This window comes from Juglans regia, chromosome 15 (assembly GCF_001411555.2).
Source record: "Juglans regia cultivar Chandler chromosome 15, Walnut 2.0, whole genome shotgun sequence".
NCBI lineage: Eukaryota > Viridiplantae > Streptophyta > Magnoliopsida > Fagales > Juglandaceae > Juglans > Juglans regia.
In genome coordinates this window covers 16,491,917-16,564,005 of record NC_049915.1, presented here as the reverse complement: position 1 = coordinate 16,564,005, position 72,089 = coordinate 16,491,917, and the positions used below count along the sequence as shown (strand labels likewise).

Below are 72,089 nucleotides of genomic sequence, written 5' to 3'. Positions count from 1 at the left end.
GAATCAGTAAACCAAGAAGGGATGAGATTTCGTACCATACTAGAGCTAGCTTGACTTTCACCGGCCATCAACTTGCGTTCATCCAAAGCTTCTGTGGAGAACTCATCCAGTAAATCTTCTATGTCGTAGAACAAGTCTCTGAGATCATCAAGCCAATCTTTCACTGTCTTTTCAGTCTGTTGCTGCTCCTTTGCATCATCAAGCACCCTTTGAATTATTGTCATGGTTTTGCGCCACTTGTCCAGCTCTTCTCGAATTCCCTCTAGGCGAGCAAATTTCAACAAGTCGGAAGACAACAGTCGGTCAAACAATACGTCAAGGCATTTAGAAAGAAGGAACTCTGCCATTGTTTTCGTTGGAGAAAGGAAACGAATTAAGGAGAAAGTATGCAAATAAAGAAACACTACTGTTTTAGGCCTTTGTTGTTTTGGTGAGAGAGAAAAAAAAAGGAAGCAAGACTATTTATTTCCCAAGTGCATGGCATTTTTGTATTCGGTTAGGCAGGGCCCGCCATTATCATTATCAATATGAGCTGCTCAATTAATGTTGGATCCTAATTTGTAAAAGATTAATGCACTCTGTGAATTTGTAAAAAGTGCTATAAGATTTTATTTAAAAAAACTAAAAAGTTCGAAAAAAAAATCCATTGCTTCGGAATATAACGAAGTTCTAAGTATCATTTTTCTTCTCAAAACGAAATTCATTATCACGAGCCTTTTTCCTTTCTGTTTTGTTTCTTTTTAAAATTCTATTCTTCCGACCGCTCGCATTGATCAATCGTGGAAATTTCGTGGAAATTACTCTAATGGGTAGATGGCTCAGTTTTTATGGCATTAATTATTTAGCCAAAGTCTCCGATCCTTTCTTTCAAGTCTTTTTCCAGTACTCTGCCTTTTCTTTTTTATTCATTTAATTCAATCACATGGTATGGACTACTAATCCACCACACTTGGCCACATTAATAATTCAACTAATAATAATAATAATAAAAATAAAAGCAATCACAGATTCACAATAATAACGTACCATGCATGGCCAATTTGAAAGTTCTCCGGTGACAATCAATTACAAACTCATATATATATATATATATATATATATATATTTATATTAAAAGCTATGACTAGACAAATAAAACAAGGTTTTAGAAATAAAGTGAAAATAATTTTAGAACAACCAAAAAACAACTATGGTGCTCATTTGTTTTCGCAGATAAGATGAGATGAATTTTTATAAAAGTTAAAAGTTGAATTGTTTATTTTATTTTGCGTGAGAGTTTAAAAAAATTGTAATGATCATGAGATGAGATGAGATGAGAATGATTGTGAAAACAAGCAAGACTAATTAAAAAGCCTTTTGCAAGCCGACGTAGATAACACATTTAACAAAGTGCTTACAATGATGAGTTGATTTAAAAAAGAATTTTAAAATTTTCATTTCATAAATCAAATATTGCCATATAAGTAATGTAGATAGTGTGTTCTATATATCAGCTTGCAAATAGAAGAACTCATTCCCAGAGCGTGGTGCTTTCTTGCCAAACAATGAAAGCCATGTGATATACTAAGGTTGTGTTTGATTGTTGAGCTGAGCTGAGTTCTTTATAAATATTAGTGAGTTGATATGAGTTTTGTGGAACCCACTTAAGATGAATTTAAGATGTGTTCAGATGTTAAGATGAGTTTAGATATATTTATGGAAAGTTGTAAAATAATTGAGTCCTACCATTAAATAGTATTGTGCACTCAAATGAGTTGTTGATCCAAACGAGGCCTAAACGAACTCCCCAAAATAAATACCATCTACCTTCAAGTTTTCTAAAGGAAAAACAGAGAAGTAAAATTACAACACAGTGAGTTTTGGGCAATATAGATAAACAGAAAAAATGAGACACACGACTAGGAATCTTTTTTTGTGCACATATAGCTTGAATAAATGTTATTAAAAAAAAAAAGCTGGAATAAGTGATTGTTAAAATATTATATTATTTTTTAATATTATTATTATTTTGATATTTGAAAAAGTTGAATTCTTCATTATATTTTGTGTGAAAATTTAGAAAAATTGTAATGATAAGATAAAATGAGATGAAACACTTCTTGTATTTAAATGGGGCCTAATCATGATTAAGGATAAAATTAACTTTTGGCACTAACCAACGCGTTTCTCATGACCGACTATATATTTACTAGTTGATAAATTACTTAAAATACAATATATAGCATATATTAGCTTTTAATTTGAAGATGATATATAAATAGTATTTCTCTTATAAAATTTTAACTATAGACGACGGCTCTAAGATAATATTTTTTTATCAGAACCCTATTAAGATAATTATTATGATATTATAGTGGTTATTCTTATAATTAATAATTCTTATTATCATCATTCTTATTAAAATATTTTTCGTCAAAAGTAAGAAAGAGCACATGAGTTGATGCATCGTTTCGGCGAAAAAATATAAGGATTAAAGTTTTCAAGATTCCCATAATCCATGATCGGCTGATGTGTGACTCATTCTTTTAAATGAAAAATCAAACATCAACGCGTTTTAACAAAGAAGGCCTTAATCCACCATGCAGCTCCAAATTATTAATGTTGAATATATGCACAGTAAGTTAATAATACGAGAGCAAGTTGCTTTTTTCTATCATATTCTTTTTGTCACAATTCATTCGAAAACTTCCAGAGTTTTGTCGCTGAAGAAGACTACTTATAATTGAGCAAATAATTAAGACCTGAAACTCTTGTTTTTGCCGTCTGGGGTACGTAATTAAGAGTAATACTGATACATATCTATTGTCGATTAAATAATATATTGAAGGAATCTTGTATGTTTAGGAGCAATTTCATTATGTTTACTCCCTACTATTTGCCAACCTTTATTTTTTTAAATACAGTGTACAGAATTTATTCACACTTTAAGACTGTATCTAGAATTAATAAAACGAAATTATATGAAAGGGGCCCGCTTCTTTCTTTGGAATAACCAAAATGCAAGCTTGTGGTACATTAAAGACTAAACAAGCATTCAAAAAATAAAGGAAAATGCTACTCTTCCTGTTGGGAGCTCCTATTGAGATTTTTTAATTTCTTTTATTTAGTGATTAAGGAAGTATTTTTTAATAATTGTTGAACTCAAGGTTTCAAGTTTCATATAATTATATATCTACATATAAATTTTGATGATAACAAATGAATTCAAGTATAAAGGAATCTCATAATATCCCTCTGCATCAAAATTTATAGTTTCGAGGAGCAGAATCGCAGGTGGGGACACCATAGTGAGATTTCCCAAAATCTCAGCAAGTGAAATAAAAAACTAACACTAAAAAATATAAACAAGGAAAAATATGAAGTTATGCAAAAATGGCAATTTCATAAGACTCTAATATCTACCATTATTATAAATCACCAGTGCCTTCCCAAACTTCACAGAAAAACACAACGCACTCAAAATCACTTTTTTCATTTGAAAAGTCACCATTTAATTAAAGTATGGACCATGGCCTTCCCTAGGGACCATCCGCACACTTTGGCTCCCTTTGCCACACGACGGAAGCTAACCGTGCGCGTGACTTTATATTGAGTGATACCCAACTCCATGCTCGGCGCATACGTGACCAACATCCTCTAGTTTTTGCCAGTGGAGAAGCCACAGAATCGACATGAGAGTGTTACCGTCTCGCTCGAGCCGGTTATCGTTCAACGACAATCCAGGAATATCACTCAGTTTTATTCGCTCCCAAGTGACCAAAGGAGCTTCACCGAGATAGTGCCCCAACTCGACTTGGGGTTTTAATCCACATAAAGTCCATACAATCATTTTATTAATGTATGCACCATGGTCTCCTCTAGGGATCATCTGCACACTCTGTCTCCCTTCATCACACTACAGGTGATGATCGTGCGTGTGACTTCATAAAGAGCGATACCCAACTTTGCGCCCAGTGAGTACTTGACCAGGCATCATTTAGCCTCTGTCATTAGAGAGGCCACGAAGTCAATACAAGAGTGTTACCGTCTCGTCTGAGCCGGTTGCCATTGAGCGACAACCCAAAGAATGTCACTCAATTTTACGTGCTTCCGAGTGACCAGAGGAGCTCCACGGAGATAATGTCTCATTTCGACTTGGGGTCGTGATATGCACACACTCACAAAAACATAATTTTAATAGGAAAATGATATAAGAACAACAATACTAAAATTTGTTTATAACTAAGCATAAGAAATTATTATTTTATCTACTTTGAACTACTGGAAGTACAAAAATTTTGAAAATAAGTAAAAAATATTAATATTTTAATGTGTAATAGTACTTGAGTTGTAAAATAGTTGGTGGTGTATCATTGTCATTTTTAATATATGACACCAAAACACATATTCTTTCTATTTTTTTAATAGATTATAATATTTATACACCCGATAGATGAAGAAATTGCATGTAGTACTGTTTGGATCAAAGTCTCCTCAAATTCGTGCCTCGCCTTGAGAGCCTTAAGTGGGAAAAAGATACAGACACATATAAAGTAGACCTTACAACATTTAATATTGGTACTTGTACAAATATTTTTTGCAACATTATATAAGCCATATATTTTGTAGAGTCCACTTCATATATTTGGATTAGAAGTATCCCCAATTTGAATTAAGGTTGAAGCTGGCATCCCTAAGTGGAAGACGAATTATGTAGGTTAATTTTAACGACACAAATTAAAGAGAATTTCAGGACATGATGAAGAAATCCAAAGCTCCCTCCGGACATCTTCTCCATGATGATCTGTCTACGTCATCATCTTCAAACTGCCCGCATTCAATCGTGGAAATTTATTACTCTAACGGGTAGATGGCTCTGTTTTTATGGCATTAATTATTTAGCCAATGTCTTCGATCCTTTCTTTCAAGTCTTTTTCCAGTACTCTGCTTTTTCTTCGATTCATTTAATTCAATCACATGGTATGACTATGGACTACTCCACCACATGAGTACTTGGCACATTAATTCAACAAGAAAAAATATATTTACAAGTCGACCGACCACGTGGATAACACATTTAACAAAATGCTTACATGGCATGAGTTGATTTAAAAACAAAATTAAATTTAAATATCACAAATCAAAATCTTGCCTTGTAAATAATGTAATAATGCATTCTATATATCAGCTTGCAAATTGAATAATTCATTCAACTTATAACATACCAAATCCAATAACTGAATTTCCTTAAAATAGGCCACAGAGTCGGCATAAGAGTGTTACCGTCTTGCTCGAGCCGGTTATCGCTCGGGAAAAATCCAGGAAAAAATGACATAAGAACATCAATACTACAATTTACTTACAACTAATTATAAAAAAATTATTAATTTATCTATTTTGAACTGCTGCAAGTACAGAAATTTTGAACTAAATTTTTAAAAAAATATTAATATTTTAATGTGTAGTAGTGTTTGAATTGTAATATATATAGTTGGTGGTGTATCATTATTCTATATGACACCAAAACCACTAATTTTCCAAGTTTCGGCACAAACATAGATAGAGCACAGTTAATGAAATTATAAGGACATGAAACAGATACAATGCAAATATGCAACAGGTTATTTGTGATTGACATGCTTGGGCGCACAACATCAATTAATAATTAACACAAAATACAAATTTTCACAGCGAGCCAATAGTTAACGCCACAACAACGCTTCATGGCCCTTAGCCACTTCACAAATTCACAACCAACTACAATTTCCATACCAACGCATCACAACCACGCCTCAGTTCTACATTTTCCAACCAGGCTGCTCAACACAGATGTGAGATGTAAAGTATTATCATGAATAGTGAGCACCAGCCAAGTCTTGCTTGACTTGAACACCAGAACATGATATAAAATTCCGTACGGATAAAGAGAGAAAGAGAGAGAGATCGACATTCGACAACAGATAAAGCTCACATTGCAATAACGATGGCCTATAAACAAATAAATTGTGACTATACAAATAGATTTCGGAAAGAAAAGTTATTCTTATAAGCCATTATTCACTATCACACACCCCACATATCATATGAAAAACACTCTCATACCTTATTAAAAAAAAGTTAAGTGTGAGTTATGAAAGTAAATAGTGGCTGATGTTTAGAATTCATTTTTCAGAAAACTTAAAAAAAAAAAATCAAAAGTTGGGAAAAAGAAATAAATTTCATTGATTTGAAATATAATAATTGAATTTTGAGAAGAAAGTATTATTTTTCTACTCGAAATTATACTGGCAATATATAGTAAAATACAATAATAATATAAAAATGATAATAAAAAGAATGACGCGTGGCATTACTTCAAAGATAAAAATCACGTCCACGTTATGTATCGTGTTGTCTCTATTTACTTCTGGGTGCAAGAATTTCAAGTGTCTCTATCATTTAATTAAATTCGTGATAGTAGGGTAGATGGCTTAGTTTTATATGGCATTAATATATAGCTGACTGAAACTCTAAAGACTTTTCATGTACAATCACATGAAGTTTTTTTCCACTCTGTAACTCTGTTTTTTCTTTGCTTCCTCGGATTCAATTCCGCAGCTGCATGGCCTCATTGATTCTACTAACCTACCCTACCAATCCAATAAATAAATAAAACTACAAAATCATTAAGGCCTGATAGCGAAATATGATGTTTTACGAAATTTAAAAAAATAAAGAGAAAAAGTTAATAAAAATATTGTAAAGTTAAAATATTATTAGAATATAATTTTCTAATATTTTTTATTTCAAGATTTGAAAAAAGTTGATTTTTTTGTGTTTTGTTTAAAAATTTGAAAAAGTAATGATTAAATAAAAAAGTTAAAGATTTGAAATTGAAAAATATTTGTATTTGTAGTGTTTTGATATTACAGTGATAGACTCTTGTTATCCAAACAAGGCCTAAATGATAGCTTTATTTGCATTTTAAATTTTGCACAAATATCTTTCTATCTAAAAATGAGTTATAAAAGAGGCTAAAGAGCTAGAATTTCAAATTTCGTGGAAATTACTTTATGGCAGATGGCTCAATTTTTATGGCATTAATTATTGCTGACTTAGTAGCCAAAGTCTCCATCTTTGATCAAGCCTTTTTTCCATTACTCTGCTTTTTCTTTGATTCATTAATGCAATCACCACGTGAGTTGGCCACGTTACTTCGGCAAAGAAAAATTCTATTTATAAATAGACGTGGATATGCTTACATGACATGATTTATAAATTCAATATTTCCATATAGGTGATGCAGATAAATTCAATAGTGCCAAATTGAATAAATGATGTATCTTCAGATTCAAGGAATAGACTACTCCACTACATGAGAGAAAAAAAAATGAATAAAAATATTATAAATTAAAAAATTATTTGAATATAATTGTTTATTAAAATTTTAAAAAAGTTGTAATTTATCTCTGCTTTGTTTGGAAGTTTGGAAAAGTTGTATAAGATTTTGTATCTTTGTATAATAATTAGGTAATGATTTGATGATTTAATTTATAAATCCTCAAATCACAAAAGTTGCTTCAATCATGTCTCACAATCATTTCCAGTATAAAATGGCAAATCTCGCAAACATTTTGCTCGGGCTTGAGTTTGTCTTAGAACGAAGCCTCATAAATTTTTTAGAGAACTTGCTCAAACTTGTCTCGTTCGTGTGCAGCGAATTCCAAGTTTTTGCAAGTTTCTATCCAATTTCAATTAGGTGATTCGAAATTAGTTAAGGTAATCATCCGAGTCCTCGAGATAACCTTGTAAACTAAAAATTAGAGAATATTAACTGCAAGTTTTAATTGAGTTTCTTTTCTTTTTTCTTTTAAACAAAATAAAAATCCATAAATAAAAATCAAATATATAAGAGAAGGGGATAGAAAACTCAGAACAAAAGCCTTAATCCTCAAAGATGTAAGTCCATTTTAGTGTTTCACTTTTTCCCAAGCAAAATAAAAATATGGTAAGTTATTTTTATAAATTTATAAATTTTCCTCCTCTTCTTCATGTACATCGTAGGTTTGGAATCTACTGAATGGTCTATTATTTTTTTTTTCTTTTTTAAATCATTGAGTTGCCGAGAGTGGATGAGAAATTCAAAGCTACAAAAGAAATGCTTTGAAATTACGGGTATAAAATTTGTAGTTCAACATGAAAATGGGATTAATTTGATTCATTACAAATTTACAATTAGATATAATAAATGACAAATTGCCAGACATTGATTATGTGGATATGAATAGCAAAACCACAAAGAAAGACTTGGTGCTGCAATTTTAGAAGAGTATGTTGAGGCAGAGAAGGAATCCATGATCCAGCCATTGTGAAGAGCGCAATCTAATGTTTATGAGCTTGGCCCACCCCACTGAGAATTGCTATGAAAAGGCCATCCATCGTTGCTTGCTTTAGAACTTTCTTGTACCCCTTCAACCTAAGAACAAGAGTAGCAGTTCTTTCTATTAGTATACCTAAAAAGAACTTGGCTTATGGAACTCACTAAAATCCCAACAGTTGTTCCATGCATCAATCTCTTATATTAACTTGAAAGTGGTTTGCTCCATGGTAAGAGAAATATCAGAGCAGGAGAAAAGCAATATTACTTGTACATCCATTTTTCAGACAGCAATTGGAAGTTTCAACAGCTTTCATCAGTCTTTTGAACCATCTGCAAGCATTGAACAGATAAATATTTAACAGCCTATATATATATATATATTTGTATTCTCAATCAGTAAAACAGAGGATTTTTTTTTCTTTGTCTATACCAATTTCTGTATTTATATTCATATAAGAGAAGGGGAGAGAAAACAGAGGATTTTCTTGTTTTTATCATTATTATTATTATTGGAGAAACTCAGCTAAAGCTGCTTGCAAGGGTGGGTCCAGTTTAAACTCAGCCAGAGGACTTTTGGCGTAGCGGAAGTGTAAGGATAATTGCAGTAGGAATTCTGTGTTTCCCACTACAAAGAAATCAATGAAAATTCAAACCACCGTAATCTTTAATTATTTCATCAAACAATATCTCTGCATTACAATCCTGGTCCTTATTATAACGGAGACTGGAGCAAACTAAGGAAACTTTCTCAAATGGAAACCTTTTTGACAAAATAACAAACTAGGGAAACTTTTTATAATGGAAACTTGTTGAAAAAATAAAACATCCTTAACAATCGTATTCATAACCCAATGTCATGCAATCAATGATCTGACAAGATGCAAATCCATAAATGAAAAAAATAATAAATCATAAATGGAAAAACATACTAGAAAGGAACAAGATATATCAACATATATATGGACTTTGAAAACTAAACATAGAAGTAATATGATGATTCCATCTATTCCTACTTCTAGGCAAATTGCTAATTGGCATAGAGACAAGGCCTTGGAACATGCAATTTTTCATTAGCAGTTGTCATACTGCTGATCTTGAAAAAATCAGAGGAACAATATGTCAATATCTAGTTATGTAGCTATTTTGGAGCCCGATCATTTGTCAAGTTAAGCAATTTTCCAATTTGAAAATAAAAAATTGCATGTTCGAAAACCTTCTCTATTTGCTTGGAAATTTAGAAATCTTAACAAGGACTTGTTATGTGGTTATGCAAACCCAAAGAGAAAAAAATTAAAAAAAAAACACAAGAATTCAGCATACTAACCAGAGACGCAGCATGCAATAGGAGTGATGGGATCTCTCCAATGCCACCATTCAACATTCAAAGGAAATTTGGATCAGAGCCAAAACAAACTTACCATTGGATTTATTCCTCCGTTTCTTACTCACATTTGTAACTAATTTGAACATAAGGAATGTCAGCTATCCTGCGCCACTCTCCTCTCTGATCTTTCTTGCAGGGTTCTAACAGCAGAGGACATTCACGGATTTCAAGTTGCTGGAGTGAGGGAGGTAGGCCATTCTTTAGAAAGGACCTCAACTTTTGGCAAGAAGAGATATGAAGCTCTAGGAGTGAGGGAGGCAGGCCATCCTCTGGAAAACAAGTGAGCTTCTCGCAGTCATAAATGTGGAGTGTTTGAAGAGAGGTGAGTTTTCTTAAGCCCTCGGAAGACAGGCATTCCAGATTCGAGAATTTTGAGATGTAGAGGCTTGTTAGAGAGGCAGGCAACGTAATCTCTGGAAAGGACACCAGATTCTGACATCCACCAATTTCAAGTTGATTTAGGTAAGTGAGGTTGTCCAGCCCCCAATCGAACAAGGCTTCAGTGATTTTAAGATTAGAGATCTTAAGTGTTGTTAGGTTTGTGGGAAAACCTTCTTTGGGAAATGATAAAATGCTCGGACAATCTATTATTTTCAAATCTCGAAGAGAGGTGAGGTTGTGTATGCCATTCAAGAATTGAAGATTTTCACAAGAGTGGATGGTGATATTTGTAAGAAATGAGTTATGATGAAAACTCTTGGCTACTGACTCCAGCTTCGGACAATCCATAATAAAGAGGCGTTGAAGTGTGGCAGGTAATTCCCCGCTTGATGTTAAGGATTCAAGGGATGGACAATACTGAACGCTCAAGTCCTCAAGAAGAAGAGATTTGATGCCACTACTACTTGCAGTAGTACTGTTGTTGTTTGTATCATTATCATCATCCTCCACCAATTTCCTCATACTCCTGCAGTCGCCTATATATAGCTCCTTTAAAGTTGGAGGCAGATGGCTTCTTGCAAAATGCGTTAGCGAATCACAATTTCTGATACAAATATACCCAAGACACATGTTGTTGTACATCAATACCTTGGGTAATGATTCCAAGGCTATGCAATCCTTGATATCAATAGATGTGATTCTGAGTTGGAGACTCTCTTGATCAACTTCTTCTGCCACCAAAGAGACTAGTTTGGGACAACTATAAATGTTGAGATTATGCAGACATGGGAGATGATGTGGTAGTGATCCCACCTTGTCTGACCACAAAGTCTTCAACTCCTCACAGCTGTTAATAGTTAACCTTTCCAACCCTTCCATATCAAGCCCTTCATCTGAAATTGGTGAAAGTGATCTGTAGAAGAATATTGATTTGAATGTAACCTTGCTTCCAAACACCACCCCTTCCATACAAAGCCCTCTGCAATTCTTAATGTTAAATTTGCATTTATCTGGAAAGCATGAAAGTGAGACCACCAACTGCGCACAATCAATTATCTCAACTTCGTTTAGTAAAGGAAGGTTGTTTGGTAACTTCCCTAATAGCTTTGGACACTTACGAAGGGAAAGCTGATGCAGATTCGGGAATTCTTCACAAGGACTCCAATTCTCCCACTCCTCCATGTCATGGAAATGCAGAGTCTCTAAATTACCGCCACAAAATTCAGAACCAACACTCTTCACGTTAGCCATGCCTTTGATCCAAAGATTTTTGAGTGATGGCAAATATTGCCCCAATGGAGGTAATGATGTGCAGTTGTAACAATTTTCTAATCTCAAGGAGACCATATGAGGAAATGAAGGAGATGTTAACCAATTTGGAAATTTTGTACCACCATAGTTAATTATAACCAGCTTCGTCAAAGCGTTATGAGGTCGTAGCCCATTTAGTACCTCTAGTTCACTTGTCGTGTCTTTCGACTCATCAATGTCCCTACTCCATTCCAGCGACAACACATCAATTTTCGTCTTTTCAATTAATTTTGCATCTTTTGCATCCTTCGATTCAATCACATTCTCTAATCTTGAAATGCAGAGTGTCTCTCGAAGATGCTTCAAAGGTCCAAGCTCCTTTATTCCAGAGCAACTACTGTCTTTTCCCAGAACTAGATTAGACAGTGTTTGAAGACAAGTTAGTTTACCTATTTGCATAGGCATTCCTTCCAAACTATCTGCACATTCAATGTTGAGGCAGAGTAGGTTGACCAAGTTGCATAACATTGAAGGCAATTTCTTTAGATGAAAACAGTACTTCAACAACAATGTTTGCAAGTTGTAGAGACTAGCTACTGATTCTGGCAGGAGTCTAATTCGAGTGTGTGAAAGGTTAAGGTACCTCAGATGCTTCAAATCACCAATAGAATTAGGTAGCTCCGTTATGCGGTATCCGTTGAAAGATAACGCCCTTAAACAACGTAATGTTGGAACCAATTCAAAAGGAACATGGCGAGCCAAATAGCAACAACCTGGATATGGTAGCATGAGAGGTAAGAATGTACGTAAACTACTTGTGAATTTAGAGAAAACCTCAAACTTTTTAGTTACATCATATTCGCTTCCCAAGTAAGATGAGTGGCGTGGCTTTATAGGAATATCCTCATCCTGACTACTCCCAATTCTATCTTCCATTCTATAGCATGTATCGCCTGCAACCGATTGAGCTAAATCATTGATGAGGTCATGCATCACAAATTTTGATTCATTAATACGTGACTTTTGGAAAAATGACCTTGACAACAGGTCGTGAAAATATTCGAAACCCAAATCTTCCATTTCCTCTTCAGGGTGATGAATCAGACCTTCTGCCATCCATAATAAAACCACTTCCTTCTCCTCAAATTCATAGTCCTTTGGTAGTATTGAGCAGTATGCAAAGCACCTCTTTAAATGTGAAGGGAGATTGTCATAGCTTACCATAAGAGAGGATGGAATTCCACTTTCTTCCACTGAAATATCCCATATTTTATTCTTCAAAACTTTTTCCCACTCATTGCGGTCTTCATGTTTACTGCGTAAGACTCCTCCAATAGTTTTAACTGCCAATGGCAAGCCTTTGCACCTACTAACAATTTCCTCACCAATATCTTTAAGGTATGGATGGGCACTAAAGTCTCTTGCATCCAATGCATGTCGGGTAAATATGGGCAAACAAGCTTCATCTGACAACTCCTCCAACTGAAAAGGATCAACTTCCTTGTTTCGCATTAGTGACGAGACTTTCTGGTCACGAGTTGTGACAATAATACTACTTCTCGGAGCCCCTACTTCAAAAGGAGCACGTAGGAGAGTCCAATCATGGTAGTTCTTGTTCCAAACATCATCAAGAATTACTAGAAACCTTTTCCCACGTAGTTTCTCCTTCAATTTTTCTTGCAACCAATTTAGATCTTTGCCATCACAGTTTTCTGGGGTCAAAGATTGTAAAATTGTTTTTGTAACTACAGTAACATCAAAATCTTCTGAAACACAAGCCCATGCTTTCAGACTGAAAAAGTTCTCCACTTTTTTGTCATTGTATACAAGCTGGGCCAGTGTTGTTTTTCCGATACCCCCCATACCAACTATAGGAATCACATTGGGTACTTTATTCGAAGCATCACTATGTTTTTCACTGACCAATAATTGAAGTACAGCCCCTCTGACTTCCTCCCTACCATATATGTGATCTTCGGTCACCAAGGAAGTTGAGGGAGATCTGATCTCTCTTCTTTTGCTTGGTCCCATACTAGAATTTTCTTTCAAATTCAGTTGATCTTTTTTTGCCACGAGATCATTAAATCTAGCAGTGATTTCTTTTATCTCTAAACACAACCTAAACTTGACTCTAATAGCACTTGGAGTTAAACTAGTACAACAAGCAGGGATGAGATTTCGTACCATACTAGCGGTAGCTTGACTTTCAGAGGCCATCAACTTGCGTTGCAAAGCTTCTGTGGTGAACTCATCCAGTATATCTTCCACGTCGTAGGCCAAGTCTCTAAGATCATCAAGCCAAGCTTTCACTGTCTTTTGAGTCTGTTGCTTCTCCTCTGCATCATCAAGCACCTCTCGAATTCTTTCCATGGTTTTGCCCCACTTGTCCAGCTGTTTTCGAAGTCCCTCTCGACGAGCAAATTTCAGCAACTCGGGAGACGCTAGTCGGTCAAACAACACTTGAAGGAATGCAGAAAGAAAGAGCTCTGCCATTGTTTTCGTCGGAGAAAGGAATTGAATTAAGGAGAGAGTATGCAAATAAAGAAACACTATTGTTTTAGGCCTTTGTTGTTTTGGTGAGAGAGAAAAAAGAAGGAAGCAAGAGTATTTATTGGAATCCCAAGTGCATGGCATTTTTGTATTCGGTTAGGCAGGGCCCGCCATTATCATTATCAATCTGAGCTGCTCAATTAATGTTGGATCCTAATTTGTAAAAGATTAATGCACTCTGTGAATTTGTAAAAAGTGCTTTTTCTTTGAGTCATTTAATTCAGTCACATGGAATGGTACTCAACCAAACAATTATCCATAAGTTAATGTTGGATACTAATTTATAAAAGATTAATGCGCTCAATTACTAGTGTAAAAAGTGCTTTGATTAAGATTTTATATTTTATAGGAACTTGCTGGCTTCTTTCTCATGTGTACATATGCTTTAATTTTCTCTTTATCATGAGATGATTGATCTTCTTCTTTTATTTGGTGGTTGAGTCAGATGGTGCATGGACCACCACAAATTCAATCAACGTCATACCGATAATTGTCCATCCACGCGAAGTTTGAATATTAATTGTACGTACCACTAGATTTAATTTGCTCTGTATAATTTGGTCCCCATCACAATTATTTTGTATTGTCACATTGGAGCTGGCTAGCTCATAACTTTTACCATCTTTCTGACCATAATATATATATATATATATATATATATTTCTTTTTTAATTTCTTTATATATACCACACATACACGTGATATAATTTGATTAAAAAGATAAATTTTAAATTTTAAGTTTTACAAATCAAATTATGTCAGAATGATGGTATACAATGTAAAGACTTCCAAACCAGCATCCCTTTTCTCATTCAGGTATTTTTTTTTTTTTTTTTGGAATCTAGATATTCATGTTCCGTCTAGGCCAAAATTTTGGGGCTTTTAAACTTATATGTTCAAACTTTTTAGATGTTTGGGGTATATTTTTTTATTTTTTTTAATTATATATATAATTTTATAGATATTATATTATGGAGGCAAAAATTTTAGATTTTAAAATAACAAAGAAACTTTCTGTGTTATAAAACTAAAGAGATCAGTACTAGCAAATGATTGAAAGATTGCAAAATAGAAATAAGAAGATTAATGGGTGGAGTCTACATAGTCATCCACCATCATTGATAGGATTAGAATTCTAATGGGTGGAGTCTACATGGTCTCATCCACCATCATTGATAGGATTAGAATTCTAATGGGTGGATTCTACATGGTCTCATCCACCAACATTTATATATTTACAACATTCTGCATATTGTTATGGAACTCAATAATTTTAGATGGAAATGAAAAATAGTTTTATATTTTTAAGGATTTTAAGAGATTTGTAAACTTTTCTAAGTAATCATAAAAATGTTCAATCGTTATTTGTTAATAAATATATTTACTTAAATTTTATTTTCTTGAGTCCAGAGGGCCATATATGTCTCCCTTCTTTCTCAGTACAAAAAAAGGAGAGCATTTGTAACAGATTATTTTGTTACGAGAATGATCATTTGAGATAAAAATAGATTCATTTTAACAGGAAATAATTATTTTCATAGAAAATAGCTGATAACAAATAAATAGTTTTCTTGTAATGTCTCTATGTATGTCAGTCATTGCTTCAAATGATTAATGAAAGTGAGATAATTAAAAAAAACTTATATGAATAATATTTCTCTTTATAAATATCTTATATACAAAGAAAATTAAATTACAAAAATATATATAAAGGATATTGATCTAATTTTTTGCTGGCATAATTAGTCCCTCTTGGCGAGTGAATTGCAGCAACTCAGGAGACACCAATCGGTCAGACAACACTTGAAGGGATGCAGAAAGAAGGAGCTCTGCCATTGTTTTCGTCGGAGAAAGGAAACGAATTAAGGAGAAAGTATGCAAATAAAGAAACATTACTGTTTTAAGCCTTTGTTGTTGTCGTGAGAGAGAAAAGAAGGAAGCAAGACTATTTATCATTATCAATCTGAGCTGCTCAATTAATGTTGGATCTTAATTCGTAAAAGATTAATGTGCTTTAAGATTTCATTTAAAAAAACTAAAAAAGTATCATTTTTCTTCTCAAAACGACATTCATTAATTAATTTTGTAGTTTTCCTCTCTGTTTTTTTCCAAAGTCTCCGATCCTTTCTTTCAAGTCTTTTTCCGGTACTCTGCTTTTTCTTTGATTCATTTAATTCAATCACATGGTATGTAAAAATATGGCTTGCAACTCTTCAATATAGAAGAGTGTCTTCCTGGCTATGCATTAATTGATTTTGTAGTTATGCCAAAACTCCAAGGACTTGTGTTCAAGCTCTCTCCTTTTTCTTTCAAGTCTTTTTCCACTATTTTTTTCTTTGATTCCTCTTATTCAACTATGACGCCTTCATTTTCCGCTTGTAAAATGATGGTAGTCGAGGCGTCGAGATTTTGGCCTCTCGAGTCTAAAGCCCCTAGCGCACAGTGACAACAAGTCTGTGCTTACATGCAAGACAATAATGTGCAGCTAATTCACAGCGAAAATTTTAAAAATGACAGTCATTACTAATACTACCAGAAATTAAAGCTACAACACCAAACAAATGTCCATAAGCGACAATATTTACCAAATTTCAGCATAAAAAATATTATATTTATATGAATAAATTTAAAGAAAATCCAAACAAGAAAAAGGCCCCTAAGTCTTCACTCTTAGGACGAATCTAGACCTCCATACTCGTAATATCCCTCTACATCAAAGTTTATAGTTTCGAGGAGCAGAATCGCAGGTGGGGACACCATAGTGAGATTTCCCAAAATCTCAGCAAGTGAAATAAAAAACTAACACTAAAAAATATAAACAAGGAAAAATATGAAGTTATGCAAAAATGGCAATTTCATAAGACTCTAATATCTACCATTATTATAAATCACCAGTGCCTTCCCAAACTTCACAGAAAAACACAACGCACTCAAAATCACTTTTTTCATTTGAAAAGTCACCATTTAATTAAAGTATGGACCATGGCCTCCCCTAGGGACCATCCGCACATTTTGGCTCCCTTCGCCACACGACGGGAGCTAACCGTGCGCGTGACTTTATATTGAGTGATACCCAACTCCACGCTCGGCGCATACGTGACCAACATCCTCTAGTTTTTGCCAGTGGAGAAGCCACAGAATCGACATGAGAGTGTTACCGTCTCGCTCGAGCCGGTTATCGTTCAACGACAATCCAGGAATGTCACTCAGTTTTATTCGCTCCCAAGTGACCAAAGGAGCTTCACCGAGATAGTGCCCCAACTCGACTTGGGCTTTTAATCCACATAAAGTCCATACAATCATTTTATTAATGTATGCACCATGGTCTCCTCTAGGGATCATCTGCACAATCTGTCTCCCTTCATCACACCACAGGTGATGATCGTGCGTGTGACTTCATAAAGAGCGATACCCAACTTTGCGCCCAGTGAGTACTTGATCAGGCATCATTTAGCCTCTGTCATTAGAGAGGCCACGAAGTCAATACGAGAGTGTTACCGTCTCGTCTGAGCCGGTTGCCATTGAGCGACAACCCAAAGAATGTCACTCAATTTTACGTGCTTCCGAGTGACCAGAAGAGCTCCACGGAGATAATGTCTCATTTCGACTTGGGGTCGTGATATGCACACACTCACAAAAACATAATTTTAATAGGAAAATGATATAAGAACAACAATACTAAAATTTGTTTATAACTAAGCATAAGAAATTATTATTTTATCTACTTTGAACTGCTGGAAGTACAAAAATTTTGAATTAAAGTAAAAAATATTAATATTTTAATGTGTAATAGTACTTGAGTTGTAAAATAGTTGATGGTGTATGATTGTCATTTTTAATATATGACACCAAAACACATTCTTTCTATTTTTTTAATAGATTATAATATTTATACACACGATAGATGAAGAAATTGCATGTAGTACTGTTTGGATCAAAGTCTCCTCAAATTCGTGCCTCGCCTTGAGAGCCTTAAGTGGAAGAGAGATACATACACATATAAAGTAGACCTCACAACATTTAATATCGGTACTTGTACAAATATTTTTTGCAACATTATATAAGCCATAAATTTTGTAGAGTCCACTTCATATATTTGGATTAGAAGTATCCCCAATTTGAATTAAGGTTGAAGTTGGCATCCCTAAGTGGAAGACGAATTATGTAGGTTAATTTTAACGACACAAATTAAAGAGAATTTCAGGACATGATGAAGAAATCCAAAGCTCCCTCCGGACATCTTCTCCATGATTATCTGTCTACGTCATCATCTTCCAACTGCCCGCATTCAATCGTGGAAATTTATTACTCTAATGGGTAGTTGGCTCTGTTTTTATGGCATTAATTATTTAGCCAAAGTCTCCGATCCTTTCTTTCAAGTCTTTTTCCAGTACTCTGCTTTTTCTTCGATTCATTTAATTCAATCACATGGTATGACTATGGACTACTCCACCACATGAGTACTTGGCACATTAATTCAACAAGAAAAAATATATTTACAAGTCGACCGACCACGTGGATAACACATTTAACAAGATGCTTACATGGCATGAGTTGATTTAAAAACAAAATTAAATTTAAATATCACAAATCAAAATCTTGCCTTGTAAATAATGTAATAATGCATTCTATATATCAGCTTGCAAATTGAATAATTCATTCAACTTATAGCATACCAAATCCAAAACTTTGCAACATTACAAATAGATTTTCTGGAAAACTTTAAAGAAATTCAATATAGCATAAATTAATTTGTAAAAAGCTTTGTATAACCTAAATATGGCTTTCAACTCTTTAATATAGAAGAAAGTTTTTCTGGCTATGCATTATTTTATTTTGTAGTTATGCCAAACTCCAAAGACTTGCGTTCAAGTCTCTTTTTTTTTTTAAGTCTTTTTCCACTCTATTTTTTCTTTGATTCCTCTTATTCAACTGTGACGCCCTCATTTTTCGCTTGTAAAATGACGGTAGTCTAGGCATTGGGATTTTGGCTGCTCGGATCAAATGCCCCTGGCGCAAAGTGATAGCAAGTGTGTGCTTACATGCAATACACAAAACCAAATAAATATCCATAAGCCATAATATTTACCAAATTTTGGCATAAAAATATTACATTCATCTTAATAAATTTAAAGAAAATCTGAATAAGAAAAAGGCCCCTAAGTCTTCAATCTCTGGACAGATCTAGACCTCCATACTAGTAATCACCCTCTGCATCAAAGTTTACGATTCCGAAAAATGGAACCACAGGTGGGGACACCACAATGAGATTTTACAAAATCTTAGCAAGTGAAATAAAAAACTAACACTAAAAGATACAAGTATGGAAAAATATGAAGTTATGGAAAAATGGTAATTTCATAAGACTCTAACATTTACCATTATTATAAATCACCAAAACTTCACAGAAAAATACCACGCACTCAAAATCACTTTTTCTTTTGAGAAGTCACCATTTAATTAAGGTATGCACAATGGCCTCCTCTAGGGACCATCCACACACTTTGGCTCCCTTCGCCACACGATTGGTAACGATCGTGCGTGTGACTTTATAACGAGCGATACCCAATTACGTGCTCGGCGCGTACATGACCGACATCCTCTAGCCTCTGTCAACAGAGAGCCCACAAAGTCGGCATGAGAGCGTTACCGTCTCGCTCAAGCCAGTTATCACTCGGTGAAAACCCCAAGGAAAAATGATATAAGAACATCAATGCTACAATTTGTTTACAACTAAGTATAAAAAAATTATTATTTTATCTAGTTTGAACTGCTGAAGTACAGAAATTTTGAACTAAAGTAAAAAAAGCATTAATATTTGTGATTGACATGCTTGGGCGCACAACAATCAATTAATAATTAACACAAAATAATACAAATTTTCACAGCAAGCCTATACTTAATGCCACAACAACTGCAACTAAATCCCAATGCTTCATGGCACTTAGCCACTTCACAAATTCACATCCAACTACAACGCTTCACAACCACGCCTCAGTTCTACATTTTCGAACCAAGTCTTGCTTGACTTAAAACACCACAGATTCACAATTCTTCCAACAACATGCACGTTCGGGCTGGTGCATAGAGGGACGAAACTCTAAATTCGTGATAGTAGGGTAGATGGCTTAGTTTTATATGCCATTAATAGCTGACTGAAACTCTAAAGACTTTTCATGTACAATCACATGAAGTCTTTTTCCACTCTGTAACTCTGTTTTTTCTTTGCTTCCTCTGCTTCAATTCCGCAGCTGCATGGCCTCATTGATTCTACTAACCTACCCTACCAATCCAATAAATAAATAAATAAAACTACAAAATCATTAAGGCCTGACAGCGAAATATGATGTTTTATGAAATTTTAAAAAATAAAGAGAAAAAGTTAATAAAAATATTGTAAAGTTAAAATATTATTAGAATATAATTTTTTAATATTTTTTATTTCATTTGAAAAAAGTTGATTTTTTTTTTTTTGTTTAAAATTTTGAAAAAAATGTAATAATTAAATGAAAAAGTTGAAGATTTAAAATTAAAAAATATTTGTATTTGTAGTATTTTGATATTACAGTGATAGACTCTTGTTATCCAAACAAGGCCTAAATGATAGCTTTATTTGTAAGGTTCAATTTATGTAAATATATGCAAAACAAGGTTCAATATATTTGTGCAAAATTTTTAGATAGAAAAATATTTGTATTTGTAGTGTTATCCAAACAAGGCCTAAATGATAGCTTTATTTGCATTTTAAATTTTGCACAAATATCTTTCTATCTAAAAAGAGTAATGCTACATACAGTCGTGGAATGCGCAAACGCCGTGCAGTCGTTTGAAAAAGAGTGGGGTCCATTATTAATAAATTAATTTCTTTTCAGGTGGGTCCCTTATTTATTCACTTTTTTCAAAGCGACTGCACGGCGACTGCACGCTCACGACTGCAAGTATCATTTCTCATCTAAAAATGAGTTACAAAAGAGGCTAAAGAGCTAGAATTTCAAATTTCGTGGAAATTACTTTATGGCAGATGGCTCAATTTTTATGGCATTAATTATTGCTGACTTAGTAGCCAAAGTCTCCATCTTTGATCAAGCCTTTTTTCCATTACTCTGCTTTTTTTTTATTCATTAATGCAATCACCACATGAGTTGGCCACGTTACTTCGGCAAAGAAAAATTCTATTTATAAATAGACGTTGATATGCTTACATGACATGATTTATAAATTCAATATTGTCAAATTGAATAAACAGTTTTTCTACGTACAATCGGCGGTGGAAACCGCCAGGTAATCGGATGACGTGGTTAAAGCCACGTCAATCAATATATTAAAAAAAAAAAAAAAAAAAGAGGTAAATGGATGAGCACGTCTTTGTGGGAGAGAAAAGCAGAGGGAGAACGTTTGTTTTTGTCGTCTTTGTGGGAAGAGACCACAAAAGCAGAGCTTTGGTTTCTATTGTCCTCTTCGTGGGAGGAGGGAGCAAACCGAGTGGGTCTTCATGGATTTCGAGTGGTCATCTTCGTGAGAGGAGGGAGCAAATCGCGTGGGTCTTCGTGGGAGGAGAAAAAGCAGAGGCTTTTGGCATTCTTCACGGGTCGTTGAAGTGGCTTCAGATCTGTGCTTGTCCTGTGCTACCAACGACACACTCGATTCCTGGTTCTATGCTGTTTATGGGTGCCAGAGAGGTCATAAGATGGATTATAACATTTCTTGTGATTTTCTTACACACTTGCTGACCTTCTTCTTGAAATCATCTCTCCTATCTCTCCATTCCTTCTGCAAATACAAAATGCAAACATGGATCTTAGAGCACAGGTCGACAAATTAACTTTTAGTACCGAATCATTTATGACAACACTTATAATAAATCCTTTTTGCTGTCTGTATCTCATTCAAAATGATGTTCTGCCAATAATGGGTGCAGGAGATGCAATCAAAAGAAAAAAATCAATAGCCAATGATCACTCACTGCTGCTTCAACATTTGTAGGGGATTCGTCATTAGGACTGGAAAGCATTGATATTATACTCAAAACAATACTTTCAACCTGAAACAACAAAAAAAAAAAAAGACATTTGTAAATGCAAGAAGAAGATGCAAAGAAGAAGATAAGAAAACGAAACTATGAAGACGATGCGAAGACGATGCTGCAAAGATGAAGGACTCTGTTTGAAAAATGTGAAGAAGAAGCTGAGAAGAAGAAGCTGCGAACCCTAAGCTGCGAAACGCAGGACTCTGTTTGGGAGGGAGGCTTCGAAGGACTGTGTTCGTCTGTGGGAAGACGAAGGAAGGGAGGACAACTTTGGGAGGGAGGACTTTATGTTCGTTTGTCGTTTTGATGCATAATGAAACGCAGCGTTTTCATTTTTCCACGCTGGCAACCGACTCCCAGCGGTTACGCTGGGCGTTTGTATTCAGCATTTTTCTTGAATAAATGATGTATCTTGGATTCAAGGTATAGACTACTCCACTACGTGAGAGAAAAAAAAAAGAATAAAAATATTAAAAAATTATTTGAATATAATTGTTCATCAAAATTTTAAAAAGTTGTAATTTATCTATGCTTTGTTTGGAAGTTTGAAAAAATTGTATAGAATTTTGTATTTTTGTATAATAATTAGGTAATGATTTGATGTATCTTATAATGAAGCCTCACGAATTTTTTAAAGAATTTGCTCAAACTTGTCTCGGCCGTGTGCACTGAATTCCAAGTTTTTACAAGTTTCTATCCAATTTCAATTAGATGATTTGAAATTAGTTAAGGTAATCATTTGAGTCCTCGAGACAACCTTGTAAACCAAAAATTTAGAGTTAATAACCAAAAATTTAGAGGATATTAACTGCAAGTTTTCATTGAGTTTCTTTTGTTTTTTCTTTTAAACAAAATAAAAATCCATAAATAAAAATCAAATATATAAGAGAAGGGGATAGAAAACTCGGAACAAAAGCCTTAACCCTCAAAGATATAAGTCCATTTTAGTGTTTCACTTTTTCCCAAGCAAAATAAAAATATGGTAAGTTTTTTTATAAATTTATATATTTTCCTCCCCTTCTTCATGTACATTGCAGGTTTGGAATCTACTGAATTGGTCTATTGTTTTTTTTTTCTTTTTTAAATCATTGAGTTGCCGAGAGTGGATGAGAAATTCAAAGCTACAAAAGAAATGCTTGGAAATTAGGAGTATAAAATTTGTAGTTCAACATGAAAATGGGATTACTTTGATTCATTACAAATTTACAATTAGATAAAATAAATGACAAATTGCATCAACAGGGAAAAAAAACAGAGAACGTTTTAAGCACCTTCTTGACACCTCTTATATATAAGCATTGGGGCTCCAAAATATTACCATGAAAGGTGTCGCTTATAGCCAGACATTGATTATGTGGATATGAATAGCAAAACCACAAAGAAAGACTTGGTGCTGCAATTTTAGAAGAGTATGTTGAGGCAGAGAAGAATCCATGATCCAGCCATTGTGAAGAGCGCAATCTAATGTTTATGAGCTTGGCCCACCCCACTGAGAATTGCTATGAAAAGGCCATCCATCGCTGCTTGCTTTAGAACTTTCTTGTACCCCTTCAACCTAAGAACAAGAGTAGCAGTTCTTTCTATTAGTATACCTAAAAAGAACTTGGCTTATGGAACTCATTAAAATCCCAACAGTTGTTCCATGCATCAATCTCTTATATTAACTTGAAAGTGGTTTTCTCCATGGTAAGAGAAATATCAGAGCAGGAGAAAAACAATATTACTTGTACATCCATTTTTCAGACAGCAATTGGAAGTTTCAACAGCATTCATCAGTCTTTTGAACCATCTGCAAGCATTGAACAGATAAATATTTATCTGTCTATATATATATATATATATATATATATATATATATATTTGTATTCTCAATCAGTAAAACAGAGGATTTTTTTTTCTTCTTTTTCTATACCAATTTCTGTATTTATATTCATATAAGAGAAGGGGAAAGAAAACTTAGAAGAAAAGTCTCAATAGTCAATTCAGTTACTAGAATGAATAATGGACCTGAGTTTGAGGCCATGTTCCTTGGGATTTGTCATGTAGGGTAGACCTTCTAAGAAAATCTTAGCAGAAAATGATGGTGTTCATTCACCAACTTCTAAGAAAATCTATGATCACTAATGCACAACTTTTAGAGCAACCAAAATTAAATAAGCTAAATCATCAATTTGTATTAGGGAAGACCTTCTAATCAAGCTTTGACACATCAGCATAAATATTAAAATATATGGAAATTAATAACTTCAGGAAACAACTATGATATATTTTCCTCAATTCCTCAATCTTTTCACATGTAAATACTCCGTACCCTCCAAAAACAATGCCAATGGAACTGCTAAAAGTACTTTGTTTGAAATACATACATATATATACTGATATAGATCATATAGATATTTCCCTCTTCTTATAATCAACTTCATTTTCTTCTCAAAGTTTTCTTCTTTTCCTTTTGTCTTTTTGATCAGAGAGATTCAGAGCAAAAGAAATACAAAATAAATAGCTGATGATCCATTTGATGAAGATTGTGATTATCTATTCAAGACAATTCTTACTGGAGACTCTGGGGTTGGCAAACGATGAGGGATTTTCTTGTTTTTATCATTATTATTATTATTGGAGAAACTCAGCTAAAGCTGCTTGCAAGGGTGGGTCCAGTTTAAACTCAGCCAGAGGACTTTTGGCATAGCGGAAGTGTAAGGATAATTCCAGTAGGAATTCTGTGTTTCCCACTACAAAGAAATCAATGAAAATTCAAATCACCGTAATCTTTAATTATTTCATCAAACAATATCTCTGCATTAAAATGCTGGTCCTTGTTATAACGGAGACTGGAGCAAACCAAGGAAACTTTCTCAAATGGAAGCCTTTTTGACAAAATAACAAACTAAGGAAACTTGTTATAATGGAAACTTGTTGAAAAAATAAAACATCCTTAACAATCGTATTCATAACCCAATGTCATGTGCAATCAATGATCTGACAAGAAGCAAATCCATAAATGAAAAAAATAATAAATCATAAATGGAAAAGAATACTAGAAAGGAACGAGATATATCAACATATGTATGGACTTTGAAAACTAAACATAGAAGTAATATGATGATTCGATCTATTCCTACTTCTAGGCAAATTGCTAATTGGCATAGAGACAAGGCCTTGGAACATGCAATTTTTCATTAGCAGTTGTCATACTGCTGATCTTGAAAAAATCAGACGAACAATATGTCAATATCTAGTTATGTAGTTGTTTTGGAGCCCGATCATTTGTCAAGTTAAGCAATTTTCCAATTTCAAAATAAAAAATTGCATGTTCGAAGACCTTCTCTATTTGCTTGGAGATTTAGAAATCTTAACAAGGACTTGTTATGTGGTTATGCAAACCCAACGAGAACAAAAAAAAACACAAGAATTCAGCATACCAACCAGAGTCGCAGCATGCAATAGGAGTGATGGGATCTCTCCAATGCCACCATTCAACATTCAAAGGAAATTTGGATCAGAGCCAGAACAAACTTACCTTTGGATTTATTCCTCAGCATACAAACCAGAGTCGCAGCAAGCTATCCTCCAATGCCACCATTCAACATTCAAAGGACCTTTGGATCTGTGTCGTAAATGTATTTGTGATTAATTTGAACATAAGGGATGTCAGCTATCCTCCTCCACTCTCCTCTCTGATCTTTCTTGCAGTGTTCTTTCAAGAGACGATATCTATTGATATGAAGTCTCTGAAGTGAGTGAGGTAGGCCATTCGTTGGAAAGGACCTCAACTTTTGGCCTCTTGCAAAATGAGTTAGCGAATCACATCCAGAAATACTAATATACGCAAGACAAGTTCTGTTGTACATCATTGCCTTTGGTATGGATTCCAAGGATTTGCATTTGTCGATCCTGACTGTTTTGAGCGTGGATGGCATATCCAGTTGGAGCCCGGCCACTTCTGCCACCAAAGATGCTAGTTTGTCACAATTCTGTATGTTTGAAAAACGAAGAAATAGGAGATGTGGCAGTGATCCCACATCGTCTGACCACAAATGCAGTTGTGCGAATAATTCATTCCACAGGCCTGAAAGTTCAATCATCCAAAACAAACATTATTTCCTGCAAAGTTACAAATTATAGCAATTAGTGACTCGAACTGGAATAAAGAGCAAGAATGACAGAATCATACAGCATCAAGGGCCATCCTCAAGAGCGCCTTCTTTCATCTAATTGATTGTTAGGCCGGTGAATCAACCTATATAAACTAGGTCTGCAAAAAATAAAAATAAAAATAAAAGAGAGGAAAAAACTAGTTCTTTAGCATACCAATTGGCATAATTAATATGATACAAGAATTAACTTGTCAAGTCCTAATTAAATAGTATCATACTGGCAGAGCAAGTTCTTAGCTCTAATTCGATTTTAGAAGTTATTGACTGATTTGGTAAGCCATGTTGATTTTCTAGAGTTCCTAAGGGTAAAGCCATGAGTGGGGAGTGTTCTTTCTGCCATAGGAAGTATTCTTTATGGGATTTTCATGCCACATTCTGTGTAGGCATCTCTGTTCATCAATATTTATTTTTCCAAAACATAGATGATTGTTTACTTGTCTACTGTGATAAAGCAAACTTGAAACAGCAACATGAATATACTTCTCAGGAAAATTTTCCATTGATAGAAACTGAACTTTCTTAGATCTGTTTTCATGAAAATTTTCCTCTAGTTTCCAAAAGCCCTACAATTGAAGAGCCTCTTTAGAAGCCATTTCATTGGTTGTGTGTGTCCATGCGCGTGTGTGTGCACGTGTGTACTAGCGGGTGCTGTGTTTCTTTCAAGTAAATCAATGCCTGAAAAGAAAAAGGAATATTCGTCTACTATGCAGCTAGAGCATACTGATAAGTCACGTTACTAACAAGGGCTTTTGTTCGTAAGTTTAAATAAGGAACACATTGTCTCTCATAAATATGGTCAGAACAAGAGCATTTGCATACCTGGGAAGAAATTCAGTGGCAATTGAAAGATTTGGGGGATGTGTTACAGCTCCCATGAAGAGCACAACATTGGGATGCCTGAGTCTTTTCATTAACAGCACCTTGAAATTCAAACCACAAGTAGAACAAATGGTTTCAACAAAAATCTCCAGAGACTTAGAGATAACAATGACAGCTAGCAAAAGTCTAAGTTGAGAGGAAGAAATCACAGGTAGACTTTCCAAAATCCTGATCAAAATCCATACAAATGTGTCCAGGCATCTCATCCCTTATTTTTATGAGTCAATCATACGCTCAATTAAAATAAGGCAATAAGGGCATGGAAAGTTTTGACAGCACAAGCAGGCTTTTAATTGAAGAGACCAAAGAAATAACTCCAATTCTGTATTGCACTATAACTTCATCTCCTATGTGTCAATCAGCAATGAATACTATATTCACCATCGTTAATGTCAGGGGTCAAGAATGGCGGTAAATCAGATGTAAACCAGGAGATCAATTTCTTGAAGTGACATCTTGCTAGCAATATTAAGCAGAAAAATCATATCAATTAAGGTGCAAACACAATGCATTTAAAACAAATGAAACTAAGTCTTATTTTCTTGTGAAACACGAGCTAAGAACCCAAAAAACTGTAAATGCAAAAAAATATTTAAAAGGGAAAAGCAGATTGTACCTCACTTTTGAATTCCAAAAGTGATTGACCATAAATATCCTGGTCTAGGAACCACTTCACAGCCACTTCCTATAAAACCAAACACTGACAATAGGATCCAAACATAGAGTTTCCCAGAACATGAATTTGGCGCAAATGCAAGCAAGAAATCTCAAAACAAACAGGAGACAGTGACATAGGGCTAGACAATTGATGTTTCTATTCCAACCTATACAACTGAAGTAACATCCCAAAACAAAGCAGATAATAAGGTTAAAATATGTAGGTATGGAAGGGCAGTTTGATAGTCTTCACAGTGACACCTTGTGGAAAATGATCCTGATTTGGTTGATGTGGTGCATATGGAGGGAAATAAATGACCAAAGCTTTGAAGATGGTACAAGGACTGCAGAAAGCCCCAAGGTTTTATTTTTCAATACACTTTGCCATTGAATGGCAACCCACCTATGATTTTCTGGCTTTAGCTTCCAAAATTTTCTGATGTTTTTCTCTCTCTCTCATTAGTTGTCTGACATATACTCCTTATGTACATCGATATTGCCTTGTTCCTATTTCTTGCTCATCAATAAAACTTACCTTTTCAAAAACAATATGCACTTTGGAATAGGAAGATGGTGATGATTCTTTGGACTTTAGATACATACAAAGGGAAAAAGAACACCTCAAATGAATAAATCACAGACAGTCCTTCCAAAGACTTAATTCAGATAAATAAACACAATGGAAGAAAATAAAATAGGTAAAGCTCAGTGCATCATATACGCTGAAACTTGACCTATGTGGGCATCATTCAATAACCTGTGGAACTTTTCATCTCCTCCTACAAAACCATGCCTGTTATTGTAGGCTTTACCTAACATCTGAAAGAAACAATGACCCTTATTCTTTGATAAATATCAAAGAATGTGCTTACAATCTTCAGCATTAATCTGTTGGGGTTTGTTACAAATAAATACTCGAGGAATTTAAGCTGTACTGCCATCAATTTTTATATCCGGTTCTTTAATGCCAAGTTTAGTAGGTAGAGGCTTTAGCGCACCTATGTTGATTGTATAGAACCCTAAACACTAAATCAATAGACAAGTCTACATCATTCACATTGTAAGATCTGTTTTCATGAAAGTATTTTCTTCTACTTTCCAAAAGCCCTACAATTCAAGAGCCTCTTGTGAAGCCATTTCATTGGTTGTGTATCCATGTCCGTGTGCAGACATGTGTACAAGCGTGTGCTGTGTTACTTTCAAGTAAATCAATGCCTGTTAAGAAAAAGGAATAATCGCCTACCATACAACTAGAGCATACAGATTGAAAAGTCAGGTTACTAATAAGGGCTTTTGTTCGTAAGTTTAATTATGGAACACATTGTCTTCCATAAATCTGTGATAAGACCATAAATGACTATGGTCAGAGCAGGAGAGAGTTTGCATACCCGGGAAGAAATTCAGTGACAATTGAAAGATTTGGGGGACGTGTTACAGCTCCCATGAAGAGCACAACATTGGGATGCCTAAGTCTTTTCATTAACAGCACCTTGAAATTCAAACCACAAGAATAACAAATGGTTTCAACAAAAAACTCCACATACTTGAGAGATAAAAATGACAGCTAGCAAAATTCTAAAGTTGAGAGGAATAAATCACAGGTACACTTTCCAAAATCCTGATCAAAATCCAGACAAATGTCCAGGCATCTTATCAAATCACTTATTTTTAGAAATTTTTAGCCGAATAGAGATTCAAACCAATGAACTTCCTTTCAGTCTTTGGACTTGGCCTGAATGATGGCAGAGGATGATGGCAGATCAATTTGGATGTTTTGGATTTCTATCTTCAATGCCTGAATACTAATTCTTAGTCCATTTTAATGTTTGAATCATAAAAATGGGATTACTTTGATTCATTACAAACTTACAAGCACCTTTTTGACAGCTCTTATAAGCATTGGGACTCCAAAACAATACCAATGTAACGCCCCAAACCCAGGTGGCTTGGAGATTTACTACTTGACACTCATAAACATGTCTCCCAACACATCCAAAGAAAAATTCTCCAAAAACTTTATAAATGAAATCAATCTCAAATCTTCTCAATAATCTCATTACAAACTCCACACAAACTTTAATGCAATAATAATAGATCAAAGGGGTCCATAACCTCCCGGTAATAGTAACATACCAAAGAATAAAGGAAAGATTTCACCTCTGTCTCTGCCTGGTTTGGCCACCGGGGTTAGCACAACCCTACCACGGGGGTGAAACATGGTCTTTGCTCTGTTTGATGCTCTGTTTTGATCTGATGATGATACTCAGTTTATGTTATGCCAAAGTACCATGGGTTTTACTTGTTTTAAAACCATCGCTCTGTTATTTTGAAAATATGTTCTGTTCTGCATGATAACTCTGGAAAATATTTTATTCTGCATACTCTACTTTATAAATGCTCATGTTTGCACGCTAGCATATGATTTCTGCTTACTGAGTTGTGATAACTCACCCCCTATCATGATAATATTTTTCAGATGATGTGGAGAGTCCAAATGAGGACCTGAATTAGATTGGTGAACATGGTTAAGCTGAGGAGATGTAGTTGGAATAAGGACTCTTGATGTTCTTAGTTTTTATTGCCTTTAAGTTTTAATTATATGTTTGGGTTTAGTAGGACCTATGGTGTTTTCAGTTTGGTATGTTACTATTACCGGGAGGTTATGGACCCCTTTGATCTATTATTATTGCATTAAAGTTTGTGTGGAGTTTGTAATGAGATTATTGAGAAGATTTGAGATTGATTTCATTTATAAAGTTTTTGGAGAATTTTTCTTTGGATGTGTTGGGAGACATGTTTATGAGTGTCAAGTAGTAAATCTCCAAGCCACCCGGGTTTGGGGCGTTACACCATGAGACAGGTTCGCTTGTAGCCAGACATTGATTAGGTGGATATGAATAGCAAAAACATGAAGAAAGACATGGCATGCCAACAGCTTGCTGCTGCAATTTTAGAAGAGTATGTTGAGGCAGAGAAGAATCCATGATCCAGCCATTGTGAAGACAGCAAATATATTGGGTTAGAAGATCAGCGCAATCTAACGTTTGTGCGCTTGGCCCACCTCACTGAGAATTAGAGCCTATGAGAAATGGCATCCATCGCTGCTTGGTTTACAACTTCTTCCTGAGAACAAGAGTAACGGTTCTTTTATATTAGCATACCCAAAAAACTCCTAAATCATACACTGTATAATTGCCAAAATCAATTTTTTTACAATGATTTGAGGTGTGATCGTGGCTTATGGACTTCACCAAAATTCCAACAGTTCTTCCACACATCAATCTCTTATATTAACTTGAAAGTGGTTTACTACATTTAGGTAAAGGCAGTAAGAAAAACAATAGCAAGAGAAAAGTAATATTACTTGCACATCCATTTTTCAGATAGCAGTCGGAAGTTTCAACAACTTGCATCAATCTTTTGAATCATCTGCAAGCTTTGAACAAATAAATATTCATCAGCCTATATGGCTATATATATATATATATATATATATTCATATTCTCAATCAGTAAAACAGAGGATTTTATTTTTCTATACCGATTTCTATATTTATATGGATGTAAAAACATCCTTCCCCTTCTTCATCTTTACCCTTGTCATGCAATCGACGATCTGACAAGAAGCAAATCCATAAATGAAAAAATAAATAAATCCATACATGGAAAAAACAAACACAAGAAAGGAACAAGATATACCATGAGAACAAAAAAACCACAAGAAGAATAGTTAGACATTCAGCATAGCAACCCGAGTCACAACATGCAATAGGAGTGACGGGATCTCTCCAACGCCACCATTCAACATTCAAAGGAAATTTGAATCAAAGCCAGAATAAACTTACCTTTGGATTTATTCCTCCGTTTCTGTCACATAATTTCAACATAGGGGATGTCAGGCATCCTGCGCCATTCTTCCAGTAGAGGACATTCACGAATTACAAGTCTCTGCAGTGAGGGAGGTAGGCCATTCTCTGGTAAGGACATCAACTTTTGGCAAGAAGAGATATGAAGCTTTAGGAGTGAGGGAGGCAGGCATTCCTCTGGAAAACACGTGAGCTTCTCGCAGTCAGAAATATGGAGTGTTTTAAGAGAGGTGAGTTTTCTTAAGCCCTCGGAAGACAGGCATTCCAGATTCGAGAATTCTGAGATGCAAAGGCTTGTTAGAGAGGCAGGCAACGTCATCTCTGGAAAGGACACCAGATGCTGACATCCACAGATTTCAAGTTCATTAAGAGAAATGAGGTTGTCCAGCCCCCAATCGAGCAAGGCTTCAGTGATTTTAAGATGAGAGATCTCAAGTGTTGTTAGGTTTGTGGGAAAACCTTCTTTGGGAAATGATAAAATGCTTGGACAATTCTTTATTTGCAAATATTGAAGAGAGGCGAGGTTGTGTATGTCGTTTTGCAGTCGCATTTTCTCACAACTAAGTATTTGAAGGTGTCTTAGGTTGGAAGGGAGGAGCAACAATGCAAGATTTTCACAATAGCAGATGGTGATATTTGTAAGAAATGAGTTATGATGAAAACTCTTGGCTACTGACTCCAGCTTCGGACAATTAATAATAAAGAGGCCTTGAAGTGTGGCAGGTAATTCCCCGCTTGATGTACTGCAACTACTGTTGTTGTTTGTATCATTATCATCATCCTCCACCAAATTCCTCATACTCTTGCAGTCTTGTATATATAGCTCTTTTAAAGTTGGAGGCAGATGGCTTCTTGCCAAATGCGTTAGCGAATCACAATTTGTGATATGAATAGACTGAAGACACATATTGTTGTACATCAATGTCTTAGGTAATGATTCCCAGGCTATGCAATAGTCGATACGAATAGATGTGATTCTGAGTTGGAGAAGCTCTTGATCAACTTCTTCCGCCACCAAAGAGACAAGTTTGGGACAATTATTAATGCGGAGAAAATTCAGAAATGGGAGATCATGTGGCAGTGATCCCACCTTGTCTGACCACAAATTCGTCAGCTCCTCACAGTTCATAATACGTAACTCTTCCAACTCTGCCAAACCTTCCATATCTAAAATTGGTGAAAGTGATCTGAAGAATTGTATTGATTTGAATGTAACCTTGCTTTCACACACCACCCCTTCCATACCAAGCACTTCGGATTCCTTAATGTTAAATTTGCATTTATCTGGAAAGCATGAAAGTGAGACCACCAACAGCGCACAATCATTTATCACAACTTTGTTTAGTAAAGGAAGGTTGTTTGGTAACTCGCTTGATAGCTTCGGACACTTATAAGGGGAAAGCTCACGCAGATTTGGGAATCCTTCACAAGGACTCCAATTCTCCCACTCCTCCATGTTATTGAAATGCAATGTCTCTAAACTACTGCTACAAAATTCAGAACCAACACTCTTCACGTTAGCCATGCTCTTGATCCAAAGATTTTTGAGTGATGGTAAATATTGCCCCAATGGAGGTAATGATGTGCACTTGTAACAATTTTCTAATCTCAAGGAGACCATACGAGGAAATGAAGGAGATGTTAACCAATTAGGAAATTTTGCACCACCATAGTTAATTATAACCAACTTCGTCAAAGCATTATGAGGCCGTAGCCCATTTAGTACCTCTAGTTCACTTGCCGTGTCCTTTGACTCATCAATGTCCCTACTCCATTTCAACCACAACGCACTAATTTTCGTCTTTTTAATTAATTCAGCATCCTTTGCATCCTTTTGTTCAATCACATTCTCTAATCTTGAAATGCAGAGTGTCCCCCGAAGATGCTTCAAAGGTCCAAGCTCCATTATTCCTGAGTAACTGCCTTTTCCCAGAACTAGATTAGACAGTGTTTGAAGACAAGTTAGTTTACCTATTTGCATAGGCATTCCTTCCAAACTATCTGCACCTTCAATGTTAAGGTGGCGCAGGTTGACTAAGTTGCATAACATTGAAGGTAATTTCTTTAGAAGAAAACATTCCTCCAACAACAACATTTGCAAGTTGTAAAGACTAGTTATTGATTCTGGCAGGCTACTAATTTGAGTCTTTGAAAGGTTAAGGTACCGCAAATGCTTCAAATCACCAATAGAATCCGATAGCTCCGTTATGTGGTATCCTTTGAAAGATAACACCCTTAAACAACGTAATGTTGGAACCAATTTAAAGTGAACATGATGAGCCAAATAGCAAAAACCTGAATCTGGTAGCATGAAAGGTAAGAATGTACGTAAACTTGTGATCAATTTAGAAAAAACTTCAAACTTTTTAGTTACATCATATTTGCTTCCAAGATAAGATGAGTGGCGTGCCTTTATAGGAATTTCCCCAATCCTATCTTCCATTCTAAAGCACGTATTGCCTGCAACCGACTGAGCCAAATCATTGATGAGGTCATGCATAACAAATTTTGATTCATTAATATGTGACTTTTGGAAAAATGACCTTGACAACAGATTGCAAAAATACTCGAAACCCAAATCTTCCATTTCCTCTTCATCTTGTAGGGGTTCATGAATCAGGCCTTCTGCCATCCATAATGGAACCACCTTCTTCTCCTCAAATTCATAGTTCTTTGGTAGTATTGAACAGTATGCAAAGCACCTCTTCAAATGTGAAGGTAGATTGTCATAGCTTACCATAAGAGAGGAAGGAATTCCATTTTTTTGCACTGAAATATCCCATATGTTATTCTTCAAAACTTTTTCCCACTCATTAATGCGGTTTTCACGTTTACCGCGTAAGACTCCCCCAATAGTTTTTACTGCCAATGGCAAGCCTTTACACCTACTAACAATTTCCTCCCCAATATCTTTAAGGTCTGGATGTGCACTAAAGTCTTTTGCATCCAATGCATGTTGGGAAAATATTGACAAACAAGCATCAGTTGGCAACAACTCCAACTGAAAAGGCTCGACTTTAATAGTTCCCATATTTGATGATATTTCCTGGTTACGAGTTGTGACAATAATACTACTTCCTGGAGCCCCTGCTTCGAAAGGGAGAAGTAGGAGAGTCCAATCATTGCGGTCCTCATTCCAAACATCATCAAGAATGACTAGAAACCTTTTCTCATGTATTATTTTCTTCAATTCCACTTGCAACCAATTTAGATCTTTGTTAGCACAGTCTAATTCCTTGCTCATAGATTGTAAAATCGTTTTTGTGACTTTAGCAACATCAAAATCTTCAGAAACACAAACCCATGCTTTCAGATCGAAAAAGCTTTCCACTTTTTCATTATTGTAAACGAGCTGGGCGAGGGTTGTCTTTCCGATACCCCCCATACCAACTATAGGAATCACATTGGGTACTAATTTATTCGAAGCATCACTATGTTTATCACTTGTCAATAATTCAAGTATAGCCTCTACGACTTTCTCCCTACCGTAGATGTGATCTTCGTTCACCACAGAAGTTGAAGGAGTTATCTCTCTTTTTTTGATTGGCATCGGACTTATAAATGTTCGCAACAAATTAAGTTCATCTTTTTGTGCCACGAGCTCATTAAATCTTGTATTTATTTTCTTTATCTTTGGCTCCAGCCTAAACTTGATCTTAACAGCACTTGGAGTTAAACAAGTACAACAAGCAGGGAAGAGATTTCGTACCATACTAGCGCTAACCTGACTTTCAGCGGCCATCAACTTGCGTTGCAAAGCTTCTGTGGCGAACTCATCCAGTATATCTTCCACGTCGTAGGCCAAGTCTCTGAGATTATCAAGCCAAGCTTTCACTGTCTTTTCAGTCTGTTGCTTCTCCTTTGCATCATCAAGCACCACTCGAATTATTTCCATGGTTTTGCCGCACTTGTCCAGCTGTTTTTTAAGTCCCTCTCGGCGAGCAAATTTCAGCAACTCAGGAGACAATAGTCGGTCAAACAACCCCTGAAGGAATGCAGAAAGAAGGAGCTCTGCCATTGTTTTCGTTGGAGAAAGGAATCAAATTAAGGAAAAAGTATGCAAATATTAAGAAACGTACGCTACTGTTTTAGTTATGGTGAGAGAGAGAGAAGAAGGAAGCAAGACTATTTATGGGAATCCCAAGTGCATGGCATTTTTGTATTCGGTTAGGATCCACCATTGTCATTATCAATCTGAGCTGCCCAATTAATGTTGGATCCTAATTAATTGGGCGGTTGGTTTTATTTTTATTTTTTATTAAAACAAAAAAAAAAGATTAATGTGCTCTGTGAATTTGTAAAAAGTGCTTTAAGATTTTACTTTAAAAAACTAAAAAATTGAAGGAAAAAAAAAAAAAACTCATCGATTCGAAATAAAATGAAGAACAAAATAGATTCTTTCTACTTTTAATATAATGAATTTTTAAAAAGTTTTTTAAGATTCTTTCTTTCTATTCTGATAGATCGTCTTTATGTGGTTCAGACGACACATGATGGTGTGGAGTCCACCACAATCACCCAATCTATTATTTTTGAGATAGGAAGAAAAACTTTTAAGATTTTGGATATTCTAAAAAAAAAAAATGACACAGTACTGCTTAGGATCTACATGATCATGTGGATCATGTTTTTCGAAATTTGATGGTACTTGTGCGATCAAAATGGGAAATAATATTGTGGGAACGATCGGTTATCCTTGCAAAATGGATTGCATATATTTCGTCCGGAGAAAGAAGAGAAATGATGATTTGTTACCAACAAGTTTAGAATACATTAACAAATGAGCCTTTTGCTCGATTGATATAACAAACAATATTTTTCTCGTTTGGATTCAGATAATATTTTATTTCATTTTATCTCATCAGTATAACTTTTTTAAATTCTTACATAAAATATAATAAGCAACTCAAATTTTTCAAATCTAAATTCATATTTTTTAAATCTCAAAATAATAATAATATTAAAAAATAATATTCTATCAATATTTTATTTAATTTTTAACTTTCATATAAAATTATCTCACCTCTTAACCCAAACGAGCAAGTTTATTGTAAGTCGATGAAGAAATCAAATAAAACCATGTATCCATTTGTCATTTTCCCAATCCATAAGAATTTCAGAAAATAAATATTTATTTTAGAAAATAATAAATAAGAATTTCATAAATGTAAGATTGGTTTTTTGTACTAAATGTAATTTGCACCTCATTTTAGGTGTGATTTTAGGAGTTGAGATGAGATGAAAGTTGAAAAATTAATAAAATATTTTTAGAAATTTTTTTTAATATTATTATTATTTTGATATTTGAAAAAATTTGAATTTCTTTATTATATTTTATATGGTAATTTTTAAAAATATTAATTATGAAATGAGATAAGATAAAACACTTCTTATATCTAAACAAAGCCTAATCATTAAGGATAAAATTAACTTTCCGCGGCACTAACCAACGCGTTTCTCATGGTCGGCTATATATTTACTAGTTGATAAATTACTTAAAATACAATATATAGCATATATTAGTTTTAAATTGAAGATGATACATAAATAGTATTTCTCTTATAAAATTTTAACTATAGATGGCTCTAAGATAAATTACTTAAATTATTCGTAAAAATAATTTCAAATTTTATCATTTGCCAATATATTTCTTAGTTTTTCTCTTTTTCCCATATTTTCTCAATCTCATTTTTTAGTATTTGTTGATTAACTAACCGTGAGAATAATCTTTATTTTGTCTGGCATCAAGACGTAAGTGATTTGGACCAAAGGTTTTAAGTTTTTTAAATTAGTAAAAAAAACTTTATAACAAAAAACGTATGTGCTACGAGAGACTTAGATATAGGACCCCTTTCTAGATGTTTTTTTAAATATAACCTTATCACATGAGTTAATTAATTATAAAGATTAAAGAGTCAAGACAAAGCTCTTTTTTAATTCATTACTACCACTATTATCACTAACAATCTCCAATTTTGACTTATTTAGATCTTGATATGTATCATTCCTAGATCTATTTTTTAATGCCACAATGTTCAGGGGGTATGTAACAAAAAGTTCCTATAAATTAAGGAGAATGATGATATATTGAAAATAAATGTTAAGAAAATAAATCTTAAAAGGAAAAAAAAGGATTGTCAAGAACATTAAAAATTGAGGAATTTGATATTCTAGATTCTAATCCAACATAGAAAATCAATGTATGCGATTGTCTGATATTCTTGCTTAGATGTATATGATTGTTTTGAAGGTGGCCGGCTAAATTTGTATTATTTTTGCCTATAGACAATTTAAAAAATGAGAAATGGTTGAGTTACATAAAGATCCCACAAAATAAATAACGCTGACTGACGTGATCTAACAAATCATATAAACTCATGTCGATCAATTTATAGATTTACTTTTGTGTGATCTATAGCAAATTCCCACTTTTGGATTCTTCATTTTAATGTATCCCTGCTTGTACTCTTGCCGTAATATATCAAAGGCGGCCATTTAATTTCATGGTAGTCGTTATTGGTGGAAGAATACCCTTCTTCTTCTTCTTCTTCTTCTTCTTTTTAAATTTATTTATTTATTTTTTTTTTTATTGTTGTTTTGAACATATTTGCGATCATGACGTTGTCTTTGTCATTAGTAAAGGAAGGTAGCCGACTAAACTTATTTTTTACTATACACCATTAATTAAAAATAACAAAAGCTCTGCAGCATTTTCCCACATTTTGGGTTATTCACAAAATATATAGTTTTAACTTTTAAGGCTCCGTTTGGATAGTAAAAGTGTTTCATCTCATATCATTATTATAATTTTTCTATAAAAAATATAATAATCAATTCAACTTTTTAAAATCTCAAACCAATATTAATAATATTTTAACAACCAATTTTCTATCATTTTTCTCTAGTAAGAATGGATTTTTTTGTAGTAAATGTAATTCTATTTCTAATAAATGTATATAAATAATTAGTAGGTTTTGTAAACTCTTTATATACTTATGAATTATTATTATTATTATTAGATAAGGAAAGAACCTGTGCATTAATTCAACATTAATTAATAATTTGGGAGCTGATGGATTAAGGCATTCAACTCTGTCAAAGCGCGTTGAATGAGACACACATGATCGGCTGTGATTAAGATATTTAAATGTTCTGTAGAGGGAATCTTGAAAGCTTCAATCCGCATATTTTCGCCGAAACCATGCATCGACTACTTAGTCTACTTAATTTCTTACTTTTCACGAAAAATATTTTAATAGATAATGATGATGATAATAACAAGAATTTTATTTAATATTTATCATCTTGAATTTTATAATTAATATTAGATGAATCATGGCTTTAATATAATATTATATTAGAAGGATCATGGCTCTAATATAAAATTCAAGATGATAAATATTAAATAAAATTCTTGTTATGATCTATAGTTAGAATTTTAGAAGAGAAATGATATTTATCATCTTGAATTTTATAATTAATATATGCTACTGTACGTGACATGTTTTAAGTAAATCTATAGCCATGAGATCAATCATATTCTTTTTGTCACAATTCATTCGAAAGCTACCAAATTAGTTTTGTCACTGAAGATGATCAAGACTACTTGAGCAAGTAATTAATTAAGAGCTGAAGCTCTTGTTTTTTGCCGTCTGGGGTACGTAATTAAGAGTAAAATATACCTATTGATTAGTTGAAGGAATCTTGTGTGTCATATTTATAATTATTTAAAATTAATAATAATATGTATATCATCAGTAACTTACGAAAAATGCAAGAGTAAAAAACAGTAACTTGTTACAAGAATTGCAAGAGAAGACAAATGCAAAAAAATTAAAATGCTTGCTAGTCATATTCCTATTACATAAGGGACGCACCTCATTTTAATCCTAGCCATTCGCATATAGCATATTCATTCGAAAACTACCAAAGTTTTGTCGCTGAAGAATAATTAAGAGCTGAGCTAGACCCTTGTTTTTGCCGTCCGGGGTACAAAATTAAGAGTAAAATATACCCTATCGATTAAATATATTGAAGGAATGTTGTGTGTTTAGGAGCAATTTCATTATTTTTATTTCCAACTATTTGCCAACCTTTTGAAAGGGAAATACTTTAGACCCAAAGAGTTTACACAAAAGTAAACCCACAAACTAATGTGACTTGATGTGATGTCACATTGTCAGATTATAAAGTTATTTTTGTTGTAATGTAGATCTAATGGATTCCATAAAACCACATCAATTTATAAATTTACTTTTGCATAATCTCTTTGTGTCTGTAACAATTATTTAACTCAATTGGAGTACTATTAAGAACTTGCAAAAGACTATATCTAACATTAATATCGAAGGCTTCTCTCTTTGGGATAACCAAAACGGAAGCTTGTGGTACACTAATGACTAAACAAGCATTCAAAAAATAAATATAATGTACCTAGGAATCTTCTTAGCTGCACTTACTATTTGTAGATTGTGAAGCCCAGTCCAAGCCCAATATTTTGGTTTACTATCTTTTGTCACTATGGGCCTGGCCCCGTGTAGAAGCCCAAATGGCGTTGTGGAAGAGTAAGGTTTGCAAAGAAGAATGTGTCTTTCTTGTTCAACGTGAATCAACAACTTTTTTATTTGAAGTTTTCCAATAAGATGTAAAAAACTAACTGCTATTATAGAGGCGGACAATTTGTAAAAGAAGATTTATTGGCCTAGAAAGTAAAGCTAACCAAATGGAAAGTAAATCGACAAAAACAGGACTTCAAATCAATTAAGGTTGCTGTCAAACAATCAAACATTCAAATCAAGCTAGTAAAGGCAAGTAATTATTAAGGTTGCCTTGCCGGTGAAACCCAAAAATTTCCCATTGCTTGATAATCTTCTGGAATTGATTTCTATGAATTATCACGTGAACTAGTGTCCTCAGCTCTTCCCCACTTTGAAGAAGACTTGTCCTCAAGTCAGTGTTAATGTAAAGTGGCTCATCTGGTGGGTGGTATTCAAATAAATTTGCAACATTAAAAGTGGAGGAGATAGACATGTCTTTTGGGAGTTCAACTACGTAGGCATTGTCGTCAATCTTCTTGAGGACTCAAAATAGGCCATATTTCTTATTCTAAAACTTCTTGTATACACCAGATGGGAAATGACCCTTACGTAGGTAGATCATCCCTAAGTCATCCTCTTCAAACATTTTGACTCGCTTGTGTTTATCAGTTGTGACCTTGTACCTATCACTGGCGAGCTTCAGGTTGTTACAAACTTCAGATTGTACTCATTTGACCCTTTCGACCATGTTCTTAGCTGCTACACTAAAACTAGGGAGCTTTGGAAGGGGAACCAAATCAAGGCAGTGTTTAGGAGGTTGGGTGTAGACAATTTTAAAGGGTGTTTTTCCTATTGAACGGTTGCACATACTTTTGAAAGCAAACTCTACTTGCGGGAGGCTTACATCCCATTGCCTTGGCTTGTCACCTGAAATGCACTGAAGCATGTTGCCTAATGTCTGATTGGTCACCTCGATTTGGCCAACAGCTTGAGGGTGGCAAGAGCTACTGTACTTGAGAGAAGTTCCGAATTTCCTCCATAGAGTCACCCAAAAGTTGCTGAGTTTGCCTCATTTTCTTTCAGAGATGAGTTGACATTATAGTTAAGAAGTTGAATAAAATATTATTAGAATAACTTTTTTAATATTATTTTTATTTTAAGATTTGAAAAAGTTGAATTGTTTATTTTATTTTGTGTGGAAATTTGAAAAAGTTGTAATGATGAGATAAGATTAGATGAGAGGTTTTCAAAGTTTTGGGTTTTATCCCTGAAAGCAAACAAGGTTGTCACAGTCAGAAGTGATGGACCTGGGGACACCATGTAGACGAACAACCTCCTTAAAGAAAAGGTGAGCCACATTTGACGCATCTGAAGTCTTCTGGCATGAAATGAAATGCTCCATTTTTTAGAATCAGTCAACAACCACTATCTTGTGATTTTTCTGGCACAGATAATGGTGTATATAGCCCAGTATCTTGCGATTGACCCTTCCCTACTTCGCACACAGGACATCTTTGTATAAACTTGCCTACATCTCTTCTTAATTGGGGCCAAAAATAACGTTCAGCAGCCAATCATACAGTTTTGTCCCATCCCACATGTCCTCCTACCCTCGATGTAGTTCACATATGATGTACTCCCGTAAAAATGACCTCGACAATAGATTGCGAAAATACTCTTTATCTAAATCTTCCATTTGCTTTTCCCCTTCTTGTGGCTGAATTAAACCCTTAAATTCATAGTCCTGTGGAAATATTGAACAGTAGGCAAAGCATCTCTTCAAATGTGCAGGGAGATGGTAGTAGCTGAACATAAGAGTTGGAACAATTCCACTTCTCTCCTTTGGTATATCCCATATATTTTTAGTCAATGCTTCTTTCCACTCATCAGGATCCTCCTTGAAACATAAAAGTGATTATATACCATAAATTTGGTATATCAAATCTGCACAGAGATGGTAGTAGCTGAACATAAGACACTCCACTCTGTCTTCTTATATTTCTTATTTAATTTCAATGCATATTTGATTAAAAAAGTGAGAAAAATAACACCATAGCTACAACAAATTTTAAATGACCCTCACCACCACCGAAACTGGAAAAACCAGTTCGTTCTGGTCTGGTTTGGTTTGGTTTTTCTGATTTTACGGATAAATAAAATCATATTTCAAAAAAACTTTAATAAGTGATTGACCCATATTTCTGATTTTATGTTATATTAATGTTATACTTTTTTTTATAAAATCAAAATTTATATGTTCTATCAAAATTCAAATGTTTTATTAAAAATTATAAGGTTAATTTATGTTATATCATAATCAAATGTGATACTAAAATTTATAGGGTTAATTTTTATGTTATATATCAAATGTTATATTAATTTTATGTTATAAGAATAATATATATATATAAAAAGATTAAAATTTCATGTTCTATAAATTAACAATTAGCATATAATATAATATATAATATAAAAATTAAAAAATATATATCTACCAGATTGGTTGGTTCGAACCACTGTTCTAATACCAAAACCGAAACCAGACCGATTTCTAACCGGTTTTGATTATTAGGAACTGGAACTAGACCGAACCAGTTCCGAATTGGACCTAGCACACTGGTTCGGTTGGATTCACTGGTTCACCCTTTTTATTTTATTTTTTTTATTTTCTTTTTTTACAGCCCTACCCAAAATAAATAAATACCACCTACCTTGAATCTTCTATAGGAAAAACAGAGAAGTAAAATGAAAAGACACTGGGTTTTGGGCAATATAGATGAACAGACAAAATGAGACACACAACTAGTAACCTTTTATGTGCACATATAGCTACAATAAATGTTGGAACAAGTGATTGTTTATGTATCTTCCAGTTAACACGTGTTCTTTCAAATCCAAAGCTCCATTATTCGTCGACAAAAATGAATCTTAAGGACAAAAGTCAAAACAGTGCAGCACATGCGCTCAATGACTTTTCACAAACAAGTTAGGACTTTGATTACCCATACAGGTGGTTCCAACTTCCTCAAAAATTCAAGAGCTCGATATAACTTAAGTGATAAAAATGTCTATAATGCCCACCATCACCAACTCTAAAAAACAAGATGCGGCCTGCTCCATATAACTAATTAATGAATGTTATAGGCACTAACAATCTCTTAAATTGACACAACTTTAAACAGAGGCGTATTTTTTTTAATAGAATTAAGGGTATTAGATGAAAGAGAGGTGATGTTATAGCCCTGCTGTATCTCAGGTTGTTGTCATCCCAAGCATCAATCTCTTGAATTTAAGAGGAGTAAGCCTTTTTCTATTAGAATATTTAGGTAAAAGAATCATTGCAAGACCACTCAGCAAAGAGCAATTCACCAATCCCAACGTACCAGAAAAGTGTTGAATACATCCTTTAGTTGCTGAGGAACCAATAGAAACAGTAGTGCTTAGTGGCAAGGAATACTGTCAACTAGAGTTTCATCCTAACATATGAATATGAAAGACAGTAATGTTTAGTGGCAGGAAATATTGACGAATAGATGTCCATTCAGGATCAAAGTGTTTATGGTAAGTTTAGCCAAAGACAGTAAACAAATTAAGACAGTATAATTGCACATTCATTTTTCAGATGGCACTTGGAAGCTGCAACAACTTAGTCACAAGCATCGAAGATCAAAAGAAATATTCATCAGAGACAGCTTTATAAGGAAAGAGTTCATCTTGAATGTACAAATGCTCAAGAAGAGATTAGGTGCTGCTGCAACTGTTGTTGGTATTATCATCCCCACTGCTAAATCAATTTTCTCATATTCTTACAGCTAAGTATGTATTAGCTGCTTTAGAGTTTATGGAGGAAGCTGGCTTCTTGCAAAAAGTAACGACCATCCTCTCATATGCGCGGGACCCTACACTCCACGTGAACCGACCTATTTTTAAGCACCTTCTTGACAGCTCTTATAAGCATTGGGCATCCAAAACATGAAGAAAGACTTGGCATGCCAACAACAACTTGGTGCTGCAATTTTAAAAGTGTATGTTGAGGCAGAGAAGGAATCTATGATCCTGCCATTGTGAAAACAGCAAATATATGGGGTTTGAAGAGCGCAAGCTAATGTTTGTGAGCTTGGATTTTGTTATGAGAAATGCCATCCATCTGCAAGCATTGAACAGGTAAATATTTATCAGCTTATATATATAGATATTCATATTCTCAATCAGTAAAACAGAGGATTTTGTTTTTCTATACCAATTTCTGTATTTATATTCATAACCCCAATGGATGATCTGAGTAAAGTAAGTGGTTAAGCATAAGCATAAGCATAAGGCCATAGTAGTACAATCAAAGAACCCTTTTTGACAAGAACTAAATCATTAGATAACAGGTGCTGTTACAATGAAGAAAGCTCTCGTTTTATACTATTTGAAGATCACAAATCCTTTGTTCCACAATATAGATAGAGCAGACGTGATTTTCAAGGATATCTCTAAAAGGCTACAAACACAAACCATGTCAGCTCGTCTCATCTAATTATTACAACTTTTCTTTACTTTTAAACAAAATACAAATAATTTTAAAACAAAAATAATATTAAAAAATAATATTTTAATAATATTTTATTCAACTTTCACCTCATCTCATCGCTCAACTTGTCTCCTTGGTAGATTTCAATCCCCTAGAATCTGAGTCCAAAACTCTGGGTGATTTGAAATTAGTTCAGGTAATCATCTGAGTCCTCATGACAACCTTGTAAAAAAAAATTCAAAGGAATGAAAGATATAAGAGAAGGAGATAGAAAACCCTCAACAAAAGTCTCATTCAGTTACTGGAATGAATAATGGACCGAAAGTTTGAGCCCATGTTCCTTGGGATTTGTCATGCAGGGGATTGCAGAAAATGCTAGTGTTCATTCACCAACTTCTAAGAAAATCTATGATCACTAATACACAACTTTTAGAGCAACCAAAATTAAATAAGCTAAATCATCAATTTGTATTAGGGAAGACCTTCTAATCAAGCTTTGACACATCAGCATAAATATTAAATATGAAAATTAATAACATCAGGAAACAGCCATGATATCTTTTCAATTCCTCAATGTTTTCACATATAAATACTCTGTACCCTCCAAAAACAATGCCAAAGGAACTGCTAAAAGTACTTTGTCTAAAATACATACATATATATACTGATATAGATATAGATATTTTCCTCTTCTTATAAACTTCATTTTCTTCTCAACGTTTTCTTCTTTTCCTTTTGTCTTTCATGATTAGGGAGATTCAGAGCAAAAGAAATACAAAATAAATGCCTGATGCATTTCATGAAGATTGTGATTATCTATTCATGAAGACAGTTCTTACGGGAGACTCTGGGATTGGGAAATCAAATCTTATCTGAAGGTTTGCAAAAGAGGAATTCCGGTAGATTCCAAGTCCACTATTGGGGTTGAATTTGCATACTGGAATATAAAGTTTGCAATCCTCTCTTTATCTGTGTATTCTTATTCCTTATAACCCACCTTTGGTTTAGATTAATTAAACTTCTTCTATATAGATTTGTTCCAAATATATAGATTATGAAAAACAATTAATAAATCCAGAAACATATATAACAATTATAAAACAGCTAAGCTGAGGGATTTTTTTTATTTATTTATTATTATTATTGGAGAAACTCTGCTAAAGTTGCTTAGGGTGGGTACAGTTTAAACTCAGCCAGAGAACTTTCTCCTTAGATATTTTCTCCTATGTTGTAATCATAATTAAGAAGAGAAAGATAATATTAATCCAAGTCAGATGGGACCCAGAAGTCGAGAGAAATCTGATTTGGGTAATTCACATAAACATCTGCAGTACAAGAGAATCTGAATGTGAAGGAAGCATTCTTGCATAAGATCATGAAAATCAAAATTGAACGAGAAAATGTAAAACTTAAAAGCTCAAAGCAACAAAAAGTTTTAGTATTTTTTATGAAATGGCAATCACCTTGGTTAGTTGTAAAATGGACTGTTCTGTTAAATAGTTGTAGAACATAAAGGGAATGTTGTCCTTTGCTCTCATCCTTGTAGTAACAACTAATGCAGATTGCATTATGTCTTTGTATCAATTCAGTTAGAAAATCAAAATGGAAGAACTCCACAAAAAGAAAAATTTTCAAAAAATTCATTACAACAATTTCATTGGTTTTCTACAAACAAATATACAACCTTGAGGATAGCTGCACTGTGATGGAGAAAAAAAGGAATTGAGAAAAAAGAATCACAATCTCAGATTGGTTTGAATGTAGGGAAATCAATCCATCACTTTCTCAGACTAGTCCAAGGCAATCTAGAACTTCACCCATATTTTTGCAGTCCAATGACAGAGAGTATGATGGTATAGTTTGCTCTTCTAGCCTGCTTCTTCTAGAATTTGTGATGGCAGAGCCTTCTGACGACCACTGCCTGGGGATATGCTTGGCCTGGGAACTTGAGAACTGGTTATTGGCTTCTGCAATGGCTTCAAAGCAGCCATGATCTCAGCAAATGTGGGTGTCAATTTTGGGTCTCTAAAATGTTAAATTGGATCTTTTGTCAGGAACACAGAAATGAATTTTAAGTATACTCGATACATTGTAACAAGTAACAACCATGATAAACACAAAAATAGAATTCCAATCCACCACTACTAATTCATAAGAGAATTTAACCTTTTATGACTTTCACAGGGTTCGAGTGTAAGGTAAGGCAACAAAAGCGTTTGTGCATTGGAGTTTTCAAATCACCAAAAGAATACTTTCGTCTGCCTGCACTTTGAATAATATCTACAATGGCAGGATCCATATCATCTGGAATGTCAAGACGCCGATGTTGAAATCCAACTGCACCAACAACTTGCATTGGGTTCATCCCCCGCCCCTCCCCCCCGGGTCGTTGCAATGTATAGACATCTACAGTATGACCCCAAAGCTACAAATTTCACACCTCCATATTTTATACATGATGTAATTAAAACCTTCCATCCAGGGCGAAAAAGAAGATACTGCATCGAAAAAGGCTTACTTTTCATTTGCATGTCCATTTCTTAGCACTTCTGGGGCCATCCACTCAGCCTGAAGGAGTGAAATACAAATATTAACTTTTCATTACTAGTTTCAAGGGTTGCATACTTGCAATCCAAGACGCATAGAAACAATTAAATTATCAAGAAAGCAAAGCATATTGCAAGATGGATGACTACATAATAGGCATGACAGATGATCGTGATATTTCAATAATGTTAAAATTAACTTTTTAACATTATTGTATAAATTATATGGTTGTACAACTACCACCAGATGCAGCCACCAAGAGGATATATACTGTTCAAACCTTTGGTGAGAAGTGTATAACCTTTCCATTAAAAGGAACTGAAGTTTCTAAGATCTATTTTCATGAGTGTTTTCTTCTACTTTCCAAAAGCCCTACCATTCAAGAGCCTCTTTTGAAGCCATTTCATTGGTTATGTGTCCATGTCCATGTGCGTACGTGTGTACAAGCGTGTGCTGTGTTACTTTCAAGTAAATCAATGCCTGTTAAGAAAAAGGAATAATCGCCTACTATGTAGCTAGAGCATACAGATTGATAATTCAGGTTACTAATAAAGGCTTTTGTTCGTAAGTTTAAATATGGAACACGTTGTCTTCCATATAAATCTGTGATAAGACTATAAATGACTATGGTCAGAGCAAGAGAGTTTGGGGGACGTGTTACAGGTCCCATGAAGAGCACAACATTGGGATGCCTGAGTCTTTTCATTAACAGCACCTTGAAATTCAAACCACAAGAAGAACAAATGGTTTCAACAAAAATCTCCACTTACTGTAAGAGATAATAATGACAACTAGCAAAAGTCTAAGTTGAGAGGAAGAAATCAAAGGTACACTTTCCAAAATCCTAATCAAAATCCAGAAAAATGTCCAGGAATCTAATCCAAATCATTTATTTTTAGAAATTTTCAGCCGAATAGAGATTCAAACCAATGACCTTCCTTTCAATCTTCGGACTTAGCCAGAATGATGGCTGAGGACGATGGCAGATCAATTTGGATGTTTTGGATTTCTATCTTCTATGCCAGAATACTAATTATTAGTCCATTTTAGTGTTTGAATGGATTACTTTGATTCATTACAAACTTACAAGCACCTTCTTGATGGCTCTTATAAGCATTGGGACTCCAAAACAATATCATGAGACAAGTTCGCTTGTAGCCAAACATTGCATGAGGAATGACATGGCATGCCAACAGCTTGCTGCTGCAATTTTAGAAGAGTATGTTGAGGCAGAGAAGAATCCATGATCCAGCCATTGTGAACACAGCAAATATATAGGGTTTGAAGATCAGCGCAATCTAATGTTTGTGCGCTCGGCCCACCTCACTAAGAATTAGAGCCAATTATTTGCTATGAGAAATGGCGTCCATCGCTGCTTGGTTTACAATTTCTTCTCCCCCTTCAACCTGAGAACAAGAGTAACGGTTCTTTTCTATTAGCATACCACAAAACTCATAAATCATACATTGCATAATTGCCAAAATCAATTTTTTTACAATGATTTGAGGTGTGGTCTTGGCTTATGGAATTCACTAAAATTCCAACAGTTCTTCCACGCATCAATCTCTTATATTAACTTGAAAGTGGTTTGCTACATCAAATCCAACGAGAACAAAAAAAAAAACCACAAGAATTCAGCATAACAACCAGAGTCGCAGCAAGCAATAGGAGTGACAGGATCTCTCCAATGCCACCGTTCAACATTCAAAGGAAATTTGGATCAGAGCCAGAACAAACTTACCTTTGTACTTTTTCCTCTGTTTCAAGTCTCATAAAGGTATTTGCCATTAATTTCAACATAAGGGATGTCAGCTATCCTGCGCCACTCTCCTCTCTGATCTTTCTTGCAGCGTTCTTCCAGCAGAGGACATTCATAGATTGCAAGTTGCTGGAGTGAGGGAGGTAGGCCATTCTTTGGAAAGGACATGAACTTTTGGCAATTAGAGATATTAAGCTCTAGGAGTGAGGAAGGCAGTCCATCCTCTGGAAAACATGCAAGGTTCTCACAGTCAAATATCCACAATGTTTTAAGAGAGGTGAGTTTTCTTAAGCCCTCGAAAGGCAGGCATTCCAGATGCTGAGATCCACCAATATGAAGTTCATGAAGAGAAGTGAGGTTGTTCAGCCCCCAATCGAACAAGGCATCAGTGAATTTATGATGAGAGATCATAAGCGTTGTTAGATTTGTGGGAAAACCTTCTTTGGGAAATGATAAAATGCTCGGACAATTCCGTATTTTCAAATCTCGAAGAGAGGTGAGGTTGTGTATGCAATTCTGCAGTCCCTGCATTTTCTCACAATCGGAGATGGTGATGGTTTTCAGAAACAAATTATGATGAAAACTCTTCGCTACTGACTCCAGCTTCGGACATTCCTGAATAGAAAGGCTTTGAAGTGTGGTAGGTAATTCTCCGCTTGATGTTAAGAATTCAAGGGATGGACAATTGCAAACAGACAAGATCTCAAGGGTAGGTAATTCTTCGCTACTGTTTTTTGTATCATTTTCATCATCCTCCACCAAATTCCTCATACTCCTGCAGTTGCTTATATGTAGCCGCTTTAAAGTTGGAGGCAGATGGCTTCTTGCAAAATGTGTTAGCGAATCACAATTAAAAATATCAATAGACTGAAGACACGTGTTGTTGTACATCAATGCCTTGGGTAATGATAGTTGGAGACGCTCTTGATCAACTTCTTCCACCACCAAAGATAATAGTTTGGGACAATTATAAATGTCGAGACGACGCAGAAATGGGAGATGTGGCAGTGATCCCTTGTTGTCAAACCACAAATTCGTCAGCTCCTCACAGTTTTTGATCCTTAACCATTCCAACTCCGCCAGACCTTCCATATCTGAAATTGGTGAAAGTGATCTGGATAATTCTATTAATTTGAATGTAGCCTTGCTTCCACACACCATCCCTTCCATATCAAGCATTTCGGATTCCTCAATGTTAAATTTGCATTTATCTGGAAAGCATGAAAGTGAGACCACCAACTGTGCACAATCATTTATCACAACTTTGTTTAGTAAAGGATGGTTGTTTGGTAACTTCCCTAATAGCTTCGGACAGTTAAGAAGGGAAAGCTCATGCAAATTTGGGAATTCTTCACAAGGATTCCAATTCTCCCACTTCTCCATGTCATGGAAATGCAAAGTCTCTAAATTACTACCACAAAATTCAAAACCAACACTCTTCACTTTAGCCATGCCCTCGATCCAAAGATTTTTTAGTGATGGCAAATATTGCCCCAGTGGAGGTAATGATGTGCAGTTGTAACAATTTTCTAATCTCAATGAGACCATATGAGGAAATGAAGGAGATGTTAACCAATTAGGAAATCTTGTACCACCATAGTTAATTATAACTAGCTTCGTCAAAGCATCGTGAGGCCATAGCCCATTTAGTACCTCTAGTTCACTTGTCATGTCTTTTGACTCATCAATGTATTTACTCCATTTCAACCACAACCCACTAATTTTCGTCTTTTTATTTAATTCAGCATCCTTTGCATCCTTCGGTTCAATCATATTCTCTAATCTTGAAATGCAGAGTGTCCCTCGAAGATGATTCAAAGGTCCAAGCTCCTTTATTCCAGAGCAACTACTTTCTTTTCCAAGAACTAGATTAGACAGTGTTTGAAGACAAGTTAGTTTACCTATTTGCATAGGCATTCCTTCCAAATTATCTGCATCTTCAATGTTGAGGTGGCGTAGGTTGACCAAGTTTCGAAACATTGAAGGTAATTTCTTTAGACAAATACATCTCTCCAACAACAATGTTTGTAAGTTGTAGAGACTAGTTATTGATTCTGGCAGGAATCTAATTCGAGTGTGTGAAAGGTTAAGGTACCGCAAATGCTTCAAATCACCAATAGAATCTGATAGCTCCATTATGCAGTATCCGTTGAAAGATAACACCCTTAAACAACGTAATGTTGGAACCAATTCAAAAGGAACATGATGAGCCAAATAGCAATAACCTGGACATGGTAGCATGAGAGGTAAGAATGTACGTAAACTTGTGAATTTAGAAAAAACCTCAAACTTTTTAGTTGCATCAAATTTGCTTCCCAAATAAGATGAGTGTCGTGCCTTTATAGGACTATTCTCATGCTTAGTACCTCCAACCCTATCTTCCATTCTAAAGCACGTATTGCCTGCAACCGACTGAGCCAAATCATTGATGAGGTCATGCATCACAAATTGTGATTCATTAATACGTGACTGTTGGAAAAATGACCTTGACAATAGATTGCGAAAATACTTAGAACCCAAATCTTCCATTTCCTCTTCATGATCTTGTAGGGGTTGAATTAGACCTTCTGCCATCCATAATAAAACCACCTCCTTCTCCTCAAATTCATAGTCCTTTGGTAGTATTGAACAGTAAGCAAAGCACCTCTTCAAATGTGAAGATAGATTGTCATAGCTTACCATAAGAGAGGAAGGAATTCCATTTACTTCTACTGGAATATCCCATATCTTATTCTTCAAAACTTTTTCCCACTCATTACGGTCTTCATCTTCACTACGTAAGACTCCTGCAATAGTTTTTACTGCCAATGGCAAGCCTTTACACCTTCTAACGAGTTCCTCACCAATATCTTTAAGGTTTGGATGGGCACTGAAGTCTCTTGCTTCCAATGCATGTTGGGTAAATATGGACAAACAAGCTTCATTTGACAACAACTTCAATTGAAAAGGCTCAACTTCCTTGTTTCTCATTAGTGATGATACTCCCTTATTACGAGTTGTGACGATAATACTACTTCCCGGAGCCCCTGCTTTAAATGGAGCACGTAGGCGAATCCAATCATCGTATTTCTCGTTCCAAACATCATCAAGAATTACCAAAAACCTTTTCCCAAGTAGTTTCTCCTTCAATTTGACTTGCAACCAATTTAAATCTTTGCCGCCACAGTTTTCCGAGGTCAAAGATTGTAAAATTGTTTTTGTAACTGCAGCAACATCAAAATCTTCTGAAACACAAGCCCATGCTTTCAGATTGAAAAAGCTCTCCACTTTTTTATCATTGTATACCAGCTGGGCCAATGTTGTCTTTCCGATACCCCCCATACCAACTATAGGAATCACATTGGGTACTTTAGTCAAGGCATCACTATGTTTATCACTTATCAATAATTGAAGAACAGCCTCTGCGACTTCCTCCCTACCGTAGATGTGATCTTCGGTCTCCACAGAAGTTGAGGGCTCCCTTCTTTTGCTTGGCCTTGGACTAACAATTTCCACCAACTTCAGTTGATCTTTTTGTATCACGAGATCATTAAATCTAGCAGTGATTTTCTTTATTTTCTTTATCTTAACAGCACTTGGAGTTAAACCAGTAAACCAAGAAGGGATGAGATTCCGTACCTTACTAGAAGAAGCCATCAACGTACGTCGCAAAGCTGATTCCGTGGCGAACTCATCCAATATATCTTCCACGTCGTAGGCCAAGTCTCTGAGATCATCAAGCCAAGCTTTCACTGACCTTTCAGTGTGTTGCTTCTCCTCTGCATCATGAAGCACCTTACGAATTCTTGTCAACGTTTTGTCCCACTTGTCCAGCTGTTTTCGTAGTCCCTCTTGGCGAACGAATTGCAGCAACTCAGGAGACGCCAATCGGTCAAACAGCACGTGAAGGGATGCAGAAAGAAGGAGCTCTGCCATTGTTTTCGTCGGAGAAAGGAAACGAATTAAGGAGAAAGTGTGCAAATAAAGAAACACTACCGTTTTAGGCCTCTGCCGTTTTGGTGAGATAGAAAAGAAGGAAGCAAGACTATTTATGGGAGTCCTGCTCAATTAATGTTGGATCCTAATTCGTAAAAGACTAATGTGCTACGTGAATTTGTTAAAACTAAAAGTGCTTTAAGATTTTATTTAAAAAAAATAAAAGGTTCTAAGTATCATTTTTCTTCTCAAAACGACATATTCATTAATTAATTTCGTGGAAGGTATTATTTATAGCTCTATTAATTCCTTAATTTTGTAGTTATCACCAGTCTTTTTCCTCTCTGTTTTTTTAGCCAAAGTCTCCGATCCTTTCTTTCAAGTCTTTTTCCAGTACTCTGCTTTTTCTTTGATACATTTAATTCAGTCACATGGAATCATGGAATATTCCACCACGTACAGTTGGCCACATGAATTCAATAAGAAAAAATATATTTAAAAACCGATATGGATAATAAAGTATTTATATAGCATGAGTTAATTTAAAAAACAACTTTACAATTTGAATTTCTCAAATTAAATAAATAATATCATAAGCTACAAATACAAAAACAACTTGCTACTTTAAAAATAGATTTTCTAGAAAACTTTAAAGAAATTCAATATAACAGAAATTAATTTGTAAAAAGCTTTGTATAACTTAAATATGGCTTGCAACTCTTCAATATAAAAGAAAGTTTTTCTGGCTATGCATTAATTGATTTTGTAGTTATGCCAAATTCTAAAGACTTGTGTTCAAGTCTCCTGTTTTATAAAGAGCGATACCCAGCTTTGCGTTCAGTGAGTACGTGACTAGGCATCCTCTAGCCTCTATCATTAGAGAGGCCACAAAGTCAACACGAGAGTGTTACCGTCTCGTCCGAGCCGGTTGCCACTAGACCACAACCCAGTGAATGTCACTCAGTGTTACACTCTTTCGAGTGACCAGAGGAGCTCTACGGAGATAATGTCTCATCTCGATTTGGGGTCGTCATACGTACACACCCACAAAAACATAATTTTAATGGGAAAATAATATAAGAACAACAATACTAAAATTTGTTTACAACTAATTATAAAAAATTATTATTTTATCTACTTTGAATTGCTGCAAGTACAGAAATTTTGAATTAAAGTAAAAAAAAAAAAATTTAATGTTTAGTAGTACTTGAATTGTAATATATATAGTTGGTGGTGTATCATTGTCCTTTTTAATATATGACACCAAAACTGCCAATTTTCCAAGTTTCGGCACAAACATAGACATAGAGCACAGTTAATGAAATTATAATGACATCAAACAGATACAGTGCAAATATGCAACAGGTAATTTGTGATTGACATGGCACAACATCAATTAATAATAAACACAAAATACAAATTTTCACACCAAGCCAATACTTAACACCACAACAACTGCAACTAAACCCCAACACTTCATGTGGAGTGTGGTATCTCGAAGACTATTGGGATGAAGTCCTGAAAATTTTCAAAGAAGGGGATCACTCGATTCAACATGTCTTCCCATAAGGAAAGGCCTCCGCCGATTATTTGGCAAAACTTGGCCCGCAAGGGATAAACCAAGTATGGAATAATCTTATGCAATTTACCGAGGAAACTCCGAGGTCTCATCTAAACGGAAAAACTCAACCTCCCCTATTTACGCATCCGTTAGTAATAGTTGTGTCCATTTTCGTCCATGTATTTTGTTGTTTGGAGTCCTTAACTTAGTATTGGTACTTCTTGTGTGGTCCTAATATGGGCCCTGTTATCATGGTTTTATTCTATCTAAAGTGAGGATTTATTGAATAAAATGGAGGTACTGTCCTCGTTTTAAAAAAAAAAAAAAAAAAAAAAAAAAAAAAAAAAAAAAACCCCAACTCTTCATGGCCCTTAGCTAGTTCACAAATTCACAACCACTACAATTTCCGTCCCAACGCTTCACAACCACGCCTCATTTCTGCATTTTCCAACCAGTCCGCACAACACATTCGCAATTCTTCCAACAACATGCATTTTAAAGTTTAGTTCAGGGACCCTTACTGACCTGAAAGAAATTTCTAGATGCTCACGGCATGCTGAGTCTTAGGGTACGTTTGGGTGTTGAAAAGTGTTGAGAAGTGTTGAGAATGTTTGTGAATAGTTATGAGTAGAGATTGGAGTGAGTTTGTGGGTCCCATTGAGAGTATTTTGAATTGTTTGGATGTGTGAAGTATGTTGAGTTGTTGACTTTTAAGTAGGTAGTTAAAAAATGTGTGAGTCCCATAAATATTATAGTGATTTGATTTTTAATAATAAATATTATAATGATTTTATTATACTGATTTTTTAATATTAATAAATATTGTAGTGATTTTATTTTACTTTTATATATAATAATGATAAATATTATAATGATTTTATTTTTAATTTATATATAATAATGATAAATATTATAATGATTTTATTTTTAATTTATATATAATAGTGATAAATATTATAATGATTTTATTTATATATATATATATATAATAGTGATAAATATTCTAGTAATGTTATTTTTTATTTATATATTATAGTGATTCTATTTTTAATTTATATATAATAGTGATAAATATTATAGTATTTTATTTTTAATTTATATATAATAGTGATTTTATTTTTATTTATATATTTTAGTGTTTTTATTTTTTATTTATATATAATAGAGATAAATATTATAATGATTTTATTTTTTATTTATATATTATATTGATTTTATTTTTTATTTATATATTATAATGATTTTATTTTTTATTTATATTTAATAGTGATAAATATTATAGTAATTTTATTTTTTATTTATTATATATTATATTGATTTTATTTTTTATTTATATATTTTAGTGATTTTATTTTTTATTTATATATAATAGTGATTTTATTTTTTATTTATATATAATAGTGATAAATATTTTTTATTTATATATTATAGTTATTTTATTATAGTGATTTTATTTTTTATTTATATATTATAATGATTTTATTTTTTATTTATATTTAATAGTGATAAATATTATAGTGATTTTATTTTTTATTTATATATTATAGTGATTTTATTTTTTATTTACATATTATAGTGATTTTATTTTTTATTTATATATTATAGTGATTTTATTTTTTATTTATATATTATAATGATTTTATTTGTTATTTATATTTAATAGTGATAAATATTATAGTGATTTTATTTTTTATTTATATATTATAATGATTTTATTTTTTATTTATATTTAATAGTGATAAATATTATAGTAATTTTATTTTTTATTTATTATATATTATAGTGATTTTATTTTTTATTTATATATTATAGCGATTTTATTTTTTATTTATATATTATAGTTATTTTATTTTTTATTTATATATTATAGTGATTTTATTTTTTATTTATATATTTTAGTGATTTTATTTTTTATTTATATATAATAGTGATTTTATTTTTTATTTATATATTATAGTTATTTTATTATAGTGATTTTATTTTTTATTTATATATTATAGTGATTTTATTTTTATTTATATATTATAATGATTTTATTTTTTATTTATATTTAATAGTGATAAATATTATAGTGATTTTATTTTTTATTTATATATTATAGTGATTTTATTTTTTATTTATATATTATAATGATTTTATTTTATTTATATTTAATAGTGATAAATATTAAAGTGATTTTATTTTTTATTTATATGTAATAGTGATGAGTATTATAGAATATTTGTGAATAGTTATGAGTAGAGATTGAAGTGAGTTTGTGGGTCCCATTGAGAGTATTTTAAGTTGTTTGGCATGTGAAGTATTTTCAAAAGTACGAGAATACTTGGAAAGTGTTGAGAAACTTTTGGTACCCAAACATAGCCTTAAGCTCTTGGTCGTGGTGGTTCCTCTAGGTGTGAGGTGTGAAAGTAAATAGTAGTTAATGTATATAATTCATTTTTCAGAAAATTTAAAAAAAAATCAAAAGTCGGAAAAAAGAAATAAATTTCATTTATTTGAAATATAATAATTAAATTTTGAGAAGAAAGTTTTATTTTTTTACTCAAAATTATACTGGAGATATATAGTCTCGACACCTTGAGCAAAATTATAAAAAGATAACGAAATATGACATTTATCATTTATTTTATTATTATTCTCTTTAAATTTGTTTATATGATATGAAATAATTAGTTAAATATTAAGTCGGTAGCGGAAGCTGATAGAAGATGATAGTAAAATAAAAAAAATAAAAAAATAATGACGCGTGGCATCACTTCAAAGATAAAAATCACGTCCACGTTATGCATCGTGTTGTCTCTAGTTACTTCTGGTTGCAAGAATTTCAAGTGTCTCTATCAGTTAATTGAATTCGTGACAGTAGTGTAGATGGCTTAGTTTTTTATGGCATTAATATATAGTTGGCTGAAACTCCAAAAGACTTTTTATGTACAATCATCAGAAGTGATCTTTTTCCACTATGTAACTCTATTTTTTCTTTTATTCCTCTGATTCAATTCTGCAGCTGGCCTCGTTGATTCTACTAACCTACCAATCCAATAAATAAATAAAACTATAAAATCATTAAGGCTTGACAGCAAAATATGATGTTTGATGAAGTTTTAACAAAATAAGAGAGAAAAAGTTAATAAAAATATTGTAAAATTATAATATTATTAGAATATAATTTTTTAATATTTTTTATTTCAAAATTTGAAAAAGTTGATTTTTTTGTGTTTTGTTTAAAAATTTGAAAAAAATGTAATGATTAAATGAAAAAGTCAAAAATTTAAAATTAAAAAATATTTGTATTTGTGGTGTTTTGATATTACAATGATAGACTCTTGTTATCCAAACAAGGCCTAAATGATAGCTTTATTTGTAAGGTTCAATTTATGTAAATATATCTTTCCTACTTTATTTGCATTTTAAATTTTACACAAATATCTTTCTATCTAAAAGTGAGTTTTTTTTTTTTTTTAATCAAAGAAACTTCTATTCATAAGCAAACGTTACATAGCAAACTTATCAAACCAAAGAGCATGATTTACAAAAGCTGGGACATAGTCCCACCACATTTGTATATCAACTACATTCCATGCAAACCGAGCCAGACTATGAGCTACTCCATTTCCTTCCCTATAAACATGTTTAATATGCAACTCATTAAAATGTTTCATTAGATCTCTAACATCCTTTAACAAATTGCCATTCGTGGAGGAAAACTCATGACTTTCTTGTAATTCCTGCACCAATAGTAAACAGTCAAATTCTACTACCAGTTTAGAGATCCCAAGTGGAAGACAGAGTTGTAATCCTCTCAGCCAAGCAATCAACTCGATTGTAGCAGGCTCGTCCGCCATATCCTCCTTTTTAATTGCTGCCATGACAACTTGTCCCTCTTTATTCCGTAAGATCACACCTATTCCAGCTTTTCCCACATCAGCAAACATTACACCATCAACATTCAGCTTTAAGAAACCAGGTGGAGGTGGTTCCCATCTACAAATTGGAAAAAATGAGAGGGAAAAAAAAAGAATAAAAATATTAAAAAATTATTTGAATATAATTATTTATTGAAATTTTAAAAAAATTGTAATTTATCTGTACTTTGTTTGGAAATTTAGAAAAGTTGTATATGATTTTATATTTTTGTATAATTATTAGGTAATGATTTCATGATTTAATTTATAAATCCTCAAATCACAAAAGTTGCTTGAGTCATGCCTCACAATCATTTCCAGTATAAAATGACAAATCTCGCAAACATTTTGCTCGAGCTTGAGTTTGTCGTAGAATGAAGCCTCACAAATTTTTTAGAGAACTTGCTCAAACTTGTCTCGTTCGTGTGCAACGAATTCCAAGTTTTTATAAGTTTCTATCCAATTTCAATTAGGTGATTTGAAATTAGTTAAGGTAATCATCAAAGTCCTCGAGACAACCTTGCAAACCAAAAATATAGAGGGTATTTACTGCAAGTTTTCATTGAGTTTTTTTTTTTTTTTTTTTTTTAAAAATTCATAAATAAAAATCAAAGATATAAGAGAAGGGGATAGAAAACTCAGAACAAAAGCTTTAATCCTCAAAGATATAAGTCCATTTTAGTGTTTCACTTTTTCCCAAGCAAAATGAAAATATGGTAAGTTATTTTTATAAATTTATAAATTTTCCTCCTCTTCCTGTACATCGCAGGTTTGGAATCTACTGAATTGGTCTATTAATTTTTTTTCTTTTTTAAATCATTGAGTTGCCGAGAGTGGATGAGAAATTCAAAGCTACAAAAGAAATGATTGGAAATTACGGGTATAAAATTTGTAGTTCAACATGAAAATGGGATTACTTTGATTCATTACAAATTTACAATTAGATATAATAAATGATAAATTGCATCGACAACTAGGGGAAAAAAAAAAACAGAACGTTTTAAGCACCTTCTTGACACCTCTTATATATAAGCATTTGGGCTCCAAAATATTACCATGAGAAGGTGTCGCTTATAGCCTTACATTGATTATGTGCATATGAATAGCAAAACCACAAAGAAAGACTTGGCATGCCAGTGTTCTTTATCAAGTCTTCGACTAGAAGCCAATTCATAAGTCTCAGAAAGGTTGATCAACCTGCTCCACTCCAGTGTGTTGGCCCTGGAGCAGAGAAGTCTGTCATCTGCAAAACATAAGTGAGTAATATGGAGCTGACCTCGAGCAATGGGAACACCAATGATATCTGCAACATCGGCTTTGTTTAACAAATGGCTAAGGGCTTCAAAGCAAAGAATAGAAAGATAGGGTGAGAGAGGATCACCCTGTCTAATACCTCTGGTAGGTTTGAACTTCCTGTGTGGCTTGCCATTGATAAGAAGTGAATATGAAACTGTTGTGACACATCTCATAATGAGCTCGATCCAACTTCTAGCAAAACCCACCTTCTCCATGATAGCTTCAAGGAAGGACCCCTTTATCCTGTCATAAGCCTTGCTCATACCAAGCTTAAGGGCCATAAATCCATCCCTCCCATATAATTTGCATTGCATATTATGCATTGAATCATAAGCTGTGATAAAACTGTCAGTGATCAACCTGCCAGGAACAAATGCACTTTGTGTAGTGGAGATAATAGATGGGAGGAAAATTTTCAGCCTATTTGCCAAGACTTTTTCTGGTTTTGAGACTTTGGGAATTAATGCAATGTAAGTGTCATTCAGGCCTGTAAACCAGGAACAAGATTTAAAAGCAGCAGACACAGCTTGACAAACCCCTTTATTCAAAACTATTGAAAGTTATCTACACGAAGAAAAAAAAAAACTATGTTCAAAATATAATTATTAAAACAACTACATGAAATATATGATATTTCAAAATCAATCTTATAATTTTCAAACTTATAGCTTTTGGCATTTTCCATAAAGTCTTGAGAGTCATAATTAATGGAGGGAGCTTCCAACTAATTTTGCGTGCAAATAAGAGCTTCAACTGTTTTTCAGACTAAGGAGCTTCAAAATGAATCTAACACACGACCACAACGTGAATGCTGACTCAGAATTAACTGTAGAGATGGGAATAGCTAGCCAAGACTTCCCATCCTTTTCAAAACATTAACATCTAATGCCAAATAGTTTATATGTTAACTTGGATGTAAACTATTTGGCATTAGACTTATTGAATGTCAAGTGTTTTAAGAGTTTATGGCCATAGTTGAGCTTGAGCCTAGAGTTCATGGCCAAATAGTTTATACGTTAACTTGGATGTGTTAATGTTTTAAAATCTACTAGATCAATATTTTAAAAAACTATTCATGTACTTTAAAAATATAAAAAATAAAAAATAATCTGGCCTCCCACCCATGAAAATCCGAATGTAATGGCTAGTCTATTTAGTTTATTAGTTTGGAAGAAAAAGAGTATTAACTTGAAAGAAAAATTCTTTTGAAAAAAATAGGTCTGGTCTGAAAATTTTCATTTTTTTTTAAAATGCTTGTACAGTAGTTTCACATTCTAGACTTATATCTAGCAATATTTGAGATATTAAAAAAAATTTCCCATTAAGTCATTGTTTAGAGAAGCTTAGTTTTTGCCCCCAATTGTAATCTTAGGATTACAAATATCGATTCTTCCATCTTGGAGAAAAAAACAGCATATTAGCAAGCAAGATTAATAATGAGACTACAATCTGTCAACTTAACTATAAAAGTAGATATAAAGTTAAGTTTGGAACATGGAAACAGCTGAAAACAGCTGAGCTCAAGTGAGTCGAGTTTAAATTTAAGTCTAACCCAACATTCAAACACACAACTCCTAAATCACTAAACATCACTCAACTCAAGACCTCTTTATATGTGTGACCCACAACTTTTTTGCAACTCAAGACATCTGAAACAAATCTGACTTGGATTTAAGTGTACACTGTTGTTCATGTCTTTGGGAAGAATCAGCTTTAATCTTGAAACAGAGAACTAGGGGCCTCTTTTTGGCTTGTTATTGCATCCATCATGATGTGTTTATAAGCTTGAATGATCCGTACTTGTGATGGACATGTACTGGTATATTTGTTTGTGTCTACAAAGGGAAATGCTATATCTCTCGCTGGGAGCTCCCGCTTGGAGCTCCCGCTGGAGATTAGTGTATTTTTTTATGTATTTTTTTTAAATTATTTTTTATATAGATTTTTTTAATAATTTTAAATATTTTTAAAAAGTAAAAAAATTCAAAATATTATTAAAAAATACTTTCTTAATCACGAAATAAAATAAAAAATTATAAAAAAATATTTTTTTATTTTATTTCGTGATTAAGAAAGTATATTTTAATGAATTTTTTTTACTTTCTAATTAAGGAAGTATTTTTTAATATATATTTTTTTACTTTCTAATTAAGAAAATATTTTCTAAATGATGTTTTAAATTTATTTTATTTTTTTAAAATATTTTAGAATAATAAAAAATTTATATAAAAAATTACTTAAATAAAACACATATAAAATAACACTACACCCCAGCGGGGGCTGTAGCATCACCCGTCTACAAAATATATTACTCTCTTTTGTTTAATTTAAACATTATTATTTGAAACCGCCTCATTAATAATAAAGATATAGAACTATGGCGCTTTTCTGAAAATAAAAATAAGTGACATTACTTTTTTTTTTTTTTTTTTAAAAAAACTGAACATCACTTGATCAATGTTCTGCAATCTCTGGTCGGGCTTTCTGAGTTCAACCCATTATGAAAATCACTTAATTATCACGTGTTTTTTTCTTGCTATCCACTTTCTTTAAAATCTCAATACCTCCATTTTCAAGCAAATTGTACTTGACTCACCTTATAGCAAGTCAGACTCAACTTTCCCATGTATATATATGCAGAATAAAATGGCAGTGATCCTTCCATGCCTAACCATTTTATTTTCTGGTAGTAACATAATAAGATGTTATTATATTGCTGCAGAGAGCATCACAAAACCATCAAAGACTACCCTATATTGCTGCTACAGATCAGGAACAAATGCAAAGAGTAAAACCATGGAGGAAAAACAGGAAAAAAAAAAATCGAAAGCTATACTACAAAATGAACGTTTTCATGATGGAAAACTTCCGCCTGAAACTTTGAGGGTGTGATGAAGAATGCTCCTCTGCCTCCAGGTTTGGTGTGTGGGCCGGGAGTGTTGAACTAATCAAGTTGCAGGTTTCTGCTTCTCGGTCAAACGAATTACAAAGGACCTTCTAATTAGACATTGCAAATAACAATACAAAAACAAAGTATGAATAAGGTATAAAACGTGATTATGTACCTTTTCAGCTCCCAATGATCATTAATATATGCCATTCTTTCTCATGCCCTTAAGGTAAATACCCCAAGAATGGCATACCCCAACAAGAATAGTCGGAGCATTCAGCAAACCGTCAAGAATAACAGCAAGAAACAGGAGCAGCAGAACCATTCCAACACCAGCATTCAAGTCAACCAAAAGAACTCACCAGCAAATAAGCATATTCAGTTTTTATCAAAGGGATATATTCCTTGCAGAGTAAGCAGAGGACATCTGTTGATAGAAAGTTGCTGGAGTGAGGGAGGCAGTCCATTCTCGGGGAAGGACGTGAGCTTCCCGCACTTATAGATATACAGTTTCAAGAGTGAGAAAGGCAGGCCATTCTCAGGAATTGATGTGAGCTTTCCGCACTCTTCAATACGTAGCTGCTCAAGAGAGGTGAGGCTTCGAAAGCCTTCGGAAGACAGGGTTTCCAGGTTCGAGAAGCGTTCAATGGTGAGGTTGGTTAGAGAGTCAGCTGGCAGTTTCTTCTCTGGAAAGGACACCAGATGCTGACATCCACCACTAACGACAAGTCGGCTAAGAGATGTAAGCCGATGCTGTAAAGAAATAAATCACTCAGAATTACAATGGAAACTTCACACACTTTATTGATAAAACATATGTCCCATATATAGACTTTTACAATCCCATTTAAGGAAACTTACAGCGATTGAAATACTGGAAGACAAATCAATTTACAGAATATAATTACATAAATGAAAAGATGTACACGCATGATAATTTGCTTGATTGTTGCTGCTTGATTGTTGCTGCAGTAACTTCCAGATTTGCTGAGAATTTGGAGCTGAAATTTATTTTGGATCACCTTCCTTAATAGATGCAACCCCCACTCAAACAAGGCCTCAGTGATGTTGAGATCAGATATCACAAGTGATCTTAGGTTGATGGGAAATCCTTCTTCCGGAAAGAACAGAATTCCTGGACATGCCTTTATTTGTAATTCTTGAAGAGAGGTGAGGCCGTGTATGCAATTGGGTAAGGCCTGCATTTTCTCACAGCCGGAAATTTGAAGCAATCTCAAGTTGGAAGTGAGCAACTCTTCCTCTGGAAAGCAAACAAGAGTTGCACAATTACAAATATCAATCTCATCTAGATGGCAGAGGCTGAGTATTCCCATCGGTAATGATACGAGGCTTTCACAACTTGAGATTCTAATGACTTCAAGAAATGAGTTGTGATGGAACCTCTTTGCAATTGTCTCCAACTTTTGACAATAGCGAATACTTAATTGTTTAAGTGTTACAGGTAATTCTCCGCTCGAGGTCAAGGATTTAAGGGATGGACAATTTTCAATATACAAGTACTCGAGAAGAGAAGTGTTGCTGCTGCTGCAGTTAGTGTCATCCCCATTAAGCAAAACCAACATATTCTTGCAATGTATTATCTCTAGCCGCTTTAGAGTTGGGGGTAGCTGGACTTCTGCAAAGTATAGTAGGGAATCGCATTTTACAATTTGAATGCACTCCAGACATGTGTTGTTGTACACCATTGCCTTGGGTAAGGATTGTAGGACAATGCAATTCCGGATCTTGATTTCTCTGAGCATGGATGGCATGCCAAGTTGAAGCTGCTCTTCTACTTCTTCTGCCACCAAAGAAACTAGTTTGATACAGTCCTCAATCTTCAAAACACGAAGACATGGGAGCTGTGGCAGTGATCCCACATCATGTGACCACAAATGTGTCAAGTCTTTGCACATGAAAATTGCTAAATCTTCTGCCTTTGTGAGCCCATCCATAGCAGACCCTTTTATTCGACAATTGAATTCTGAAATTGTAGAAAGAGACATGAAATTTAATGAGTTGAAGTTAACCTTACCTCCACACACCACTCCTTTGGATCTATCAATCTCAACTTGGCAGAGCTCGGGAAAGCTTGAAATCGAAACTACCATCTGCCAACATCCATATATCACAACTTTCTCTAGTAAGGGAAGGTGGTTTGGTAACTTTCCCAAAAGCTTGGGACAGTCTCCTATAAAAAGCTTTTGCAGGTGTGGGAATTCTCCATAAGAAATCCAGTTCTCCCATTCTCCCATCCCCTTGAAATACAGTGTCTCCAAGGATCTAAAAGTTTGTTGGCAATTTTCACCATAGAACTCCGCACCTATATTCTTCACGCTAGCCATGCCTTCGATCGAAAGGTCTTTGAGTGATGGTAATTGCCCAATTGGTGGCAATGATGTGCATTTTTTACAATTTTCAATCCTTAGGAGCACCATATTAGGAAATGAGGAATATCTTAACCAAGATGGAAATCTTGTACCATCATAGCATCTGATAATGAGCTCTTTCAAAGTGCCTGCCAGGTGTAGCATGCTAAGTATATCTAATTCACATGTTCTGTCTTTTGACTCCTTCAAGTTGTCACTCCATTCCAATAACAAGCCATCAAGGCCAGACTTTTCAATTAACTTAGCATCCCTTGCATCCCTAGGTTCAATCACGTTCTCCCATCTTGAAATACAGAGTGTCCCTTGAAGATGCAATAAAGGCCCCAGCTCCTTTACTCCAGAGAAACTTGCTTCTCCCACAACTAGATGAGACAGTGTCGTAGACATGTCAATTTACCGATTTGTGGAGGCATTCCTTCCAATGAGAATGTATTTAGAATATTGAGGTGGCGCAAGTTGACAAGGTTCTCAAAAGTTGAAGGTAGTTTCTTTAGATAAGGACATTGCTCCAATATCAATGTTTGTAAGTTGTAGAGAGTGGTTATTGATTCAGGCATGCTTGTGATTGGAGTGTCAGAGAGGTCAAGATATCGTAGATGCTTTAGATCTCCAATTGAATTTGGAAGCTTGTAGATGCAGTACCCACTTAAATAGAGCACCCGGAAGGCATTGCAATTTTGACAACAGTTGAAGAGGAACCTTATGAGCCAAGAAACAATACCCTGGACTTTGTGGAAGCATAAATGCCATGAATGTACGTAAACATGTAAGTTCTGAAAAGGCCTAAAAAATTTTAGTGCCACAACCTTGATGATACGAATGTTGAGCCTTTTTATAAATTTTCCTTTGCTCACTACTCCCAAATCTTTCCTCCATTCTGAAGTATATATCTCCTACAACTAATTGAGCCAAATCGTTCATTAGGGGTGGGCAGCGGGGCCCCGCCCCCGCTGCCCTGACCCATTTCCGCCCTGCACCCTTGCGGCGGGGCGGACCACCCGATCCCCCACCCCGCATCTGGCGTTCTGTTTGGGGGCGAGTGCGGGATGGAGGTGACACCCTCCCCGCAAATACCCCGCCCCGCCCAGCATAGTTACTGTTCATATATATATATATATATATATATTTATAAAAACTACGCATGAAACGACGTCATTTCATGCGTAGGTTTTTTTTTTTTAAAACCCAGGCATGAAACGACGTCGTTTCATGCCGGGTTAATAAATAAATCCCCGATTCCCTCCCTCGCTCACTCTCAGACTCTCACTTCTCTATGTCTCTGCCTCGGACTGCCTCCCAGTGACCCACCAGCTCCGCTCATCTCTCCCTCTCTCTGAGTTTCCGGCACCGCACCCAGCTACCAGCATCTCCTTCAACGTCGCCGTGCGCATCCGATCCATCTCTCTGCATCTCCGTCACCGAAGATCCGAAGGTAAGAAACCCTATCCTATTTTATTTTTTTGTGATTTATATTTTTAATGGAGATTGGAGGAAGGATGGGGTTTATCGGAGATGGAGGATGAGATTTTTGTGAATTGTGTACTGTGAAGCTTAGATTGTGCATGTGTTTTGGTTTGAAATTTGAATGAGTCCGTGAAATGCATGTGAATTGTGTTTGTTTTCTCATTTCTGTAATTATTTCGGATTGGATTGGATTTGATTGTGTCTAAGACTCTAATTAATTCGGATTGGAACCCCTAAATTAATTTAGGGCTCAAATCCGAAACCCTAAATTAATTTAGGGGTTTCAATCTTTGAAATCCCTAAATTAATTTAAAGGTAATATTTGATTTTAGATGTTATTTTATTTCTTCCCTACCCATATATGATGCATAAAAATAAAATATTAAAAATAAAGGTAATATTTGATTTTAGATGTTATTTTATGAAAGTTTCTGAACAAGGAATTCAGTCTCTATTCATGTTGATGAAGTTCAAAACCTTTTGATCTTAGAAACCGATAGAACATAATGTATAAACAGGAAATTGCATGCCATTAAAATCTGGTTCGCATCTTTTAGCAATTTCTTAGAAAAATAAAGGTGTGGAAATTAACTTTGTGTGTGTATATATTATCCTCCAATACCCTATTCTAGACTAGTAATGCTTGATATAATTTATACAAGTATACTAAGGATTTTTCTTAAAAAAAATGAGATTCATCATTAAAAAAAAATATTATTCTTGTAAGTTTCACATTTACTAATCAAGTTTTTTCTTTAAAAAAAAATACACAAGACTTATCTACTCTAAATATCATTTTTCAACCCATGCATAATACTACATTTACGAGAGTAAAAAGAAAATTATATTTCATTATCATCTTTATAATTATTTTTTATTATTTTAAAAATTATTTGATGTTATATTAAGAGATGAAGATTTTAAAAAAATAAATAAATAAATAAAAAGATGTCATTTCTTCGTTAATATTTTTTAATTTGTTGGAAGTGGACTTTTCTACCTTACTTAAATAAAGGAAACATCCATATTTTCTTGCCTCATGTAGTGTATTTGTTAATATACTTTATTAACAACATATAGTGTATTTGTTGTTAATATACTTTATTACATTTATAACCAAAGTACACAATATATATATTTACATATATATATGAATGTCAAGTGATAGTGTGATACTTTTTTTTATTCTACTTTTATTTTATGTTCATTATATAGTTGTTATGTTTTCTATTATTTCAGATTTCTTGTTTGCTTTAGTTCATGGATATGCCAGCGGATTCGAGTGCGAGCTCTCCTTTTCAGGCCGAGGGCACCCCTACCCCTACCTCTACCCCTACACCTACACCTACCCCTCCTACTCATACCCCTACCCCTAGCCCTACGGCACCTTGCCCCGCCCCCAAGCCCAGCAAGAAACCTGCTTCAATAGTTTGGAGTCATTTCACCAAATTAGAGGGTGGTGACTCAAGTAACCCCCAAGCCAAGTGTAACCATTGTGGGAAAATTTATGGATGTCACTATAGGAAACATGGCACCTTACAATTAAAGGTGCACTTAGAAGAGCAATGCAAAAAAGTCTAATATTAAGATCATTACAAGATAAAAGCCAATCTAGGCTAGAAGTTGGACTTCAAAAAATGGCGGATCGGACTAGTGGGGGTGCAAGTTTGAGGGGGTATACTAAGTATGATCCCGATGAGTGTAGAAGACATCTAGCTCGTATGGTCATAATGGACGAGCTACCTTTTCAAATTGTAGACGGGAAAGGATTCCAAGCGTATTCTCACTACTTGGAACCAAGGTTTAATATTCTCTCTCGCCACACGGTGGCAAAGGATGTAAAAAAGTATTTTTACATTGAAAATGAGAAGTTGAGGGGTCAATTGGCGAATCAATTTGTTTGTCTCACCACTGATACTTGGACATCGATCCAAAATTTTAATTATATGTCTTTGACTGTGCATTTTATTGATTGCCATTGGACATTACACAAGAAAATTATAAAATTTTGTAAAATCACCGATCATAAGGGTGAGACAGGTTGGAAGGCCTTGGAGGCTTCAATAAAAGAGTGGGGTTTGAGCCGAGTTGTTACAATCACATTCGATAATGCCTCGTCTAACGATGTTGCATTAGGACAGTTGAAAACTTATCTTAGAGAGGCAAATAAGACACTTATAGGTGGTGAGTGTCTGCATGTGAGATGTGCGGCACATATTCTGAATTTGATTGTCAGTGATGGTTTGAGAGATCTTCATGACTCGATTGCTCGGGTTAGGACTGCTGTGAGATGGGTGAGATCTTCTCCTTCGAGGTTGGAGAAATTCAAGATTGCTGCAAGATCTGCGTGTCTAACATCTAAGAAGGGCCTTTGTACTGATATGCCTACACGATAGAACTCAACATTTCTGATGTTGGAGGCGGCCCAAGAATATAGGCTGGCATTTGCATTATTGGGTGAAGAAGACATCCAATATGTAAAATATTTTGATGATCATGGGGGATTGGGGAAACCCGTAGCTGATGATTGGGAAATTGTAACTATTTTTGTAGAGTTTTTTAGGCTTTTTTACGATGTCACTACGAGGCTATCCGGAACTTTGTACCCTACATCGAATGTTATATGCCAGCAAATATGTAGGGTAAAAGAAAAATTAGATGACATGGTCGCGGGTGGTCACATTAGGCTGCGGGAGATGGCATTGATTATGAGGTCAAAGTACAACAAGTATTGGGGAGATTTAACTAGGGCTAATATTTTGTTATATGTAGCTGTCGTCTTTGACCCGAGGTATAAGTTGGATGGCATGATATTTGGATTGGGTCTTGCGTACGGGCAAGTATGGGCGGAGCTTATTGCAGCAAGGGTTCGGGAAACCCTTACTAGATTATTTGATGAGTTTTCCACCATGCGGGGTGGTAATATTGTGGCACCAACATCTACCCCCTCAGCCTCAGGCTCACAGTTTCCTGAAATCGAGGTTGGGAAAAAGCGTAGATTGGAGTGGGGTGAGAGGTATGAGCAGACCCCCTTCCTCCGGACTTCTGTAGAGCCTCAGTCAGAGATAGACAGATACTTAGCAGCAAAGATTCTACCATTTTCATGAGATTTCGATATATTAAGTTGGTGGAAGGTGAATGCTGTGAAGTATCCCATCCTTAGAGAGATAGCCCGCACACTTTTGGCCATCCCTGTTAGCACAGTAGCCTCAGAGTCGGCCTTTAGCACCAGAGGGCGTGTATTAGATTCATTTCAGAGTTCATTAGCTCCTGCCACTGTGGAGGCTTTGATTTGCACGCAGAATTGGATCAAGGAAACTCCAATTCATGTTCCCGATGTTCTTGAGTATGAGGAGGCCGACGTCGAGGAGTAGGGTGATGATCAGTCTGGATCTGGTATTTATTCTAATTTCTTATTTTCATTTAATTGGTATTCATTAATTTCATTTCAAATTTAATACTTATAGTGATACATGAGACGGCGTCTACGGCTACCTCCGATGTAGGATGATTTTTGTATTGGACTCACCATTGCCATGGTTTGCATAATTTCTCCCCTAATTGTTTTTTGCATTTAAAATGTTGTTTCATTTTTATAACTTTTTAATTCTAATTTGTTTTATTTTTAACTTATTAATATTTCAGGTTTTTTGACTTATTAACTTTTATTTTTAACTTATTGATTTTCAGTCTCACAGCAATCGACATTCGACACAACTCAGTGAACTCACAACTACGGCTCCACCCCAAAATTAATTTTCTTAATTTACAATTATTGTAATGTTGCTACAATAGTTAATTATACAATTTGTAATATTTATTTTTTTTAGAAGAGTTTGTAATAGTGTAATAGTTTATTAGTTCTCTTAATTTGTATAATTGTAAACTATTTATTTTAGCATAGTGTCTTACTGCCTTAGTGATGAATATTACTTAATTATTTAATAGTTAAAACTTAATATATATTTATCAAAAAAAAAATTATTTCTTTTCTGTTTTTAAATTTATATTTTTTTAATCTAAATAATGGGCCCAAAGTGACCCAAAATGAATTCTGGGCCCAAAGGGGCCCAAAAACTGATTCTGGCCCATTTAGGGCCCAATACCATGTGTGGGGGTGCGGACGGGTGGGGGTCCACCCCCACACCCCGGGCAGCGGACGGGGGACCCCGCCCCCGCCCATGCGGGGGCTGGGTCGGGGGAAAAAAATCCCACCCCCACATATGCGGGGGCGGGGGGCGGGGAGGGGTGGCCCCGCCCCGTAGGGGGCGGGTATCACCCCTATCGTTCATGATGTCATGCATTAAAAATATTGAGTCATCATAGTTTGATTGTTGGAAAAATGACCTCGACAATAGATTGCAAAAATACTCTTTACCTAAATCTTCCATTTGCTTTTCCCCTTCTTGTGGCTGAATTAAACCCTCTGCCATCCATAGCAGAACCAACTGCTGCTCCTTAAATTCATAGTCCTTTGGAAATATTGAACAGTAGGCAAAGCATCTCTTCAAATGTGCAGAGAGATGGTAGTAGCTGAACATAAGAGTTGGAACAATTCCACTTCTCTCCTTTGGTATATCCCATATATTTTTGTTCAATACTTCTTTCCACTCATCAGGATCCTCCTTGAAACGTAAAAGGCCTCCAAAGGATTTTGCTGCCAAAGGCAAGCCTTTGCACCTTATCAAAATCTTCTCTCCAATATCTTTAAGATTTGGATGTGCAATGAAGTCTCTTGCCCCGAATGTATGTCGGGTAAATATAGATAAACAAGCATCATTTGACAACACATGCAAACAATAAGCTTGAATGGTACCCATCATTGATGAAACTCCTCGGTTACGAGTTGTAATGACAATTCTACTTCCCGGAGCCCCTACTTCAAAAGGAGCACGTAGGATACTCCAGTCGTGGTAGTTCTCATTCCAAATATCATCCAGAATGACTAGAAACTTCTTCCCTTTTAGTTTCTCCTTTAGTTGACTTGCAATAAATTAAGATCATTATCATCACAGCTTCTAGAGGTGACAGATTTTAAAATCGTTTTTGTCACCTCAATAGCATCAAATTCTTCGGAAACACAAGCCCATGCTTTCAGGTCAAAAAAACTTTGCATATTTTCAGCATTGTATACAAGTTGAGCAAGGGTTGTCTTCCCAATACCGCCCATGCCAAGTATAGTAATCACAGAGAGTTCAACATCCTCAGTTTCTGCGCTCATTAGTAAATCAAGTATAGCCTGTTTTTCTCTTTCTCTACCATAAACATGAGCTTCATTCACTAAAGAAGTTAGGACTAGTGTCCCTCTTATTCTATGTGACCTCCTATCAATATTTTGTCTAAAATTTATTTCACCTTGTCTTGCGGCAAGATCGTTGAATCGTTCAGTGATTTCCTTTATCTTTGATTGGAGCCTAGTGTTGATAATAAAACGAGTAACACAACCATGTATGAGTTTTCGTACCTTACTTGAGCTGGCTTGGTTTTCATTCATCAATGCTTCGCTTGTAAACTCATCCAATATGTCTTCCAGGTAGTAAGCAAGATCTCTGAGATAATCCAGCCACATCTTCACTACTCTGAGAGTATGCTGCTTCTCCTCCGCATCATCAAGCACTACTTGAATTCTTGTAAATGTTTTCCTCCACTTGTTTAGATTTTCTAGAAGACCCCCTCAACGTGCAAAGTCCAACAATTGAGGAGACACCAATTGCTTGAGCAAAGTTTCAATGACCGAATAAAGAAAGAGCTCTTTTACTTTCATGGTGTTCTTTGTATAAAGGAATGACCGTGTAATGATGCAAAGATAGCCAGGAAGTCCAAT

The 72,089-nt window shown here is 34.5% G+C and overlaps 4 protein-coding genes and 1 long non-coding RNA gene across 19 annotated transcripts in view; 1 reads left to right on the top strand and 4 right to left on the bottom strand.

Moving 5' to 3' along the window:
• The window catches only part of LOC109018235 (putative disease resistance RPP13-like protein 1), a 4,179-nt gene extending 3,832 nt beyond the window's left edge, over positions 1-347 (bottom strand). Inside the window, exon 1 of the mRNA XM_035685813.1 lies at positions 1-347. This exon is cut by the window's left edge and continues 3,832 nt beyond it. Coding sequence (XP_035541706.1) covers positions 1-347 — 347 coding nt within the window.
• Positions 348-8,375: 8,028 nt separating this feature from the next.
• Positions 8,376-13,532, bottom strand: LOC109018237 (putative disease resistance protein At3g14460). Of its 2 annotated transcripts, none has more exons than XM_035686012.1 (3): positions 9,663-13,532; positions 8,604-8,668; positions 8,376-8,434 (listed from the first exon to the last, which is right to left on the bottom strand). In XM_035686012.1, the coding sequence occupies exon 1, from the start codon at positions 13,383-13,385 to the stop codon at positions 9,780-9,782; it is 3,606 nt and encodes a 1,201-aa protein (XP_035541905.1). In that variant the 5' UTR covers positions 13,386-13,532; the 3' UTR covers positions 8,376-8,434; positions 8,604-8,668; positions 9,663-9,779. The 2 variants fall into 2 exon arrangements, with proteins under 2 accessions (XP_035541905.1, XP_018855949.1); XM_019000404.1 differs by having other exon boundaries at positions 9,757-13,532.
• A 7,736-nt stretch (positions 13,533-21,268) lies between these two features.
• On the top strand, positions 21,269-21,968 carry LOC109018236. Its single transcript, XR_002000538.2, has 2 exons — positions 21,269-21,713; positions 21,823-21,968. It is a non-coding gene; the product is annotated as an uncharacterized LOC109018236 (long non-coding RNA).
• Positions 21,969-23,074: 1,106 nt separating this feature from the next.
• On the bottom strand, positions 23,075-52,846 carry LOC108980961 (putative disease resistance protein At3g14460). Of its 9 annotated transcripts, XM_035686007.1 has the most exons (11): positions 52,478-52,846; positions 31,468-35,224; positions 31,164-31,238; positions 30,988-31,059; positions 30,685-30,746; positions 29,012-29,112; positions 27,583-27,651; positions 26,907-27,007; positions 26,105-26,185; positions 25,451-25,999; positions 23,075-23,485 (listed from the first exon to the last, which is right to left on the bottom strand). In XM_035686007.1, the coding sequence occupies exons 1-2, from the start codon at positions 52,760-52,762 to the stop codon at positions 31,493-31,495; spliced, it is 4,017 nt and encodes a 1,338-aa protein (XP_035541900.1). In that variant the 5' UTR covers positions 52,763-52,846; the 3' UTR covers positions 23,075-23,485; positions 25,451-25,999; positions 26,105-26,185; positions 26,907-27,007; positions 27,583-27,651; positions 29,012-29,112; positions 30,685-30,746; positions 30,988-31,059; positions 31,164-31,238; positions 31,468-31,492. The 9 variants fall into 9 exon arrangements, 7 of the variants coding, with proteins under 7 accessions (XP_035541900.1, XP_035541902.1, XP_035541904.1 ...); XM_035686009.1 differs by lacking the exon at positions 27,583-27,651; XR_004798473.1 differs by lacking the exon at positions 52,478-52,846 and having other exon boundaries at positions 27,583-29,112; positions 35,198-35,308.
• Positions 43,561-52,456, bottom strand: LOC108980959 (putative disease resistance protein At3g14460). 6 transcript variants are annotated; one of them, XM_035686015.1, is made up of 7 exons: positions 48,830-52,272; positions 48,176-48,494; positions 47,060-47,109; positions 46,708-46,966; positions 46,005-46,566; positions 44,649-44,763; positions 43,561-44,172 (listed from the first exon to the last, which is right to left on the bottom strand). In XM_035686015.1, the coding sequence occupies exon 1, from the start codon at positions 52,166-52,168 to the stop codon at positions 48,851-48,853; it is 3,318 nt and encodes a 1,105-aa protein (XP_035541908.1). In that variant the 5' UTR covers positions 52,169-52,272; the 3' UTR covers positions 43,561-44,172; positions 44,649-44,763; positions 46,005-46,566; positions 46,708-46,966; positions 47,060-47,109; positions 48,176-48,494; positions 48,830-48,850. The 6 variants fall into 6 exon arrangements, with proteins under 6 accessions (XP_035541908.1, XP_035541907.1, XP_035541909.1 ...); XM_035686014.1 differs by having other exon boundaries at positions 46,708-46,947; XM_035686016.1 differs by having other exon boundaries at positions 48,182-48,494.
• Positions 52,847-72,089: the final 19,243 nt, after the last annotated feature.

What these genes read in the sequence shown, in the direction of transcription:
- LOC108980961 (XM_035686007.1), bottom strand. Translation starts at nt 52,762, where the DNA reads ATGGCAGAGCTCCTTCTTTCTGCATCCCTTCACGTGCTGTTTGACCGA. An exon ending in TGCGACGTACGTTGATGGCT is followed by an intron (nt 35,225 to 52,477) that starts TCTTCTAGTAAG and finishes AAGTTGATGGCC; the next exon opens with GCTGAAAGTCAGGTTAGCGC.
- LOC108980959 (XM_018952023.2), bottom strand. Translation starts at nt 52,168, where the DNA reads ATGGGGGGTATCGGAAAGACAACATTGGCCCAGCTGGTATACAATGAT.
- LOC109018237 (XM_035686012.1), bottom strand. Translation starts at nt 13,385, where the DNA reads ATGGGACCAAGCAAAAGAAGAGAGATCAGATCTCCCTCAACTTCCTTG.